This window comes from Dermacentor variabilis, chromosome 8 (assembly GCF_050947875.1).
Source record: "Dermacentor variabilis isolate Ectoservices chromosome 8, ASM5094787v1, whole genome shotgun sequence".
Taxonomy (NCBI): Eukaryota; Metazoa; Arthropoda; class Arachnida; order Ixodida; family Ixodidae; genus Dermacentor; species Dermacentor variabilis.
Genome location: NC_134575.1, coordinates 95,595,705 through 95,667,793, shown reverse-complemented (window position 1 = coordinate 95,667,793; position 72,089 = coordinate 95,595,705). Strand labels below are relative to the sequence as shown.

Genomic DNA, 72,089 nt, shown 5'->3' with positions numbered 1-72,089 from the left:
GAGTGGACCGCGCTCATGCGGTACTAGATTGACATAGTGCCCCAGCTACTCATCTTGTAACCAGCACAAAGGACGGAACTACAGATGTTTCGGCTTGCATGTCTGCAAATGGCATTCTGCACTCAACGAATTTCTCGACGATGTGTCCAAGAAGTTTAATAATCAGGAATTTGGCACTGAGGCAGTGCTTAGGAGGTTGTCCTCCATCAGTGAACACTCAGTGAAGCGGCTGCCGCTGTACAGCCCATTCTTCAATCCAATCGAAGAAGTGTTTTCGAAGTTCAAGGCTGTTCTCAAGGCTCTTCTAGCCGAACGGCGGAATGATCTTTTCATGACACCACCGGGCATCTCCAAAAAACAGCCTCGCTGGGCACTTTTGATTGAGGCAGCGGGAGAGTCAATGCAGCACATCCTGCAAGTAGAGTGCGCTGTGTACGACAGGAAAAACTACAGTTTTGTGCAAGCCGCCCTAGAGTGCCACGATATGTGAAAACTGCTCAGTGCTGCACGCAGTGGAAAGTGATAGTCTTCCATCAAAGTGCTTTTAGTTGATATTAATAAAGTTTATCTCTCCCAGATCTACTCATAGGTTTTATGGTAAGCATTTGCTTGAGCGTGTTTCAAAGGCGTCGCTGTTGCAGCGCGGATCATCAATGCTCCTTTTGCATGTCTGTGTGGCGCCCTCACGCGGACACTGCGAGAAACGAAATGTACTGCATCGGGTGGTATGCTGCTGCTGCGTAGTAGGGTGTAGCCTGGTGTTGCGACACTCGAATTTACACGAGTCTGGGCCCTACAATCAGTAGTTATTCGTTTGTGGAGAATTGACATACATACGTCGAACGTACATACCGGGCGGCTACTTTGCTGTTGCGAACGTGGCGACAAAACGACCAAACCAGATCAAGATGCCTATAAAAAGCAGCTGAGTGCTTTCATGGAGGTATGTGGATCGAGGTTCGCAAAAGAAACTGACAAAGGAAAGAAATTTACCCTATAGGGTTACGTGCGCATCATCATGTTCGATTGCTTGTGTTCAACATCCCCGTATAGCCTCCTTCGAATTATATGCCTACCTTCAATGAAAGGCGGCTACTACTACGTCGTGCATGTGATCGTGGAGAAAGGAACAGACGACATACTGGCACGCCACTGGCTCTGCCCAGCCGGGTGAGTATAAGTTTTGTTAATCATGGAATTCAGTATGTTCATAAGTACTGGATCTCTGGTTTCTCCGTTTCGTGTCGTCCTTAGGCCAAGCCTTGGATATTTACTGTGTTTGCAGTACATAGGCGCGCTGACCAATGCAGCGATTGGAACGCGATACGCGGAGCGTGTGGCTGCAGGCGCTTTTCGCGGCAGCGGTGAAAGCTGGGTGATCGCTGGGGGGCCGAATGCATTCACAACGCATCACAAAGGTTCTCGCTTTCACCGTATGCCCGGATGCCTCGGCTTGGTGACCCCGGCACCCACCGGCAGCCCAATAACAGCGCCGGCAAGCCATGTTCTCCGATGTGGCGTTTCAATCGCTGTGCACTTAATACTTCGGCGTGTTCGATGCGCGTACCTCGAGGATACAGCCGTGTCAGCTACGTAGTGTTTGCCGGCCTGCACGTCGCATGCGAATCATCAACTTTGGGTCAGCCTGGTGCCGCGGTAAAGCGGCGTGCCATTCCTGTTAGAATCTCACTTGCATCGACTGCGTCCCTTACGCAAAATCGGGTCCCCGTGCGGAGTACAAAGTACTACAAACGAACCTTCTTAAAGCCAGCGTTCAATCGATCTGTGTACAGCAGCATTTTACATAGGACTCGTAGTTTTTTCTCACTGCATTTATGTTTGGCAAGGTCTCATAGTTCTTACGCGCAACACTACCGCGGCGACTTACATGCATGGTGAAGCACAGTGAATCATAACAGGATGAGTTTTGCCCAATATCACTATTGCAAAACATGTCCAGGCTGTCTGATGCACGTCGCCTAGCTGTTGCTCTACATTGAATGCCTTGCAGATCAGCATTAATAATATACATTGTTATCATGATTTTTGCAGCCTCAGTGTGAGCTGTCAGCAGGTTGTTGGTCTGCTGCTCACAGGGAGCAACCTGGCACCACATGGAGACGCAACATGTACGGATAACCCCTGTGCATGGAATGTGCCCCCTCAAGGTAAGAAAAACGCTGTACACTACTGAGAAACGTTCCTCTTGTCTGTCTTAGAAACGTGCGCATTTATGCTTAAATTAATTTGAATAGAAGCCCTTGCTCTACATCTACCCTAGTCTGCAGATTTCCCACAGAGAAGTTCCTGCTTATTTTGTAGCAGAGACGACAGTATCCTCGAAATTCAAAGGCGTGTTTCAAAGGCGTCGCTTTTGCAGCGCGGATCATCAATGCTCCTTTTGCATGTCTGTGTGGCGCCCTCATGCGGACACTGCGAGAAACTACATGTACTGCATCGGGTGGTATGCTGCTGCTGCGTAGTAGGGCATAGCCTGGTGTGCGACACTCGAATTTACTCGAGTCTGAGCTCTACAATCAGTACTTCATTTGTGTTGGAGAATGAACATACATACGTAGAACGTACCTACCGAGAAGAACGTACATACCGGGCGGCTTCTTTGCTATTGCGAACGTGGGGACAAAACGACCAAACGAGAACACGATGCCCAACAAAAAGCAGCTGAGTGCTCTCATGGAGGTATGTGGATCGACGTTCGCAAGACAAACTGAGAAAGGAAAGAAATTTACCGAATAGGGTTACGTGCGCATCATCATGTTCCATTACTGTGTTAAACATCCCCGTATAGACTCCTTGGAATTATATGTCTACCTTCAATGAAAGGCGGCTACTACATCGTGCATGTGATCGTGAAGAAAGGAACAAGTGACATAGTAGCACGCCACTGCCTCTGCCCAGCCGGGTGAGAAATAAGAAATAACAGCATGCAGGGACAGATACGTAACTACTTCATATACTGGACTGCATGTTAATCTCCAGCATCCCTTTATTGCTGCCTCACCCGACAGACTAGTCTCTGAAGAAGGGGACACTAGTCTTTTGGAGGTGAAGTGCCCATTCTCTTTCGATGGCACACCTGCAAAGTGTTGTGTGAAAGTATCTGTCGACAATGTGGAACTGGAAAAAAAATCATGCATGTTATCAGATAGAAGGCATGATGGGTGTCACAGGTATGAAGTGGTGTGACTTCGTAATATGGACAAATGCCGTTAAGTGTAGCAGCCTCAACACATGTGGAGAGGACTCCCTTTGATGAAGTTCTGTAGTGTACAGAAATTTCTATAAGCATTGCAGTGCCAGAGCAGCTCACTCATAGAGTGAGCACAGGACTCCCTCTCTACAATAAATAAATATACGTTGGGTACAATAAGAACACGACATAATGCATCAATTTTTGCTAATGCGCATTCACTTCGACCTGTGCAAAATATTAACAAAACAATATTAGAAAGTCAAAAATCGCTCGCTAAATTTGCTCCACTACTTGCCACGACCAAAATGAGCACCTTATTTCTCGAGCACCCCACATTAGAGAAGCAACGTCACCAGTGTGCCTGGATTATCATCATCATTATGAGCCTATATTAAGTCCACTGGGGGACGAAGGCCTCTCCCTGCGATCTCGAATTACCCCTGTCCTGTGCCAACCGATTCCAACTTGCGCCTCCGAATTTATTAATGTCATCACACCAACCGAGCTGTCTGCCGTCCTCGACTGCATTTCACTCCTCTTGGCACCCGTTCCGTAACCCTAATAGTCCTCCGATTATCTAACCTACGCATTGCATGACCTGCCCAGCTCCATCTCTTTCTCTTAATGTCAATAAGAATATTGGCTATTCCAGTTCGCTCTCTGATCCACACAGCTCTCTTCCTGTCTCTTAACGTTACGCCATCATTCTTCGTTCCAACGCACTTTGCACGGTTCTCATTTTTCAGCATCTTTGTTAGCCTTCAAGTCTCTGCCCCATATTGTTACGTGTAGCTGATGTACAAGTCTATTTACAATATATTTACACGTAGACCAACGGTGGCAAAGATGGCGACGCTATATCAAGCGGGGCCACGTCGTCTTTCTCCTCAGTGCAGCCACACTGTCGCGGCTGTTCCGTAGCATCACCCCCGGCTGTAGAAGCACCGTCCCGGTGCTTAATCTACACATCCGCGGCGAAAGGTGTGTGGGATGGCTTTAGTCTCGCCACATGAACGATGTGACTTGCAGCCGACGATGACGCTGAGAGGTTGGCGGGGATGACTTCATACGTGACATCGGTCCCTTGTCGCACCACACGGTATGGGCCAGTGTAGCGCGACAGCAGCTTTTCGGAAAGGCCCACACGTCGAATGGATGACCAGAGAAGCACCAGAGAACCCGGAGCAAATTGTACGTCGCGATAGTGGCAATCATAGAGGCGTCTGTGATGCTACTGCGAGGCCTCAAGTCGGGTGCGGGCGAGCTGGCGCGCGTGGTCGGCGTGTGCGATCGCGTCGCGGGCGTATTCAGTGGCTGAACGTGTGGCCGAGGGCAACAATGTGTCCAAGGGCAACGCGGGTTCTCGGCCATATAGGAGATAGAATGGTGAATAGCCGGCGGTGTCGTGACGCGATGAATTATACGCGAACGTCACATATGGTAAGTGAAGATCCCAGTCGCGGTGCTCGGTCGCGACGTACTTGGATAGCATGTCGGTGATGGTCCGGTTGAGGCGCTCCGTGAGGCCGTTGGTCTGTGGGTGGCAGGACGTGCTGAACTTGTGCTTAGTCGAGCAGGGGCGGAGGATGTCCTCGACGACTGCCGACAGAAAGCTGCGGCCACGGTCAGTGACTAATTGGCGCGGAGCACCGTGCACTAAAATGATGTCATAGAACAGAAAGTCAGCAACGTCAGTAGCACAACTTGTCGGGAGGGCTCTGGTGATTGCGTACCGCGTAGCATAATCAGTAGCGACGGCGACCCATTTGTTTCCGGAGCCCGAGAGAGGAAACGGTCCAAGAAGGTCTAGACCAACACGGAAAAAGGGTTCCGGTGGGATGTCGATCGGCTGGAGCCATCCAGCTGGAGGTATGGAGGGCTTCTTCCGGCGCTGACAGGGCCCACAAGCGGCAACGTAGCGCCGCACGGAGCGCGCGAGACCCGGCCAAAAGAATCGACGGCGTACACGGTCGTATGTGCGCGAGACGCTAAACTGTCCAGCCACGGGAGCGTCGTGAAATTGTTGGAGGACAGTCGAACGCAGGTGTGATGGAATTACAAGCAGAAGGTCAAGGCCGTGTGGATCGAGATTGCTGCGGTATAGTGTCCCCTCCTTAAGGAGAAGCATCCGGAGAGAGGCGTCGCCAGGCATTGACTCCAGATGGTCGATGAGGGCTCGTAATGAAGGATTGCGGCGTTGCTCGTTGCCGATTTCAAGCAACTGGGACACAGAGAAAACGCAAGCCATGGTGTCCGCATCAGCCGGGTCGTCGACGGGGTAGCGGGACAAACAATCGGCATCCTGGTGCAAGCGTCCCGTCATGTATACCACGGAGAAGGTATATTCTTGCAGGCGTAACGCCCAGCGAGCGAGTCGTCCCGTGGGGTCCTTGAGCGAGGATAGCCAGCAGAGCGCGTGATCAGTGATGACACAGAAGGGACGTCCATACAAGTAAGGACTAAACTTGGCAAGAGCCCACATAAGAGCGAGGCACTCGCGCTCCCTGATTGAATAATTGCGCTCGACGGGTGATAGAAGTCGGCTGGCATAGGCTATAACGCGATCATGTCCACGCTGGTGTTGTGCTAATACTGCTCCTATGCCGTGACCACTGGCATCAGTTCGAACTTCCGTTGAGGCAGACGGGTCAAAATGCACCAGAATTGGAGGCTTGGTAAGGAGAGTAGTGAGCTGCGAAAAAGATGCGGCATGGTTAGGTCCCCAAGAAAATAGGGCGTTTTCTTCAAGAGGTCGGTAAGGGGACGGGCGATGGTCGCAAAATTCTTCACAAAGCGTCGGAAATAAGAGCACAGCCCTACGAAACTACGAACGTCCTTGGTAGACTTCGGAACAGTAGAGTTCGTAACGGCGCGAATTTTGTCCGGATCAGGTCGCACGCCTCTGGCGTCCACGAGGTGTGCAAGGACGGTTGTTTGGCGGCGAGCGAAGTGACATTTTGACGAGTTCAACTGGAGACCGGCGCGGCGGAACACGTCAAGAATCGCTGAAAAACGGTCTAGATGCGTGTCAAATGTGGGTAAATAGACGACGGTCGTCCAGATAGCACAAAAAGGTGGACTACTTGGACCCCTGAAGCAAAGAGTATCATTCGTTCGAAGGTGGCGGGCTCGTTACAGAGACCGAAAGGCATCACCTTGAACTGATAAAGGCCATCAGGGGTAATAAATGCTGTCTTCTCTCGGTCCATGTCGTCGACGGATATCTGCCAGTAGCCGGACCGTAAGTCGATAGAAGAAAAATAGGTGGCACCGTACAGGCAGTGGAGAGCGTCATCAATACGAGGCAGAGGGTACACGTCCTTTTTTGTGATTTTATTCAGGTGGCGATAATCTACACAAAAACGCCACGTGCCATCCTTCTTTTTGACAAGTACGACGGGAGAAGCACAGGGACTACAAGAAGGCTGGATTATGTCCTTTGCAAGCATCTTTTTGACTTCCTGTTGGATAACAGCTCGTTCGGACGCAGAAACACGATATGGACGTCGGTGAAGAGGGTTCGCATCGCCAGTGTTTATGCGATGGGTCGCGACGGACGTTTGACCTAAAGGTCGATTGTCAGTCCAAGTCCAAAGTATCACAATAGCCTTCAAGAACGCGGCAAAGAGCTTCAGCTTGAACAGGTGTAAGGTCAGAGGAAACCATCTTCTCAATGTCGACGTCAGTACCGTGCGATGACGTCACGGTATGGGCTGAGCTGTGACGATCTTCCACTGTGAATGGCTCGATCTCATCATGCTGCAAAGCGCTAATTATAGCCAATGAAATCCCCTGAGGCAGAACTTGCACGGTTAGCGCGAAATTGACATAGGGAAGGCAAGTGTGGTTACCAGTAATTGTGAGCACAGTGTGCGGCACGGTAACACCATGTGTAAGTATAACTGCCGGAATTGGTGCGACCACGTAATTGCCGTCAGGTACAGCTGGTGAGGACAAGTCGGCGTGTGTCACAGATTAAGGCGGTAGGCGAATAAAATCCATGCAGCTCAAACGGATTGGAGGCGGATCCACATGGTCGGCAAGAAGAGGCAAGTCAAGGCGAAGTGAGCCGGCCGAACAGTCAATGAGGGCAGAATGATTGGCAAGAAAATCCAGACCGAGAATGAGTTCGTGAGGGCAATGCTCGATGACGGTGTAGAGCACGACGGTGTGTCTCTCAGCAATGGTGAGGCGGGCGGAGCACATGCCAACAATAGCGACAGGCCCTCCGTCGGCGACTTGTACAACTCCGTCCGGGGCGGGCAAAGAGCAGCACTCATAATGGACACATGCGCCCCGGCGTCAATCAACGCGCACACAGGAACATTGTCGAGGAGAACGTCCAAAAGATTCTTGTTCGTGGGTAAAGTGAAGCGAGGATTTCGTGCCAATTTCGTCATTGCAGCTTCACCTCCAGAAGCTGCACTGTCTAGTTTTCCGGTCGGGGGTGCGGCGAGTAGGTCGGAGAAGGAGCACGGCGTCACGGGGGCGAACGAGATTGACGACGCGAGGGAGAAGGCGAGCGGGAGTAGCGGGGTCGTGTCAAAGGTGTCGCGGGGTCAGATGATGGAGCGGGCATAGAAGGGGCGAAGGGAAAGGACGCGCTAGAGGGGCGAGGGTGGTAATCAGGAGAATAGCGCACCGGAGAAATCCAGCGGCTGCGGCAGTGGCGAGCGACATGTCCTATGCGTCGGCAGTTAAAACAGATCGGCTTGTCGTCCACGGTTCGCCATTCGGAGGGGTCGCGTTGTCCATAAGAGGAGTAAGAAGGGCGCGGTGGGGACGTGCGTGGAGAAAGAGGTTCCGAGCCTAAGGAACGAATGGATTGCAGGCCGACATTGGACAACTCTTGACGGACGACGGCCTGGATCAAGGAGATTGTCACAGGAGAATGATCAGGTGACGAGAATGAAGGGGTAGCCGGTTGTGCCGCTTCGACCTCACGACGAATGATGCGGGTCTAGTTGTCATATCGCGACGGCTGGTGGAAGAGGTCGTCCCAGGATGACGTAGCAGCTGTGTTGGGAAGTCGCGTGATGTGCTGGGATACCCGGCGGCTTTTAGCATGCTCAAGACGACGGCACTCCTTGAGGATTGTATCGATGCCGGTGACGTTCGTAAACACCAGTAAATTGAAGGCGTCGTCAGCAATGCATTTGAGGACGTGAATAAGCTTGTCGTCCTCAGACATGGTCGGGTCAGCCTTGGAAAAAAGGGCCAAGGCGTCGAGAATGTACGACACGTAGGACTCGGTCGACGTCTGTACACGTGTGGCAAGGGCTTTCTTTGCATTGACTTGGCGACCGAACGGATTGCCAAAAAGGTCGCGGAGCTTCTCTTTGAAGAGATCCCAGCTCGAGATCTCTTCTTCGTGAGTCTGGAACCATGCAAGTGGAGCTCCGCCGAGGTGGAAAAGAACGTTCGCAAGCATAATAGTCGAATCCCGCCTGTGACTGGTGCTGACACGTTCGTATAAGCGGAGCCAGTGATCAACATCAGGACTGCCGGCTCCGTTGAAAACACCAGGATCCCGAGGGGGGGAAACGGCGACGTAGGTCGGGGCTGCAGGCGGTGACGGTTGCGTAGATGAAGTGCCGCCAGCAGGAGTCGAAGTTTCACTGTCGCCGTTGCGACCGCGGCGAAGCTCCATGACGGGTACGGGGAACGTCCACCTCCACCATATTAATGTTACGTGTAGCTGAGTACAAGTCTATTTCCAATATATTTACTCGTAGGCCAACGGTGGCAAAGATGGCGACGATATATCAAGTGGGGCCGCGTCGTCTTCCTTCACCTCAGTGCAGCCACACAGTGGCGGCTGTTCCGTAGCAATATGAATGCACAGAACGGCCGAGCGGGCGAGCGCGAACACCAACCGCCAATGTGTGTGTGTGTGCTATGAAATTTCTACATCGAGATTCTTGCCATGGATACGATTTGTAGTAACTAATACGCGTTTCTAACTAAAAGCAAATCGCAAGCACTAGCTTTTGGAAACGTGGAAAAAGTATGCCCATCCCACTTTCCTGTATAATGTCTTGTATCTTCGACCCAATACTCTGCACTTTCACGGTAATGCTACACCCCAAGGTATTTTCTAGAGGTAACGCTCCAGTTATGCAACAAAACATTGACAGGCACTTAAGTCTCCTTACGGGATTCGAATGTGAAAGCACAATGACTTCCGTAAGTTACGTTATATTAAAACTCTACATTAATCCACACCCGCCGTGGTTGCTTAGTGGCTATGTTGTTGAGTTGCTGAGCATGAGGTCGCCGGATCAAGTCCCGGCCACGGCGGCTGCATTTCGATGTGGGCGAAGTGTGAAAACACCCGTGTACTTACATTTAGGTGCACGTTAAAGAACCGCAGGCGGTACAAATTTCCACAGTCCGCCACTACGGCGGGCGTCATAAACGGAAAGTGGTTTTGGCACGTGAAACCCCATAATCTTTTTGCCTTAATCCAGCTTAATGCACCTTGCTCTAATTTGTACCAACCTCAATCCACCTTGATCCACAATTATACAGCTTAATCCAATTTTGGAAATTGGGTAGTTCGGTATTTTGGGCGTGGTCCACGGCGTCCCTCCGACACTGGGTATTCACCGCGGGATTTCGCAGTGCGAGCTGCAGCAGGTCCAGCGCCAGCAATGTGACGTCGTCACTTGGTCACGTCGGTTATGGTACCATCGGCTGTTAACGCGGAACGGACGGCGGATTTTTCACTTCGTGGGGCATATAAGGCTTTCGCCTTAAAAAGGCCACAGGCCTGCAGCGCAGCGCAATCGCAGCGTAAACTGGAGAAGCGGTTCCATAGGAGCTCCATTTTAGGCACCACGCACTACTGGGTCTTCGCGTAGTTTTCACGAGAAGGATATGAACTGTCCGCCCGGCGTCGACGGTGCGCTGCGGCTTGTTCTGCGGCTTGTCCCGCTCTCTGCACAGCGGTCTGCTGGGCCCGACGTTGCATTGCTGCAGCAGCGCGCGTAGCTTTGCGATTCACTTTTTCAGCAGCGGTTCGTACCTTGCGAGCAGGCGCCATAATGCGTGCCGAAGAGTAAACACAGTTATCCAGGCTATGTGGCGCGGACCCTGGACCCGCGGCTGCGTACGTTATTGTTGATGATGATAATGATGATGTATTGGCATCCCTTTCGAAACGAGGCTCTAGCGGAACACTGATCTCTGCTTTAGGGGGCGTAGTACAGACCAGTGGTGGTGACGAATAGTCTCCTAGCCTGTTTACGTTGACCAGGTCCATCTACATGCCGCATGCAACTGCTATATGCAGCTGGTATACATATCAGGACAGCTGCTGGAATGTAACGGAACTGCAATGCAAAGTTTGTTCGTATAGGCGCTTCGGGGCGCGCTTCTCACATCGCAAGGCTAATGGCACGATACGATGCTAATAATGATGCTAATATTGATGATGATGATTTATCGCCATCCCCTTTCAGACGTGCCCGTTGCATAGTCACCTAGTCAGATTGGTTTTAATCAGATACACAATATACGTTTCTTTTTTCTAGCATTCTTGTATAAATATCCTTAAATTTATTTTTCTTCCTCAAACCTTATTTAACTACCTCGTGCCGCTACCTTGGCATGTGATACGTGAAGTGCCACCTGTTTGTAGCAATAAGCAAGCGTAGTACTTCAAAATGCGCACGTATCGACGCTACAAGGCGCACCTGTCACATCGGCTGTCTACTCGCGCGAAGGGACGCGTTTATGTGGAATTTTTCCCGCTGCATGCCAGCGATCCCTGGCGTCGCTCAGTCTTGGAGCAGCTGAGTCTCGCGTAGAGAAGCCTCTTCGATCCCTGCCAGAACTGCATATTTTTTTTTCTTCAGTCCGGGCGGGCACCAGACACCAGGGGTGGAGGCGGTGGCGGCAGCCGACATCGTCGCCAACCGAAGCGGCTATTGGAAAGAGCCCACAACAGCTTAGGCTGTAATATTCAGGTGTCTGGGGCCAGCTGGCGTGCCATAGGCCAAGGCACTCAGTCCAGCTGACAGCACTTCCGGTAGCGAGCGAGTTGATACGCATGGAACGTCTCCATTTGCCCACATCGAAGGCTGAGCAGCTGCAATTAGTAGCGATGATGCGCGTCCATATGGTCTCCTGCATTTATTGAAGTACACCTTGCTTCAAAATTTAATACAGTGAATGCAGATAAAGTATAATAAACAAAGCCACAAGAACCTCTCAAGCTACAAGCGCGAAGATCAGTCAAATCCATGTACTAATTATCAGTCCTATGGTGGACGAACGATCGCAAGACCAGGGTTCTACATGGAGTTCTAGGAAACTGTGTGACCCAAGCTATTGTTAGAATTTTCTCGACAAGCCAATGGCGACAATAATGGCGTCTGACACTTGAGAGAGAAGCTTCTCGGGAGGACGCGATGGAACGAAGGGGAGTGCGCAGGGGCGGGCAAATTAAGCGAGAGAAATAAAAAGCCCTACAGCAGCATTTCTTTCATTTACAAAACACAAGATTAGCGGTGAAAAAGAATTTCCTGGGGAGATCGTCACAGTGTGCGCATTATTCTTTGGAGTGCTTATCTTATAAGATATTACAGTCTTGGTTTCAACGTTAGAGTATAAACTTCCTAAGTAATGATTCCAAAGAATTACCACGCACTATATGACAATTCCTCAGTGGGGCGTTTGTGTCCCCCGATCACTTTCTCGGCAGGGGAGACGGGGTCACGCACATGATCAGGGCAAGTGGGAGGGGTAACGTTACTGTTGTCGCACGTCGTTTTATGCCGTGTAGCCTGGTACGAAGACACTCAGGGGGAAGGGAGCTGCGTGCACCTGCCCGATGTGCCCCAAACTGGCTACGCCCCTGATAAGGAGCGAGCTCAAGTGTTATCACCATGCATTCGCCTAACACTGCATACGTTGTTGCCTTGTCACGTATCTACAATTTTTTACTGATGTCTGTGCCGTTCTTTCTTGCAGAGTGTATTCTTTGGACGCAGCTGCACCTGATACACAATGTGCCTGAGGTGTGCCGCGAACAGTTCGTCGACACCTGCGGAGTAGTCATTAATCCGCACAGAAGAGACCTGTGTTCCGACGACTAGGAAGACTACTATAGCGGTCCTGAAAAAAAAATTACCTGCGCATTTTGCATGGTGCGATTAAATGCGAGGTGAAACGAGGCGTTTATGTGGGAGAGGCAAAAGCCACACTGGTTCAACATAGAATGTAATTAAACGTGCTTTAAGCAATGTTCTGTCGACGTTTATTGGTTTAGTTATCAAACTTTCATACAATGCATTTCAAGAAGAAAACGGAAGTATATGGAAAAAATTGCCGTTGTAGTTTTTCAGAACAACCAGAAGCCTTATAATGCAGCAGGTTGCACGAAGCGAACCTCAAGCTTCTAAATTGCAATCAATGGCGTGTGAAGAAAGGCTAATACTATAGGAAGCTCATTTTCATGGCATATAAGACATTTTGTACGCCTGCGGTGGCAGGCCTAAAGGATGTGGCAGAGAGGGTGTGGCAAAATGCAGAAGGAGAAGAAGAGAGCACGGAGAGAAAACGAAGAACATGAAAAAGAAACAAACAAACAAAAATAATATTTGAAAAAACGCCATCCTATAGTTCATCCTCAAAGCGTTTTTCGAACCTCCATTGTTTGTCGACCAGAGAGCATTCTGCAGGCGAAATCACTGAAATATTTGGTTGTCATATACACCGAAAAACTTATTTGAAGCCGGCATTTACAGCATATTACCTCAAAAGGAGCACGCGCAGTAGGAATGCTGCGTAGGCTTAGCAACTGTCGATCAGGATTGCGCCGGCATGCTCTCATTATAATCTATTGCACGTCTGTTCGCCCGCTAATGGAGTTCGGCTGCGTTATGTTTTCTTGCGGACTTTTACTGCCAAATTCTGCCCCTTCTTCTATTAGAGTCAGAGGCATTAAGTCTTGGCCTTCCTGAATTTGTCGTGAACGGTACAAATGAAAAAAAAAAAAAATGAAAACGCCTGCTTTCTTATGCAGTTTTATATCCTAACATAGTAAAAAATTCCATAAAGGGATACGTATGTCCACAAAGGAAGTCACAGTCTGTTCTTTTTATTTTTCAATTGGCCGCATTCGTCAACCATCAGTACTCTCGCTTGCGTTGCCCTCAAGTTGTTTTCCGACTAAAACGATTGGATCAATAAATGTTCACCTATGCGAGGTGGTCTTACTAGATTAATCTTTACCCGCCGTGGTTGCTCAGTGGCTATGGTGTTGGGCTGCTGAGCACGAGGTCGCGGGATCGAATCCCGGACACGGCGGCCGCATTTCGATGGGGGCGAAATGCGAAAACACCCGTGTGCTTAGATTTAGGTGCACGTTAAAGAACCCCAGGTGGTCCAAATTTCCGCAGTCCTCCACTACGGCGTGCCTCATAATCAGAAAGTGGTTTTGGCACGTAAAACCCCAAATATTATTATTATAGATTAATCTTTTCGAGTCGCTCAAGTTGTATTTGATAATATTGTTACAAGCAGCGAAAACCATTCGCCCTATCATTTTGGAAGGCCATCCTACACACCCAGATACAAAGACCGTAATAGGGACCGGACCGTCTGTGAAGAAAAGGCAGGTGTTAGCATTGTATAACCACATCTAAATTGGTCTTTTTCCATTCGGCTACCGAACTTCTCGCCTATCTTTCAGGCGGAATTATTGGAAATTGTCTTAGTTCTACGCAAATTACCACCATCTCTGTCGTCAGCCGTAATCTTAACTGATTGCCTGTCTGTCTGCTGTTCACAAATCGCATCCAAATTGTCAGATCCTTTATAAACCGTACATTCTCGTCTCGCAAGACACTAACTTACGTCGAGTTCGTTTAGCGTGGGTGCCAGGCCACAAACGTCTGACCTTAAGCGACTATGCAGATTTACTCGCAGTAGCATTGCACGATGGTCCTGCAATTCGCTTTAAACTAGCGTCGGCGTTCATCACTGCGGCGCCATTCAGAAAATATACTACTACAAATAACTGTACGAAATCATTGTTGGCAACATCTGATTTTCGGCGTATCAATTTTCATTAGAACAACAAATTGTGCTTCACAAGAAAACTTGTACCAGGGATTGCGAGACTTCGGTGCCGTGTTCACCCACTGAACTTTTATCTTCACAGGTATGGTCTGGCTATGTCACCTTTGTGTCCTTCATGCAATGAGAGTGAAACTCGGGAGCATTTCTTTTAGCATGTCGAAAAGTTAATATTAAAAGGGAAAGGTTATTGGAAGAACCATTCCAAAACATTGACTTAAATTTGAATCTTCTGTAATTTTTTTTCCTTAAGGCAAGTGTATTGGGTTATGGCCGCAGGAACATTTGTGAAGCTATCTGAAACTTTCAGTGCAAGACAAAAAGAACTGCATAATAAAATTGTTCTTTTTGTTTCTAATGCTCACATGATTTTTGTTGCAATATTTATTTAGTTATGCCTTCATATCTATAACAGTCGATGTTTCACAAGAACAAGTTACTCATTTCAGTTCACCTTATTTTCCTTTAAAATATAACCAGCTTTTTACCGCCCGATTCATGGTCGATGCCCGATATTGGGGTTGCTGCATTTCACTAAGAAACAAGAGCAAGATTGTTATCGAATAAACCGTGGCGTTGGAAAGCTTTTGCTTATGGCCAGATTTTGGGCGGTGTTAGGCTTTTCTAGTCTTACTTTTGGAGCGCTTGCTTATTTTGCCCGCTTCATGTTAGGGCGATTCCTGAAAACTCGCTTCAGAGTTTTTTTTTTCTCTTTGCACGGCCTCTATTCCCACAGGTCAATTAACATTGAATTTGTTCATGCGCAGTGGTATCAGGAGCATACCGATGGCTCTGATCAGCTTTAATGAAGGCTTGATACGGCTGACCAACCATCGGGCTATCCAGAAAGCTCTACATGCGACTGCCTCTTCATTCGAGGCCAAGGGAAGCATTCTCGGACAATCAATTTCGGCGATACTATCACTTTCGCGTGACAAGTGCTCAACCAACCAATAAGCATCCACTGAAAATGATATTGACGTAAATGAGCCTCCGAAAATACGTCCCCATCAGGGAAGTGAGGCAGTTGGGCCCCGGAGTCATCGAGTCGAGGTCACCAGAGCAGACCTGTGTCGCGGTTTTGTCCAAGTGCACATCATTTGCGTCATGGCCGGTGAGGGTGTTGCGCCCCAACTCGGCCGGACGCTTCTTTGGGTGCTTCCCTCGAAGCGGCCCCCTTCACCAGCGCCCACACGACGACAGCAGTGCCCGACACCGACTGGGACGGGAAAACGAGCGGCTATCTTATACCCCTGTCACACGAGCAGACATAACCGGGGTTAAGCTTAACCGTGGTTCAAAGGGTTAACCGCGGTTAATGTGAGCGCGGTTTGCCAGTGCTAGACGGACTCGGTTCAGCAAACTGACGCGATCCCGTGGTTATCATGTGTGCAAAATTTTTTAAACAATGTTCACGGTGTATGATAAAAAATAATAAGTAGCATGCATATACATGTAATAAGATATGCGCTCACTGCGTTAATACTGAAAGCCTTTATTGACGCAATAATATTGAGCAGCTTGGCTATTTTCAGATTAAGTCTTCCAACACTGGTTGCCGTAACCGGCGTAGCATTTACGAGAGCCAAAGCATTTGATGTGCGTTGTCCTTGCGGCGTGCTAGCAGATTGTTTTCATTATTTCCACTGCTTCAGGTTACAATGTCGTACATCTTCATGTATTGATTACTTAAGTATTTTGCATGGTATAAGTTATTTCATTATACTGTTTTCAATTTATTTGTATGCCCTCCCTGATATCATCTTTTCGGAGATCACCAGTACTCCTAAATAAGTAGTCTCTCTCTCTCTCTTTCTCTCTCTGTGTGTGTGTGTGTGTGTGTGTGTGTGTGTGTGTGTGTGTGTGTGTGTGTGTGTGTGTGTGTGTGTGTGTGTGTGTGTGTGTGTGTGTGTGTGTGTGTGTGTGTGTGTGTGTGTGTGTGTGTGTGTGTGTGTGTTTGAGATTCAACAGAGCACCCGTGAGGCTGATGCGATGGCTTTCGTGGCTGCACGTAATTAACACTGACTGTGAGGACGTAGATTTGGATTAGGATAGCGATGGGGGCTTGTTGGTACGGCATATCTTATTTTGTTATAGCGCAAGCTTGGCACGGACAACACAAGGCACATCTGACACACACAGCGCTTCTTTCAACAGATTTATTCTTCGTTCTCATCGCTATATATACACCCTCGACCCGTCATACAGCACGTGTAAAATTTTCGGAAAAATAAACAAGAAATATATACTGGGAACCACACGTAGGCAGTTTCTTGACTCACATATCCACAGACATCTACACGTTCAACGCGAACAAAGATAATTCAGCTCTTTTGAAGATAATGAAATGGAAGGTTTACTGACGCATGCGTCGCCGAATGTTGATATGTGCCTGGGTTCTATTATCAAGCGCGTCATTTCACACCTGCTTCTACTCATGGTGACTGTTTCTTTAAATCTTGGTTTGCACTTGCATCTCTGGCAATGGATGGCAAGAAAGCCGTCAGCGGCGAAGTTGTTAACTTTGTTACTGTGTTCTCGTAGCCTGTCATTTATGCATCTGCCTGTTTGACCGATGTAGGATCGTCCAGACCCGAGAGGAATACGGTATGCCACACCGGCGATGCAAACAATGAATTTGTTTTTATGTTATTTTTCGCATGCGCCACGTGGGATTCTTTCTGGCCTTGTGTTTTTACAGAGGCTGACCAATTTATTAGCTGCTGAAAATACAACGTTGACGCCGCTCCTTCCAGCAATCTTCTTTATTCTATTGGAGAACTCGTGTATGTAGGGGATAACTTCAACCTTTCTGTTGTTCATGTCAGTGCTAGACGTGCACCTGCTCCGAACTGCTTTGCTGCGCCTGCTTAAGCAGTCCTGCGACTGACACAAGCACGTGGTTCGGGTAATCAGCGCAGCTTAAAGGCGAGGTTTGCCGTTCGATGCTAACGTGCATTAGGTGTTGGCATGATTTTTTCAGTGCTTGGCTGAAACACATCTTCGCGATTCTCCTCTTCACAAGCTTTGTATGCGCGGAATGAAATGGTAAAAGTGGCTTACTTGCCCTAGGTTCGTAACACCAGCAGGTTTCGTTATCGGTGAGCACAAACTTGATGTCAAGGAATCTAATCCTCCCGTCTCATGGCATTTCAAAGGTCACTTCTAGTGGATTTAGACAGTCGCGAAAGGTGGTAAAAACAGGAGCACATTCATTAGTAAAACAAGCGGATGAACAGTCAATAAGAACTAAAAAGTCGTCAACATGTCTAAACACTTTTACAACCTTAGATTCGTGAAGGCGCTGTGACAGGTCTCTGTCAAGGTTAGCTAAAAACAGATTACTTAGCACTGGTGCTACTCAATAACCCATACATACTCCTTGTTTCTGCAGATACAGGGTACCTTTTCTCTCGATAAACGTAGATGACAAATAAAACCTAAGTAACTCTTAAAAAATTGTCAATGGATGTACCTGCTTCCGTGCTAAACCTGATGGCACCATATGTATCTATGGAACTGTCAATACAGGTTAATAATTCTGATTGTGGCAGAGAATAATAAAGGTCTTTGACATCGGCAGAGAAGGCCTTTAAACGTTGATTTTCATGAGCTCTTACCAAGTTTAAAACCTCGTCAGAACTGTTTGTCAGGCAAGGGTCACTGATGTCTAGCAAGTTTAGTTTTTCTTGAAGGTACATGGCGACAGATTTCTCCCACGTGTCCCTCTCAGAAACTATCACCCTGAACGGTACACCTTCTTTGTGAGTCTTAGCGCTGACAAATACTTCCAGACAATCCTTCTTGCTTTATTTTTTTTTTGATGCTGTTCATCACACTTTGCAGAATCATCCTTTTACACAATTGTTGTGCTTTCGCTCTTACCTTATTGCAAGAGACGTCATTTCTTTCATTAAAAACTGCCGAAATAGGGTTTATAGCTTTCTCATTGAATTCTTCATGCGAAAAAACTGCGACGCCGCCTTCTTTATCCGCTGGCAACACACACAGATCATGCTGTAACGAGTATGATTCTACATGTTTCACAGGTAATTTCTGACGTGGAGGCTTACAACATTTTAAGGCGTCGACACCTTCAGAGTTAATCCTCGTGGCCTCGTCCTCTCGAGCACGCCTGTAGACCTGACGCACAATAGACAAAAGTTCAGGCTTTTTCTTCGGGGGCTGCAGCGCAAACTTTGGTCCGAGCCCCAAGACATCACGTGCAGGTTCAGGGAGGCAGAGTCCTTCCGGTATATGTAAGTTGCAGGTCGCATTCACGCGCACTTTGCTCACCCAGTCACGCAGATGCTACGTGCCTTTGTTGGTTTTGCAGCCAAACGTACTTGGGAGTCTGTGCCGACCTTCCACTGAGACCTGCTAGCCGGCCACGTGCAAGCGCTCAAGAGCGGAGATGAATTTACTTTCGCATAAAACAGTTCGAGTTCATGTTTCGTAAATTTTTCGTTTGAGTCAATAATTATACCAAGAAATTAGCATTCATTAACTGCAATAATGTCAAGAGAGTTTAGGTTGACAGTGGGAATGAATTGTGATGTCCTATGATTCGAATGAAAAAGCATAAAATACGTTTTGGTAGGATTTATTCTAGGCGAGTTAAGCTGGCACCATGTTAAAATATTTTTTAACATGGAGGCACAAGTGCTCATTAGCATCGACGGGTGAATTACCCCGAACACCAAGGTCAGAGGTGACGATTTGCCTTTTGCGCACTTTTGCAACAAGTGCACCGCGTTTAGAACGTGCCCGGAACTGCACAACTATGTTTAGGCGCCTGTGGTATTTCCTGCTAACGCGGTGATCACAAATTTCAATGTCGTTTTCCTTGAAATCTTCGCAAGCATTCCCGATTTTTATTGCCAAGTTGGTAACGCTCTCATTTTCAGTGGTTTGTACGCCTTTCAGATCGATAGTCTTGTTTCTAGAACATTGTTCGAGACTTGTCATCCTTTCTGTGTGAGCTGTGTGAGCGATTCGCATCGCAAAACAAGTACGGAATTTTTTTCCTCAGTGCAGAGTTTTCTTTTCTACAATTTGGCTGCAGCACGTGGCCATCGCGTTGAACGGCTGGCTGAAGTCGATAGACAATTTCAGTTCTTTAAGTTCTTTACTAGTTCTTTTTTTGGGCGGTAAAGATCACATTTCACGCATTTCCTGCCTGAACTCCTTGATGAATTTCGTGATTTCCGGAAGCGTGGCGACGAGAGACAATAGGCGGGTACACTTTTCGCTCTTGGCATCACCAGTTAACAAGTATGCTGGAGACAGGACCCAATGCACCAACCTGTGTATCAAGCAAAGGGTAAGTGCGTGCGCTCGCTGCTGCCGCTGCTGCCAAAGTGAAGCTAGTTGAAGCCAGTAGCAGCTCTTATAGTTCCCGCGTCCGTCAGGCAGCCAATGGCAATGACTTCCGCTAATCTGACGAGATCCAGACGGCACGTCAGGAACACGGGTAGCCACGTGCGACGTGGCCATCCGTGTCTGTGGATGACACGCTTGATTCAAAACTAACCTTCACAGCACACATAAAATGGCTCAAGGCTAACTGCCTAAAGACCCAGAAACAAACGAAAATACTATCGCACGCAACGTGAGGCAGCAACAGGAAGTGCTTAAAGGACGTGTACAAGAGCCTCGCTAGGTCCCGTGGTTTATCACTCTTCCGCATCAGGCGCGTTGGCGATGCTGGACCCTGTTAATTAAAGCGCCGCTGCCCATCGCAGCGGCGCTGCTCACCCGAGCTTTGTGCCGCCACCTCACAATTGACGCAGTACGTGCAAAGAGCCTGTTCTATGGACCAGTTGGGCTATCTACGCTGGCTCATAGTGCGCCATGTATCTGTTTGACATATTCAGTATTGAGTCAGATCTCAAAACAAGTGATTGTTGTATGTAAGCTGGTGTTTACAAGGCTCTTCTACACAGGACTCTGACGTTAAGTCGGATCCTAGAATCAGCGCATATTGCTCTGGTGCTTTTTGTTGGAGAAGACGAGATGAGTAGTTTATTTCCTGCGTCTACAGCACACTTAATAACGTCAATTCCTTTATTCCTTATTTTTATTTTATTCCTTTATTGATGCAGGATTTCCAGAGGACGAGTTCACATGGAAGCAAGTATGACAACATCCACGGCGCGCAGTGATTAGCCTAGGCGGTGGACTCAAGCAATCGACTGGAAGCTTCCTTAAAAAGCTCTTGCTTTCCATTTTGCGAAGCCTGCTCGTTGAAGACGGTGCAGTCGTCGTTGTTGTAGTTCAGAAGCGTCGATTCCTTATTGTGGTTCGCCTCGGCTTCGTCGAGCTGTGCAAAATATAGCAAGCGTTTTAGAAAACAACTTAAATAATCACAGCGTCTGTATATATATATCGTCCAATGGCGCATTGTGTTGCCAAATGTGTAATTCAAGAATTAAGATTATGAGTGCAAATGTAACGTAAAAAAGAGCGAACATGTTACATTTATAATGTACTTGCGTTGCGTGAGTTTACCGTCGATAAAAACTTTTATTCGAATGCTATCTAAGTGCTGATCTTAACACGCCAAGAAGAACCACAACTTAATGGAAGCTCTAGAGGCAATGGTTGCTAAAATATGTCGCCTAAGATGGTACTGAAGTTTCTCACAGCTATACAGAGGTATGGATAAAGACACCTGGAACGCTTTATGCAGGGCGCCGTCGCCTCTGCTCTTTGAATCACTTATGATGAATGTTTGGGCGAATTAGTTGTGTTAATCTATCATCTGTCAACACAATATACTAGCTGCAAGGCTAGACAAAAAACGTGGAGAGATACACATAAGCACATTTGGTCAAATAAGTCTTATTCGTTCATTCGGTTGGTATATAAAATTTTTAGCGCAGCCCTGACCCAGATACTGAAAAGCCTTAAGAGGAAGCTTTAGCTCGGGCCCAACTGCAACGCGGCCTATTCAAATACGCGTAATACGCGAAAACGCTTTTCTGAGGTAACCCCTGGACCCATTTTAATGAAGCTTGTTGCATTTGAGACAGAACCTTAAATTCTGGTGACTGTTGAAAGCGGAATTTCGATTTAGGGCTTGAATTCTGTGAAAAGATTTTATAAATTCGAAAGTTGAGAAAAAGAATAGGCGCACGAAGTTTATAAATTAACAGCTGTGCATCAAGAACAGATATAGCTGTTCTGTAAAAGTCATTCATTAGATCATTCAAAGCGGACAAATTCGATATGCTAATTTATATCTAAGATGATTTTGTTACGTTGTATACAAGGGTTCTGGAGAAACTGTATTTCCATATTACTCAATTTTTTTTAGGTTCATGTGTAGCATGTCAATTTCGTCCGCTTTGAATGTACTATTAGATGTAATTCACAGAATTGTGGTAGCGTTTTTTCCTTGTAAACCAGATAGTTTCTTTTTATGAATATTTGCGATATTTGCCAATTTTTAATAAAGAATTGACGATCCTAATGAAAAATTCAAAACCAGCAGTCACTATATTTGAAGTTTTTCTTTTAAATGGAACAAACCTGGTCAAATTTGGTGCTCTACCAATTGAGCTACCGCGGCGCCGTTCTCCCATCCACTTTCTTGGGTATTTATGTTTTACTACTAGAACTGCACTTGGGAGTTTTAGCCAGCATCACCAATCTCAAACCTTGCCGCCGCCAAGGTTTGTGAATGGTGGTGCTGGCTAACACTCCCAGGGTGACTTCTAGTAGTAACAGATTAATACCCAAGAAAGTGGATGGCAGAACGGCGCCGCGGTAGCTCAATTGGTAGAGCATCGTCCGCGCAATGCGAATACCTGGGATCGTTCCCCACCTGCGGCAAGTAGTTTTTACATCCACTTTCATTTCCATTAATTCATCATTTATTTAATTCAGTTCGTAAGTACAAGTAGTTTCCCCTACGTTTTCATTGGCGTCATTGTTTGTTGGCTATTTATGACATGAGAAATAAAAATAGTACCCCTGAGTTAAATCGGTTCTTCTCGTTATTTACGTGATGTGTTTTATACACATTGTGACAATAGGTAGCAAAAAAATATTCTAGTGCTTAAAACGTAGTCCTTGTACTATTCCAGCCTCCTGCGCTCTAATCTTATCTCCGAATCAACGCGATTTAAGCACGATACCTTTTCCGTAGTTTCATACTTCGATAGTGACACGAGACATAAGTGCCTTTGATGCAGTGTATCCTTTCGTCTTCAAAACGTTCATTGAGGCGCAAACTGTCAAAAAAATTCATAACGCACTTCAACACTGTTCACCGAGCTGAAAAATATACAAATACAGCACCCTTTCACATTTCAGAACTCCCCGAGCCTACACGAAACGCAAATTCTTTCAAGCTGTGCAAGGAAAAGAGAAGGCATACAGGCTCCCTTGTTTTCCACGCGGTATTACCCTCCACACTTGTAAACGCACATAATAAGCAAACCTTTGTAGTAGAGGTTCTTCGTGCGATCCGTTTGATTTGTTTTCGCCGCGAACTGAGCTCACCTGCAGCTCTTGCCGAAAAAACTTGAAGCGCCTCCAAAAGTTGAGAAAGACGGGACTAGTGAGGCGCAAATTCCTTCTCGACTCTTTTGCACCGCCTGCAAAGAAGACGGTAACAGTGTCAGCGGCCGCTCTCATGTCACCATTTAGGATAAAGCTAAGCAGGCGATAACGCTGTACGATAGCTTTAAGCTTGTTTGTGAGGCTTAACCTACGCATACTTAAGAGCACTTAATGAGGGAGGCTGTAGTGGAGGGCTCTGCATTAATTTGATCGCCCGAGCTGCCTTAACGCGCACACAAAGGTTGGTGCGCGAAAATGATTGCGTTCCAGTTCCATCAGAATGCGGCAGGTACATCCGGGTATCGAACCCCCGACCTCGTACTGAGCAGCGCAACACCTATCCGCTATGCTAGCGCGGTGTGCTCTAGTGAGCTTGGAAAACTAATAGCTGTGGCTGAAATTTAAAGCTGGAATTTGTACATGATTTTCCTTTTCAGAGCCGAATTTTCGTAATAATGCGACTATTTATAATCGTAACTGAGTGGTGTCGCTTTACTTATACAGTAAAAAGGCCCACTTTCCTGGTTGCCGTTTGGCGTAGATTGACATGACAGTGGAAACTCGATTTCACTAAGCGATCAGCACGCGCGAATTGTCTCGTTAAATTGGGAAGTTCGTAAAGGAATGGTTCGGTTCTTCGAAATATAAATTTTTAACGTAGCGACTCCCAAAAGCTGCCGCAGCATTGCATTTGCTGCTAAGCAAAGCCCGCCTATGTGAAAAGCCCGCGAGGACCGAATTGCTTGTGCGTGACACCGAAAGAAAAAAAAAAGAACGCCTCGCTGTTCGGGAGAGAACTGTGCATGTTGCCGGGAAAAAAAGCCATTGTGTTCGCCTGCGTGCGCTTCTTCAGCAGTGAGCGCAGACACTCCTCATAGCCCACAGGCGCTTGCAATTCGTCCTCGGTTCCGTCGTGGGCCCCCGGCAAACCGCTTCAAGAGATCGACGACTTCGGAGTCCGTTGCTCCGTGCATGGGCGCGGCGTGAAGCCTCGTAAAAGTAAAGCTAGGGCCATGCCTGGGGCGCCCAGTTGTTTTAACGTGATTGCGTTAGAGCGGACGCTCGAAGAAAAAAACCGTCGTGTGTCAAAATGAGAATGAAATAATTATTCCAGGAAGGACTTTGTTAAATCGAGCTCGGTGGCCAAGTTCGTTTCGCTAATTCGAGTTGACGACAACATTAAGCCCTATGGGCATCTATCGGGGAATAGAAGTTTCTTCGTCAGATCAGGCAATTCGTAAAATCGGGTTTCGTTCGAACGAATTTTATATAAGTACGCCTAAGTTCAAACTAACTGGGTGGCCCGCATTTCTCGCATATTAAAGAACTCAAATTATTTCGCCGTGAACTTATAAAATTAAAGGCGGGCGATCGTGAAAACGTAACCCTCCCGAACCAGGGTCCAGAGACGTGAAAGGTTTTGCAAATTATTCATTTAGTATAGCGGATGTCGAATAGTATAGGCACTAGCTCGACGGCATGACAAAAGTTGGCAGGAAGGTGGGCGGCCTGAAATGAGCTGGGCAGGAATTGAGCCGTTTCGCGGAAGTAGCGCCCCTTAAATCGTTGACGCCAACTAGATACCAGCAAAAGTCTATGCGGAAAGGACCGAGCAGAACGATGGACGAATCGCAGCGTGCAGCAAATCACTTGTAGGCGCTTTGGTGTACAGCACTGTAGATCCACGCGGCTCTGCAGTATTTGCAACTGCCCGAATATGACACTCTCGTATGCAATACTATGGATGTAAAACCACTGCGGCTACTCGCCTGTAACGAGACTCGGCGCTGTTCCTAAAAGGATCGTGAGGAGGGCTCCGATGAAGGTGATCCAGAAGAACGACAACCGGTACAGCGGGAAGACGTAGAGTCTGCACAAGATAGTCGATTGTGTCTAAAAAGTTCGCCGATTACGAATTATGCACTTGGTAGGGCTTAACTATGAAATCCCAATCTCGGAGAGGCGGCGATTTCGGGGTACCGTATAGTCGTCGGGAAATTTGAGTGACGAGGTTTAAAGATCGAACTTTCCGTCTTTTGACGCCCGTCGCTGAGCTTTAGGCGGTTTTCTCCCAATCTGAGTGATTTGAAGTGCCCAGGCTCACACGGTTTGGGCACTCTAAACAGAAAAGCGTGTCGCGTAGATCACGCGGCGGTAATCGTGTCTGCAAAGTGCCAAGTGGCTGCGCGACACGAAAGCAGCTGGAAGTTTAAACAGGAGTCCATACGCTCTTCCCGTGTAGCGAGTATCTCTTCCAGCCCGAGTAAAAGTTGGCGCGAATGCCTCTACACAAAAAGCACTGTCTGTAGAGTCAGCGATTATGGCACGTGACCTCGTTAAGTCGTCAAATGCAGAACGCGTAAGACTACCACGGGGAATGCCCAGCGCAGCAACAGGTGAAGTAGATAAAAAAAAAAACATCAAAGGTGACGGGGCTCGCAACGCAAGCTTGACACGGTCTCTCGGCTGCGGTATGAGAGAAGGCGGGAGGGGAGGGGCTTTCTGACGCTAATCGAGACAGAAAAAGAGAGTATCTGCATTGACAGAGAAGGCTCGCCATCCAGCATGATGGGCATGTGGCATTTTCACTTCTGTTATCTCCTCCAATAATAAACAAATTCAACATAACGATGAGGTCAGATGCTCCCCAAACGGCAGCATCTGACCTCATCGATATGTTGAATTTTTTTTTTATTATTGGAGGAGACTCGGCGATCAAGGATGCGTCCAGGTGGGAGGCTGCACTTCGCAGCCCGGACCTGGATGAACAATTCTGGGCTGTCCAGCAGGCTCACGAAGTGGCCGTGAGGCTTGGCCTTCCGGTCCCGACGTGGGAGCGGCCCGCTTAGTGATTAATTATCACTAGTTGCAGGACCAAATAAAGTTTTCCTTCATTCCTTCCTTCCCCAAACGGCACCCTACAATTCCTAGAGTATAGCTAAAATTTGCGATTAGGCCTGGGGAAATACCCTTTGAGATATTTCCTGCTCTCGTTGCTTTATAGGCTCGAGTACAACCTTTACTGTTCGTTCACTTCCGCTTTAATACGCACAATTAAATTTCGTTCACCTGATACTGGTGCCTTTCAGAGGCCTGGTCTACGACAGGGATCTGACGTCCGAAATACACACACGCGCAATCTACAATAACATGCGAGGAACAGTTCATATGGACATTTCATAACGCCCTGACTGCACAAAAGGGTTTTAAAAATATTTGCCGCACTAGAACACGAATTCAGCCTGCGTGGTTAAAGCAAAGTTATTTTAAAAAGCAGTGCATAATTAGTTTGTCTTCGTAGCGAGCTGAAAGTTTAGTCACTATAGATAGCGCTTTAAATACCGCAGTACTGTTGTAAAATCAACGAGCGTAAATATAAACACGTCGCTCTTATATACCTGAATAAATAAGAGCCTAATGCAATATAGCGTAGTATATATTTATTATCTTAAGAAGAACGTTTCAGATCTCAGGCTGATGCATTTGGCTATGCTTACTTCAAACAAAACAAATCGCAGCTTCGCCTCAAATTCGAAGCATTTATTACGACAGCTAATTAATGGACAGCTATACTAAGTAAGCAAAGTAGTTTCATCGGTCATATAGAGATGTAAACATTGGCATACTAAATAAATTAACAACCATGGTGTCACGTGCGCACCAGCAAGCATGAGCACGTCTTACTCGATGACCGAGGAAACTCGCTGTCGAAACACTGGAGTGAGTAAGCGCGGCAGTAGGAGCAGCGAGCGAACTGAATTTTTTGCTGCCGCTCACATCAACGCGAACGAAGCAAAAACGCAGCGCGCGGTGGACGCTGTACACGCAGCAGATTATTTTCAAGACGCAGCGGCACAGACGGGCGTGCGCGGCCGACCAAGTCGCCCTCAAATAGAACCTCCCCCCGCCCCCCCCCTCCCCTCCCCAGCCACAGGTGACCGCCTCCCGTCGCGAATGGCTTTCAACATGTTCAATATACAGCGGCTCGAGCAGGCACGCGCGGGCGCTCGGGCGCACCGGTCGCCCAGAAGTGAACGCCCCCCCCCTCGCTACCCTCCCCCCGGAGCCGTGCGAGTGACGGAAGACGGTGCGCATCCTCCCTTCCGTGCGCGAGATTGAGCCGCGGTCGCAGGCTGGCCCTCGCACGCTTTCACTCGTACGTACAGCATACTACGCGCGGCGGCGGTTCTATCGCCATCTGACTTTACACGGAACCTCACGGCGACGCCGCCGGCAGAAATGCGCTTGGAATGTCAATTTAATTGCTATCGCAATAAAACTAATAAGACGTCACGGACGTCCGCCATTCTGAGCATTTCATGCAACAAAAACATCGAAGTGAGTCCTCACCTGCTTCATTGTGAAAGTAAGTCCCCACCCTCTTCAGAAGTTCTATGGGTCTGTTATACCACTGCCCGAAAACAGCACAATACCTTGCAAAAAGCGACATAAGTCAACATAAAGCCAGAACCCGTACTGCAGTGGTTCATCAGCCAGGATGCGAGAGCCAGCGAGCACCCCGGTGTCGTTGGACCGCGACGGGCATCTCTCCAGCGTTCCGGGAATCACGGGAGGTGGAGGGACTGCCGACAGCATTCTCCCCACCGCATGCCACAGCTGTAGCACGCAGACCAGAATACTTGCCCATGCAGCGCCCTGCGCGATCACATAAAGAGGCTGTTTATCCTAGGATGTTCACTTCCTGTTTCTATTTTTAAAAAATGGTGTCGCGAAAAAAAAAAAAGAACACGAATACTTTTCTTCGGAACCAGAGCACGACGGCTGAAGTCAAGCGGCCAGCTTACGTTTGCGTGTTCGATCAATACAATGTTATTAATGCAATTCTGCGTTGCGGAACTACGCTAAACTAAACATGTATATTTTGGCCACCAAGGAATGAGCAAAAATATAACACGCCAGCGTACGTTCTTTAAAGGTTCACAAGGTAAACACAGCTCCATCAAGCTATGAAAGGGAAAAAAAAACTTCTGTGATCTGCCTTTTTCATTTTGAAAATGCAAATTGTCGCCATTGCGAAATTGCTAACCTAGTGACCGATTCTTTCAAGTTCTTCCCACGGCCTCGCTAACGGATGCAGGGTTTATTAAGAGAAGTCACGCAATACGAAACGTAGACTGAACAGCAAACGACAGATGGTATATAAGACATCGCCTGATAATTTACCTAATTTTGGCACTTTCTTTTTGCTCACTGAGAACGTCTTACATTGTTGCTGAACGTGTGAGACAGAACGTTCCAGAATGTATACGCATGCCTTATTTTCAACAATCGTAGGAGTTTATGTCACGAGACGAACACGCGGACATCTTCAGCGACTACACTAACGTCTTGTATGTTGTGAAATGAACCAAAAGGTGCATTCGGCTACTGCGTTTCTCGCGACATTATGCATTACCAATTTCTGAACACACTGCAATTGTTCATATCAACATGACGAGCGTGCTAACATATTTAAATGTGGATTGTACCAGGAACAGCTAGGTATAACCTGGCGCTCGGTAACATTGGCTCATTGCATTTCTTACAGCCCATTGGAAACGCTTAGCGCTGTTTTAGCCCATATTTACGCTCGTACTCGCTGACACGCTTTCCACATAGCAAGTTATTTATGCGTTTACAGCCTTTTTATTTGTTCTGCAATGTATAGTGAGCATTCGTGTTAAGTCCTTGTAGGTTATGCTGAATTGCGGCATCTGTTCCTATAATGCTATTGAATATCTTTGCACCACTCTTGCTAAAGCTCTTGTGAGCTGCACTTCGCACAAATATGAAAAGGAGCACGAGATTTACATGTAAAGCGGGATATATACTAGTTCCTTTTCTTTCACTCAAATAAAGGAAAGTGCAATTTCGGTTTTTCAAACCCGGGAACTATACACGAAATAGCAGAAAGCAGTTTCGAAGCTATCTGTCTAGAGGGATCGTTGTTTGCCCCCAAAATACACCCCCCCCCTTTCATATTTTTTCGTACACTGTATGAAGTAACTATATGTGGCTTAAAGTGATTAAAACACCATCGCTGTGTACACTACTGTCCGGTTGCGTATGTATATCAGTTAACGACAAAGAATTAGTGATATCAGCGCACGGAAAGGAACAGTGGACATAATGTCGTGAACGTAAATATTTATTCGCGATGCAAACGACTACTACATCAGCAGCAGCGCTGTCGTGATAGGCAACATTTACATATTTGTACCTGTCAGCACAACTTAGGCGGGTGGTTAGGCTTAGTTACGTGAATGTCTATTACATGATTAAAAGTACATGGTGAATAGTGTATGTGAACTCCAGAGCCAATTGTTCTTTGCCATAGTGCCTCTGCTTGGCTTAACGTCGATAACGTGAGAGCAATGGAAGTACTCCGCTCTTTTTCTGTTTTTACGTTCATTGCGTTGCGCAAAGTCTAATAATCTATGAGAACACCCTTCTGCACAGTTAGAGCGTGCTGGTGCCTTTGAAATTACATCAGTAAAATCTCAATTACGACTTTAAGTGCCCAATACAAGTTTTGCGACGGATAACGAAAGAAAAAATGACCAGATTCAGGAGTGACACCGTTCGATTGTTCAGCGCACACAAATCAGTGTTACAGTTTAACCCTTAAAATCATGTGTAAATAAAATTTACCTTCGCGTTCACCCACGGAGACGAGATGGCGAGAAGTATCAGACCGGAGAATGGGCCCGAAGCCGAGGAGTACAAGGACACAAACAGCTGTGGAAAAAGGAACGAAACAAACAAGAAAATTCCATCATTATGTATAAACTTGTAATCTTGAGACGCTCTTACAGTAAACGGACTGCTGGAAATATGTAACCGAGATAAACTGTCTAGCGAACACTGTGATGCCGATCTAAACTGCGAGCCATGCGCACTGGCCGTGAATGCAGCAATGAGCTATTTGAACGGCATCATTTGTCGTTTATACATAAAGAACGAAATTATGGGGTTTTACATGCCAAAACCACGATCAGATTTTGAAGCAGCCGTAGTGGGTGACTCCAGAAACTTGGACAACCTGAGGTTCTCTAACGTGTGCCTAAATCTAAGTACAGGGGTGCTTTCGCATTTCGCCCGATCGAAATACGGCCGCCACGGCCGGGATTCGACTCCGCGACCTCGCGATTAGCAGCCGAACACCATAGCCACTAAGCAACCAAGGCCGGTTAGCTTATACATATGCTATTGTGTTTTGAGACAAATTTACTAATATTCTAAGCACTCTCAGAAATAATTTCTTATCTTAGATGAAATGCTGCGAAATTTTGGGCATTTTTCGCGTGTTACGCCGATACCACCTCATGAGTAATCTGTCTATCAAGTGTTCCTGCAGGCGTAACTCTTAACGGTTAACCGCAATCTCACTTCCGAGAAGATGTCGCACACAGACAGCATTTTGTAGTGAGTTTAGTACCGTTTGGCAATCGGTACTGAACATGTTCTAAATTTAGTCCGGAGCTAACCTCATAATCGGATCGTGGCTGTGGCACGTGAAATCTCAAAATTTAGTTTGAAATCTGTTTCGTTCGCACAAAAACGGAAGCCACCGTGGTTTTAAGTGGCGAGACTAAAAAATCGCTTTGCGCACAACAAGGTGAAACGCGCTATTCGAGTAGTGCAGAGAGATGGCGTCACTGTTTCTTTTGCAGCAAATTTTCGTAAGTGGAGTCTGCAACAGACGACGCAAACTTCGGCTTTGTGTTCAACTAAACTTCTAAACTAAAACTAAAATTCTCGCAAACTTCGCGACAAACTGAACCCAGTGAGAGATGCTACCGTTGTGCGAAGTTTCACCGGGAATCGGCGAGTAGTTTAGGCGGCAGAGCCGCATATAACAGGGCTCCTTTAGGTGGCGTCCGAATCCATGCCCCCCAGCGACGGATTTCTTTAGATAAGAAAAACCAGATCTCGAAGGTGATGATTTTGCTGGCTGCGCACGCGGGAAGCTATTTGGAAGGCGGAAACACGTCGTAGACGCCACATCTCGTACAGCCCCTAATGCCGCAACAGTGAGTGCATGCTGCCTCCCTGCGCCGTCATGCAGTATTCAGCTCACTCCAGGAATGCGCAGCACCGCAAGGTGACTTTTCATCCCTGAGGTGTTCCATCGCGGGGGTGTGCTAAAATATCTGCGCGTTTGATAACGAGAAAAGGCAAGAAAAAAATTTCAGACTGCTAAGCCTGCAGCTAAGCTACGCTGTTCACCTTCACTTCGTTTGTAAACGACGTGGGTATCCCGCTCCCTACGCTTGTGTGCAAACGCGTCATGTACCTATGGCACCATTACACGCGCACTAATTTGCATGATTACGGCATCATCATTATAACAAACTGTGATTTCGTTATAAGTGAGTCCAACTGAGCTATGGAGACAGCAGAGCACATATCGTGCCTCTATTCTGGCGACAACAATTACGGGAAAGGCTCGCCAACAGCGTTCTCTTTTTTTTTTTCGCTGATGCGTAAGAGGAGCACTAAATGGACACCTAACTACGACTTACTCAACAAATTTGGCAATGACAAGCCAAACGTTATTGACAACCGAAATCGAAATAAAACGTCAAATGACACTGCAAAAGCATCGTTCAAATGTGGAGAACTTGTAAATTTCAAGAAACAGGTCTTATTAGGGAGTTTTAGAATAGGGGCCCCAATAGTTTGGGGCCCCAAAGAGCTTTGCGGGTGTTAGCGTTGGGGCACGTAGGAGTGAAGAGTTTTAGAATAGGGTTTGACGTTTGCGGATAGCGTCTTGCGCTGACAGCGCCACTACGGCGTCAAAGAAAAACTGTTAGAAATAATTAAATAAAATATACCATTTTATGATAGGAATAATAATTTTTACTTGCGTGTATTCGCGTTTAAGTACAATTTAGAGGTTATTCTCTGTAAGCAGCTAACAATTAGTTGCGCTTAGTTTTGAGCAAACCAACTTTACTAGCCTTCACCAGCCAAGCTTAGCCGTGTTAGGCCTACGATTCATAAAATCCACAATCGAATTCAAAATCAGCGGCGTCTAATGAGTCAATCTTCATAACACACGCTAGTTGAGAGAAAGCGATAACAGCACTCACTTCTCCTAGCTTGCGAACTTCACGCGTTACCGCGAATCGAACCCAGTTTTGTGCTAGGTTAGAGCCGTCGCTTCGATGGGTGCCGCCATGTTTGCCGACGCAAAGCTTTTGGGGCCGCTATTTGGGCTCCCGCTAAATCGGTGAAATAGCGTTCCCAACGCAAAACCCAAACGGAGTTTGCGTCTTGCGCATGCGCAGTGGCTTCGACGCTATTTCTTTGGGGCCCCTATTCTAAAACTCTCTATTATTGGGCGGATCGCACAGCTTCGTCGGCAGTACGCATGCTGCTTTTATAGAGCACTTACAAGTACGCTGATTGCAACCCAGACAGCGTACAGCTGTTTGTCAAAGCTCAAACGTCAGGTGATTCTGACATCCATGACTCGGGCTGGACTGAATATTTGCCGTAATCCGTCACTGTGGCTCCGTAGCTATGAAGTTTTGCTGCCTAGAACAAGGCCGCTGGTCGCGCCTCGTTGCATTTCCATACGAACAGAATGTAAAAATGCTCATGTCATTAAATTGAGCTGCACGCTAAAAGGCACCAAGTTGTCGAAATTACTCCGGACATCTGGCTATGGCTTCCTTCATAACCAATTGAGCAGTTTCCGGACGTTACTCTTGCCCTTCCCCCAGTGCAGGGCAGCAAATCAGAATCTACTCCGATTAACCTCCCTGCCTCTCCCATCCCATTTCTCTCTCCATTTCTCGGGACCTCAAACGTGTAAGTTAAGAAAAATTGCCCGGCTACATAAAAATTGAAATTTATGTATAGCTCTAAAACCACCGTCTGATTGTATGTCACGCCGTTTTGATCACCTAGTGTTCTTTACCGGGCAATTAAAAATCAGTAGACAAGCGTTTTACTGTTGTCGTCGCCATAGAAATGCGCCCGTAACGACATCTATCGAACCCACAGCGTCGAGCTCAGCAGCGCGACGGGTTAATTGTGGTGCATTCTTTGAGTAAGGCTGCATTGCTCCTTCATAAGATGGCCACTGGCTAACGCAAATTTAAGCACACTGATTTGCGCTAGCACTATCCTGCCGATCTGACCAAGACTACTTCAACAGGCCAGTTGCTGCAGAGTGTGTGTGGCAATGAAAATATTCTCAAGCTTCCAAGATGTAATGTGCAAAGATGGAAGGAAAAGGAAGCCGCTGGCAATGCAGTCACCTGTAAGCTGTAACAGCTTGCTCTTACCCTTGAAGCTGTGCCGAGAAATGGTACTGCGATGGCAAATAGGGTCATTATGGTGCCGCTTGCCAGTGCTAAAAAGAAAAGTTTATGCAAATTAATATCTAAGCTACGTAGCTGGGTGATTTTCGGCGCTTTTCTACGATGTTCATCATGAGAGATAACGCGCAGAGCAGGAAACCGAGATCGTGTTAAACCTAAAACAGCACGCATTACTTAAATAAACACACTGTAATTTTTGAGACACATAGTGGTTATGCCGAATGAATACTGACATTTGCTACATGAACTTGCACCTTGGGAATGACTCTGGTTGCCCCTAAAATGGACTTAAAATAGTATGCATAGTTTCATTTTAACAGTGTTCATAACTGTAGACTTGACGCCTGCTTTACGAAAACATCTTCAATTTTCTAGCACACATTTCAATAGTTTCTCTGCCATGAACGTCTACGTAGTTGTAATAAAGCTGCTATTTCTTCATCTAGGGCTAGGTCCGAAATATTCTGCAACACGCAGCCTACATTTAGCATCATCTTGCAAGCAAGTAAAATCTAGCGAAAGGGAGCGATAATGGGTGCTACGCAGCGAATTATTCGACCTTGGCAAATTCATTCTGGCTAAAGATAACTGGTCGGCGGGGAAAGAAGGGGGGAAGAGGATTTTGTTAGCGAGTTTATCGAGACTTCGTGCTCAGCGTCATTATCACACACGAGCATTCACGCAAACCAAAAATTATACTAGCAACGACTACGCAGGACTCAGTTCTTCATATCCTAGAACACTATAGGATTTATTGTGGCGTTGTTTCGAGAATGAATGCTTGAAAACTGGATACCGGCTTGGCTCCTATTTCGAGTTATGCAAGTCCATAAATATCATCGAAGCCACACATGCTTAGGATTGCTGTTTTTAATGGTGTTTGTGTATTTTGTTGTCACAAAGAACATAAATTAATTGACGAATGCAGACTTTCCGTATCAGCTAATGCGCTCTTAAATGACCAGAATCTGCACATATAAAATACCAAACTGCTACAATGAACGTGCACGAGGTTTTAATTGTTTAATGCAGTACCTTCTCGCTGAAAAACCTGGCTTGAATGTGTTCAGCAATGTTGCTAATCTAAATTATTTCGCTTTTGAGGCACAGTCGTCATCAATATGAAAGGGAACAGCAAATATTTTTTTAAACAGCAATAACTCGTGATGGATGGGTTACAATCTTGAACTTGATACATAACAATAGATTTTCTTGCTGAACGTGCAGTCCCCTTAACATTTCTCACGTAGCCTCTACTGTCACCATTACGACACAGACAGCACGGACAGCTATTGTTCCAGATTAGAGAGACGATGCACCATATAAGTGATGCAGACCATGAAATTACTTTCCTATGGCTTCCATGTCGCTGCGGGATTATCGGAAATCAACGGGCCGATCAAGGTGTCCGTTCAGCCCATACTGAGGACCACCGCGTACCAACACCACTTTATAGAGCTGATGCAGCACCGAAGCTCCACCTGCTTGCTCGCCAGTGCACCCAGCCGCAATGTGATGGGTCACGTTTCAAGAATTCCCGACTATGCTCCCTTGATCCCACATCAAGCCTTCGAGTCCCATCAAAGCTTCGCCGCGGAGACGCAACGCTTTTGTATCGACTGTGGCTGGGCCTCGCTTTTACTAAAGCCCATGCGTTCCGCATAGCGATGGCCGACACCGCAACATGTGACCACTGCGGCCACGAAAAATGGATTGGCCATATTTTGTGCGCCTGCCCGCAGTACCGTCCACAGAGGGAATCCCTTCGCCACGAACACGACCAGCTGGACGAACGACCACTATCGGAAGAAGGAATTCTACACCGTCGACAGGACCTAACGTCACAGGAAAAGGCAGTGCAAACGCTACTGTGCCTCTTGAGATCTATTGGCTTTTGTGAACTTCTCTAACTGGAACGTCCTTTGTGAGTGTGTCTCTGTGTGTGCTTTTTTTTACGCCTTTCTACTCTGTCCTCTTTCTAACCCGTATCTCCCAATCTTAGTGTAGGGTAGCAAACCGGAGACTGATATGTGGTTGACCTCTCTGCCTTTCCTCTTCATGTCTCTCTCTCCATCTCTTATGTAGGGCATGCGTGCTAATGCCCCACGGGCGTTTGAAAAATAAATTGGCATTCGCTTTCACTTTGATGACAACTGTATGGCCCACAAGAACGCAATAAAAAGCACATCGAAAAGCTGATCTCCTTTTATAGAGATTGCACGTTACATTTAACAAATTCGAGCCGATCATCTCTTTGTTCAAATTTATACGTCATTGCTGCGAGAAAGTGGATACTAATCCATTCCTGAGCTGTAGAGGCTAATAAGCTAGCGCAGGATAGTAAGCTGTACACAAAAGCATCTGTCTGGTTCTACATAATCAGTCTACGGTGCGCACCCCCGTACATCTGACTAACAAATTTTCACTTTACTGACCCATGCGCTCAATTTGTTCCATTGTCTGTCTCACGAAATCATATTCCGTCTTTGTAAAATAGATAACCCGCCGTGGTTGCTCAGTGGCTATGGTGTTGGGCTGCTGAGCACGAGGTCGCGGGATCGAATCCCGGCCACGGCGGCCGCATTTCGATGGGGGCGAAATGCGAAAACACCCGTGTGCTTAGATTTAGGTGCACGTTAAAGAACCCCAGGTGGTCAAAATTTCCGGAGTCCTCCACTACGGCGTGCCTCATAATCAGAAAGTGGTTTTGGCACGTAAAACCCCAAATATTATTATTATTATTGTAAAATAGATACTCGGTTACATACGTTACTGCGAACTGCAGTTCCGGCCTAGAAAATGGACCGCTAATCTAATTTTTGTTCATCACCCTTTCTTTCCAGAACGAAATGACATAACGCAATGGAAAATAGAAACATATATTCGTGTACATAAACGTATGATCGAATGATGAACAATCTCCTACTTTCGATCCGACCTTGCACTGCATCAAAACACACGCAATAAAGTCTGTCATAAAGGAAATTTAAATACAAATCAGCTACAAAAGACCACTCCGGGGTTCTGCCATTGGGCCAACCAATATATTGTTCCTCGATTGATCTCGAAGGAATAAGCAGCTATACAGACTTATTCTGCTTGCGGGTTCGAATAGCATTCTGTGTGCGAAACGCCGAACCACTGCATGCGACAGAACTTTTCCGGCAAGAATACAGTCCACATAAGCTAGCTACTCGAGCACTCTAAAGATGACCTTGGTTCACTGTTCATTTCTACGCCATGCTTGCTTTGTTCAGGGTAGCAGATAAAACAGCACTTATCGAAAAATTTCACGACTCAGGTCGTGAGCATTTATGCTACAAGCCCGCCGCTCATAAGCTTACTCTACGTCTTGACAGAGTGGACCCCTCGGCTGTGTACGCAAAACTGCCGCCATTTCTGGAGGTCACGAATGGAAGAAGAAAATGTTTCTTACGGGATGCTGTTCAGCACGTCAGATACCGTATTTCCGACCGCTGCCATATATTCGCGACACCTCTTTATTTGCGGCCATTTTAGGTTGCAAACAAGGATAAATTACACGGTGAGAGGTCGGGTGATTATGGGAGAGGTGTTGGAGCAGCGGTACGGTGTTTGGCCCAATATTCCTGAATCGATGCAGACGTGTGGGGACTTGCGTTGTTGTGCAAGAAGCACTGCCCAGGAGACGCCGTGCCACTTGCTTTGCGTAAGCGTTTTACCCGTAAATGTAGAAGTTTTGGTTTATTTTTCTTCACACGTTGATTTCACGGTGCACGACTCCTCAATCATAAAAAATGCGATCAAAGTTGTCTTTGTTTTTGACACTTTACTTTCACCCAAAAAGGTGCTATGAAGTCTATGAGCTCGTCAATCGGTGATTTGTCGCTCCGTTTTAGGGTCATGCTGGTAGTACAAAATTTCGTCTCCCTAAGAGGAAACAAAGCTTGGAATGAAACCACAACTTGTGGTGCCATTCAAGGACACCACCTCTTCATTATTCTTCGTCATGCTTTACTCGTTCTTCATTATTCTTCGTCATGCTTTACTCGTTATGTTAACTTTGTGATCGGAATTTGTGCGCGTTCCACCAGTCATGTGAAGTCCGAGCGAACGCGCCACCAAGCCTTAATGTGAGTCGGTAAGTACAGCTTGGCCACCTAGTGAGTTTAAACGCAGACCCTTCTGAGGCCATGTCCACTCTGACCGCATGCAAAGTGGTTCAATAACTGCAATTTATTGAGTTTGAATACTACAGAAAAAATCAAATATCCTGGCATTTTTCTACAAAGGGTACACTTGCACTGTTAAATTGTCCTTCCAAAACGTATTATGCGCACAATGAAAAAAAATGATAGCATCAATTGTAGTTATAGCAGCTGTCGTGCAGTATCTATAGTTTCTTACTTTAGCGTCTGTGAACCTGTGCCCTTGTTCTGTACTGTTAAAGATACCTAGAATCTCTGCCCATTACCTCAGATACTGTGTGTTTTGGTAGAACAAGGCCGACGGAAAATTCCCCTTTATAGCTGTTTCAAAGAGCTGCATTAGCGACACGGACAGGATACCACTGGATTCGAAGTGGCGCTGAAGTGAATCACTAACTTCATTAACCACTTACTTCGCACTCACTTGGTAACAACTCCGATCTATCTACCTATTCGTACTACACTCCCGAGTTTTGCAATATGCAAACGCTGGTTTGGAAAAATTATCAGATTACCTAGAAGGCGCATTACGTTTGCGGCTGTCCTGTCGCTCATGTTGACATGCGGTGAGACGATGTCGATGTAGAATGTGGCTGCGTGGGAATTGACGATTGACGACACCGTGCTGCAACACAACAAAAACATAATGAATGGTCTGCGCATCACGATAGACATATTTTAAAAGGATCCTAAACAAAAATATTACGTTGAGATAGACTGAAACATTGGGCTCGTTTAGTATCCAATTTGCTATTCGTAGCGATAACCCAGCTTTTGTCAGCTAGAACACGATGAAAGTGAAAAATCGGAGTGCCGCCACCAGTTGTATACTATGGTACCTGTCATGTGACGTCAGCGCTGGCTGATTCACGCAGATCGACAGAGAAGGAAGTCATGTGGAGATTACGTCAACTCGTCTGTTTGGTGCGCGCGGTTCAACTTGGCGAGCAGCAGCGCGACATTGGGTGGCAATTTTCCACGCAGCAAACTGTTATATTGGCACGCACAAAATGATGATATATACTTGTCGGCGAATAATCTATTGATCTAGCTCGGCGTAATATTTTCTTCGAGCGTCCCTTTAAGGGTGGAAGGCATACCTTCGGCAGTGACAAAGCTTGCACTAGGCAGCAACGATTATGTTAAACATCCTGGCCACTTTCTTCACTCTAACAGTTCCATGCCGTGGTGGCTTAGTGGTTATGGCGTTTCTGGGCTGAGCACAACGCAATGGTGCTTATTTGAGGTAGTGGTGACCGCATTCTGACGGAAATGCAAAAGAAGCCTGTATTCAAGTGAACAGTATAAAATTCATCCCCGCTTATTCTAGAACCATTTTCAACTGACTGTTTTGATAACTCAAGCATCACTGCGAGCCGGATTAGATGTAAATGATTCATCGTGAAACTTTGCCCTACGGAAACGAGCACAAAGAAACATACAAAAAGAAAGCGGTCGTCCTTGTATATTTTTCCTAGTCCCCCTTTGTGTAGCGCAAGGTTTCACAATGTTTTATAACCTCCCTGCCATTCTATGCATCCTTCTCTCACTCTCTCTCTCTCTGCACAATGTTTCATAACTGACGCGTTACTGTGGGGCGTAAGACCATTTGACTTGTCAACGATGTATTGTAGTCCGGAATATCTTTGCCCTACGGGATGGCAGGAGGCAATGCATAGTAAATAAATATTCCTATCTTACTGAAGGACACTCTTTGCGCTAGATTCACGTGCAATCGAACTTATCCTGTAGCCGTTGGTATGACCATTCCACTGGATGGATGGAGGCGCATTATTGTCGCAGTGATGTTACTAAGTGCGTTTCCGCTTAGCCTACACAACGAGGAGACCTGTCCGTCACGAAAGAGGAATCACTATAAAGAAAATAATCTATAAAACATTGTCTCTATGAAGGGTCTCTTAATATTTTTTAGGTGATGGTGCAAAAATTGGAGGACGCTTAAGCTTCGCCTTCAAGAGTGGAACGTGACAGCGTTCCCGTCGACCCGCCCAGGGGTGTAAGACAATGGGCTGCGGCACAGCGACTACGCGCCCCGCATCGGACGCGGTGAGCGTCGAGCAACGCAGCGTTCGGCGCGACAACGAAATGTGCGCCTGAGCAAGCGACGCACGCCTGAGCCTTAGAAACAGCTAGTTTCTAAGGCAACACCGCGTTCACTAGAGGCGCTTTTGTACCGCTTTGAAGCATCGAACTCGTGGCTCAGTGGTAACGTCTCCGTCTCACACTCCGGAGACCCTGGTTCGATTCCCACCCAGCCCATCTTGGAAGTTGCTTTTTATTTATGAAGTGCCTGCCGTGATTTATCGCTCACGGCCAACGCCGCGGACGTCGACGCCGACGACACCGGCTTTTCTGCGACACGAGCTCCTTAACGCTATCGCGTTAATAAATTCCATCTCAACATGGAATATATTGCACCATCACCAAAGATGGGACCACAGATAAAACCACAGGAAGAGGAAACTTTCGCTTTGTAGACATCAGAACATTTCTGATTTGGCCAAAATTTAATGCCAAACGCGCCACATCCCCGTTGCGTTTCGGTGGTCGCGGGATGCTCCTTCTGTTGCGGCGTTCCTTCAAGGACCAAAATGCCACCGATCTGCGAGGGCTCATGCCCGACACGTCGCGCAGCACGGATAGATAAGCAGTCAATGACTTTATAAGGCCGATAAGGAATGATGAGGGGTCATATGCGTCTCATCACGGTTGATAATGGTTCGACGCGGATGGATAAGGTGCTAAAGAGCACTAAGGGCTTTTATTGGTGGGATCAATTCTGATAACGTTAATAAGCACTGATGACGGTTGATAAGGGTCAGATCATGTACGATAACGTGGATAAGGACCGATAAAAGTTGTTAACGGTCGCATCATGCCCAATAAGCTTTATAAGGACAGGAAAGGGTTGGTAAGGTTGGGATCGGTTGCGTTAAGTTTCATACCGCCCGATGACGGTTATCAAGGGTCGGGTCGAATCTGATAAGGCTGATAACAATCGAAAACGGTTGATAATGGCCGGATGTAGCCCGATAAGGTTGATAAGCTTTATACTGGTCGGATCAAGTTTCATAACTATAATAATGGCACCGGGCGGCATGGGGACGAGCTAGTGGCACAATGCTTACGCATCTCCCAGCGGAGTTTCTGCATAAATTTTCTTCCATACGGTCGCGTCGTTTTCCATTTAGGGAGAATATCAGATGAAGCGTTCACTTTCCATGGTGAAGCGCTCGGCTTAAGGCACTGAACGGTGGGGACGCGTGTAACAGCCACGACAAGTGCTAAACGAACCTCGAACTACCAGCTTCTATATTCTTGCAAGCCAGTGTTTCTTTTTTATGGCATGAGAATTCAAGGTATTCCTACCACATCCACAGATGCGCGCAATCGTTTTGTCCGTGTGATCTCTGAAATCGTTGGTTCGACGATAATTGGTCTGGCCGGAAGGAGGCACAATGAAAAGGTACAAGAGAGAAACGCCGACGAAAATGATAGGGCTTAAGGACTTAAATGTGTTTCGGCTTCCGTACGGAAGCCTTGCTCGCAAAAAAGTTGCTCGACGAGACGAGCTTATGTCCGTTTTGGTGAGTAACCGAGACACCTAGATTACGCAGGTCAAGGATTGCCATCATTCCTGTTTAGCATTTTTGTCGTAGTCTGGATAAGAAGCAATTCCTGATACTGACGTGAACACCAGTTTCTTTCTTTCGCGATTATGCTCGCCTTGTCCCAGTGATCCTAATACTTAAATGTTGCCACGTGTACCGCAAGTGCGCTGGAGACAATCTTCTTTCTTACGTGATTAATATGGTCCTTCAGCCGTCTTTAAACGTTTCTTCTCTCGCCGATATAAACATAGTCACAGTCTGCGCAGGGAATTCTGCAAACAACGTCTGCAACGTTTTCTTTCTTGAGACGGTATTTCACGTGCACCAACTCGTGCTTCGGCTTACGGACGGGAACATGCGCCACGTGTACGCGGAATTAGCGCAGAACCTGTGCCGACGCCTCACTCACTCCTGGCACGGTGTGACGTCGGCAGCGTGGGCCCGGGGTCAAGCCGTGCGCGACATTGCATCGTTGTGTGTGCTCCTTTCTAGGGAATGAATAAAAGTAGCAGGATACCCGCAACTGGAAAGTTCGGAACGCATCTTGACCAGGTCAGATGCACGGTCATCTTCGCTGGAGCAAATCCTATGCGCTCTTTCTATCAGGGAAGAGGCAACTGAGCGGTTGTTTCAGGCCGGGTCACGCAAACCGCGAAAACTACTGATTTGATATGGCGTGTTCCCACTGATTATACATGATTGTGCCCAACAAATAAAAAAAAATATTTCTGGTTTCACGCTTCTTTGGCCATTCGCCCTCAGTTATCGGTGAAATATGTGTCCAGGCTGCGCCCACTTCACCTGTCTGTCGCGCAACGTCACAAAACCACGAAACTTCAGCATGTCAAAGTTGCGGATGCGCACTAAAGATGCAATATGCCCAACTAAACCGATTTTTTTATTTCGGAATAGCCGGCGACTACCTCTTTCTGAAAGGAATAAATTATGAATACACACTGATTGATCTGTCACTGGCTACTCGGAGCTGCCGGGGAGCATGTATTTCTCTCCACATAACAATTTTTACGGGACACTATAATATTGTAGAGCCCATTCTGCAGGTATATGACATCGCTCTGCTAACTCTTGTTGCTGAGAATCCGTTCTAACGGCATTTTTAGCCTTCCGTTGCGCGCCGCCGTGACCTTGGACCAGCCACCGCAAGGTAAGCAAGGGGAAGCGGACCAATCGCAGGTGCCAGCGCCACCCCTTATCCGCTTAGATAATTTCACTGCGCTAGCATCACCCTCTCTCCTCTGCGCGCTCCTCGGGTCTGGTCAGGCAATTACATCAGATGTTGGTAATGCTATTTGTTTTGAAAGCAAACAAAGCTTACTTATAAATAAGGCGAGAGCTTTGCTGGGCTGTTCAAACAAGGCTGCTGTTCACCACCCGGTGTTTGCGTAAGTTCAGGTGAGGAGTTTGGAATTTACTCAGAATGGAGGCCTGCGGCTGTATGACGTAAATCTATCCCAAAGTTCTTTAATGTCGCCTCGAACTTTCTATGGTCGGAGAATTACCTTCAAAACAAACCTCCTTCGGGAACTCTATTGTTACACAATCATCATGCGACAAAACGTTAAATTATGGGGTTTTATGTGTCAAAACTCCTTTCTGTTTATGAGGCACGCCGTAGTGGAGGACTCCGAAAATTTTCACCAGCTGGGCTTCTTTAACGCACACTTAAATCTATGTACAAGGTTGTTTTCGCATTTTGCCCCCATCGAGATGCGGCCGCGGTGGCCAGGATTCGATCCCGCGATCTCGTGCTCATAAGCCCACCACCATAGCCACTGAGCAACCATGGCGGGTTCGCCAAAATTTTGTGAAATTTAGAAATACGTAAAGCAGTAAACGTTCTATACTAGGCGAAATAACTCGCATATAATTATTTCTGTCCTATCGCACACTTACGTACTGTCATACTAAGCCAATCTTATGCGAGTGCCTGAAGCGCTAGGGCAAGTAATTTGAAGATTACTGTGTTCTGCACGTGGCTGAGGTCAGTTTTACAGAAGATTCACCACGTGGAACTTTGATATCAAGCTCACTGGCATACAGTAAGGTCATATACTGCACTCCTGCAATAATTAATTTTTTTCAACCTTTAATTTTCGAAACCAAAACACCGACGCTGGACTACGCCTTCTTTATTCTGTGTAAGGATAACGAGCGAGAATTGTCAGATACAAAAAAGCCGTTTTAAATTCTTCGAAAAAATTCCACTTACAGTCTCCTTTCCGCGTCTCTAAACGTGGCTTTAATTGGTCGGCTCACCTTGTCGAAGCCCCGAGAAGTCCAGCCAGGAATAACCCTCGGAGCACTGCGACATCAGTAAGCCTCTCTCGCATGTAATATGGAACAATCTTAAACAAAAAATACATAAGAACAGAAAAGGATATTAACAAACTCCACTATATCTCAAGTGCAGTGTGCATTTGAGATATAGTAAACCAATATCTCAAGTGCAGTCTGCTTGAGCAAAGCCCGAATGGGTGCTTTTTTTATATGTATGGTGTCTACCTGCATCCCTATAGTGTTTCATTGCGACTTTGCAGCGTGCGTGAGAGTAGATTATAATATAATTCAGTGGGTTGAAACGAAAATTACTTATGCCGTTCCGCGCCGCGCTTGGTAAGAGTCGCAAGTTTGAAGTAAAATAAAAATCACATGTAATGCATAAAATAAATATGTGTCGATGGTTTTAGTAGACGAACTTTTAAATCTATCGCATACAACATGGGTGACTAAAATTTCGGAGTGATACCGTATATGGCTATATGCTCCATGCCATTTAGTCCTAATGCTACAAACATACATTGCTATTGGTTACTCTTTGGTTCTTGCTTTTATCAGCCCGAGGTAATTAAAGAACAAACACAGCGCTTTCTGCGCCTTTGTGCTTTCCTGTTTCGTTTTGCAACCTAATAGTCCACCCCCAGCGAATGCGGCCGCGGGGCTTCGAGTAAGGCAATGATGAAGGCGAAGGAACTACGAAGAATGCAGGAATTTTAAGGCGATTAGCATTCTTTGCCTACTTTATGCGCAATAAATCTATCTATCTATCTATCTATCTATCTATCTGTCTGTCTGTCTGTCTGTCTGTCTGTCTGTCTGTCTGTCTGTCTATCTATCTATCTCTGTTGATCTATCTAGCCTCTCACGGTGACCAAGTGGCCCAAGTTGCCTGAGCCACTCGGTACGGTCTCACAGTTGTGATGCCATCGTGGTCATTTCACCGTTGTTACTTAGAGTAACATAGTAAACGACAAGAGCGGACACTCGAGCCGTTTCGGGGCCGCGTTATGGAGCTTCGCCGGTTCCGCTAGGTGGCAGAGCGTATCAAGAAAAATGCGGCTGTGGCTAGCAGCTTGACAGGCGGCACCATTCAACATGTGCGAAGCCGTGTCAGACCGTTCCGCCGGGCTCATTCTGTAAAATGCACCTGAGCATCGTTGTTGGGTTCTTCTGCCAGCGTCTGCTTCGTCGCCGTTTCATGGTAAGGTCACAGCAAGTTCTGTTGCGTGTTGTTAACGACTTATTCTCTTCACATTTCGTTACGTCCCTGTTAGCCGCATGAAAGAGTGACGGCGGCCTTGCAGCCATGAACGGCTGCTGCCCATTTGCTACGCTGACTTTCATTTCGTATTCTTTTTTTATGTGCAGCAATGAGCGGTGATGCTATCGAAAACAGCGATACGGCAGCGTCCGAGCTGCGATGCACGTTCGATACAATGACGAAGTTAGAAAATAAAATGGTTCGTTAAGAAATGTGGCCTATGAACACATGCCGTTCGGGGCAGAGAGCTTTATGATACGCGCGGCGACTGCTGAAAAAGTATGGTGCTCTACTTCTGCAAAAGAAATGTAGTTATTTCTGAAGCGGTACACGTGCGATATTTGCAGTATGGCAATAATGCGCTCTCTCCTAACGTCTGCAGCAGGCTATGTGCGCTCGAGCGTTGTTAGCTGTTCTACATTGGGCTGAAAATACGTCTTTTCATGTTTTAATTGTGTATGGAGTCGTTACCGTAGAAAGTTCCTTGTTTCTTAGCCCTTATAACAGTGCTTCCTTAGCAAAATAAAATAAAATAAAACACGCATTGCATGAATGAACGCAGCATCTCTATTGTAAAGCTTTGCAGGCTCCAATATTGCTTATACGAAGGAACGTAGCGTCTACAGTAAATAGCTTTGAAGCCTCCAGTATTGCTTACCTTCTGTCTGTCATTCTACGTATTGCAGGAATCTCCACCGTTACCTCAAAATACACTGTACAGCCAAAAGACATCATGCGTACTCAAGGGCAAAATTCCAAGTATCAGAAGACGATTGCAAGGCTTCGAAGACAGCAGGTGAAGAACCTCCACACAAGGTGCTTAATTGCAGCTCTTTAATGACGGACACACTGGCTTACACACTCGAGATGAAGATGTTGGTACTTGCTCAATTATTTTTGCAGCCATTTTATTTAGGCACGCTACCATTCACATAATTTTGCGGCCCTAGTTCACCCTCATTCACAGAAGAAAAAAACACTACATTTTTTTTCCTTCTGGAACAATACCATTTTAAGCGAATTAATTGATGTCGTGTATTTGCAGTTTTCTTTTTCATTATCTGGATAGTTGCAACACGTCTTCAATGTGTTTTGCTTGTGCAAAGTTATTGCCATCACGCCATTCATTTGCGACGATTATATCGGTGACACACGACCACTTTCGATCGCGAACAAGTCGGATCCGGATTGAAATTCGCGACTGATATTGTCACGTAGTGGTGACGTTGAAGAACACAGTAGCAATACTGTGAACGACAAAACTTTTATTGGGTGAACCTGTGCCCACAAGACAGGCTACACTTATAGCAAAACGATAGCGGCGAACACAGTCGGCGATCGTCGGAAATCTGATCAGCGGGTCAGGCGCGTCGGCATTTATACAGCAGTCGTCAAATGTTCCAGACTAATCGTTGGGACCCGCGTGCCTTCCACAAAGTTCTACACCATTCGCGTCAGGCGATGCAATCAGATAACACAAGCTTCGGCGACAACAGACAGCGTATAGAAACACCGATAACTTTCCAGAAATTTCGGATACATGCAGGCGCGTCACGCGCTGTGCGATAACATCTTTAGGCGGTGAAACGTGTCGCCCGATCAAGACAAACAAGTACACGTGTCAATACCCCCCTCTTAAAAAGCATCGACCCGATGCTGCAAACGAAAGTAATAAACACCCGTAGCAAAGAGAACAACAAAACAAAGTTCGTCAGCGTCCGTAAAAGGGTTTAAGACGCACCACGTGGACCACTTCAGATCGTGCGCGGCGTCGCTGCGAATGCGAAATGCCGTCTGGCACGACCTCGGAGTCAAGTGCGCCAATACGTCGAATGACCTTGTAGGGTGCGAAATAGCGTCGTAATAGTCTCTCATTCAGTCCTCGTCGGCGTATCAGGGTCAAAACCCAAACACGGTCGCCGGGCTGGTGCTCGACGAAGCGTCGTCGGAGGTTGTAGTGTCGGCTGTCGGTCCTCTGTTGATTCTTGATCCCCAGGCGGGCGAGCTGTCGAGCTACTTCGGCGCGCTGGAGAAAGGTGGCGACGTCAAGATTCTCTTCGTCGCAGACGTGCGGCAGCATGGCGTCTCAAGTAGTCGTCGGATTCCTGCCGTAAACCAACTTGAATGGCGTGATCTGTGTTGTTTCTTGCACCGCCGTGTTGTAAGCAAAGGTTACGTACGGCAGGACCGCGTCGCACGTCTTGTGTTCGACGTCGACGTACATTGCTAGCATATCGGCGAGGGTTTTGTTCAGACGCTCCGTGAGACCATTCGTCTGCGGGTGGTAGGCAGTTGTCCTCCTGTGGCTTGTCTGGCTGTATTGCAGAATGGCTCTGCGGTTAAGGCCGTTCCTCTGTCGGTGATGAGGACTTCTGGGGCACCATGTCGGAGCAGGATGTTCTCGACGAAAAATTTCGCCACTTCGGCTGCGCTGACCTTCCGTAGAGCTTTAGTTTCAGCGAAGCGGGTGAGATAATCCGTCGCCACGACGATTCATTTATTTTCGGATGTTGACGTCGGAAACGGTCCCAACAGATCCATCCCGATCTGCTGAAATGGTCGGTAAGGGGGTTCGATCGGCTGTAGTAATCCTGATGGCCTTATCGGTGGTGTCTTGTGTCGCTGACAGTCTCGGCATGTCTTGACGTAACGGGCGACGTCGGCGGTCAGACGGGGCCAGTAATACCTTTCCTGTATCCTCGATAGCATCCGGGAGAATCCGAGGTGCCCAGCGGTTGAATCGTCATGTAGGGCGTAGAGTACTTCTGGAAGCAGCGCTGACGGAACAACAAGAAGGTAGCTGGCGCGCACTGGCGAGAAGTTCTTCGTCACGAGCAGGTTGTTTTGTAGCGTGAATGAAGACAATCCGCTCTTAAATGCCCTAGGGACAGCGTCGGTGTTCTCTTCCAAATACTCGACGAGGCTTTTTAGCTCCGCGTCTGCTCGTTGCTGTTGAGTGAAGTCTTCCGTGTTTATTATTCCGAGGAAGGCGTCGTCGTCCTCGTCGTCTTGCGGCGGGGACGACGAGGGCGACGACACCTTCCTCGACGTAAGTCATACACTTGTGGTCATACTAGTTATCGTTATACCGTTGTCGTGCCATCGTGGTAATCGCGTCGTCGTCATACACTTGTCGCCATGCATTCTTCGTCATACCTTCTTCATTATACCATCGCGGTGTAGCCGCCCCATCAATCATCGTCTCCTAACTATGTCCACCCACTTCCGTCATGCCGCCGTCGTCATACAGACTTCGTGATACAGTCATTGTCTTGCCATTGTCGTTATACCCTGGTCGTCATTTCACTGTCATCATACCGTTGCTGTGCCGTTGTTGTCAGTGCGTTGTCGCCATAAAGTAGTCGTCGTGCATTGGTGGTCATATCGTCGTCGTGATGCCGCAACAGTTGTTCCATCTTCGCCATTATAAGTTCGTGATCTGACCTTCGTCTTGCCGTCGTCAGCTTGCCGCTTTCACCATCATCATCAGCCTGGTTACGTCCACTGCAGGGCGAAGGCCTCTCCTATACTTCTCCAACTACCCCGGTCATGTACTAATCGTGGCCATGTTGTCCCTGCAAACTTCTTAATATCATCCGCCCACCTAACTTTCTGCCGCCCTCTGCTACGCTTCCCTTCCCCTGGAATCGATTCCGTAACTCTTAATGACCATCGGTTATCTTCCCTCCTCATTACGTGTCCTGCCCATGCCCCCCCCCCCCATTTCTTTTTCTTGATTTCAACTAAGATATCATTAACTCGCGTTTGTTTCCTCACCAAATCTGCTCTTTTCTTATCCGCTAACGTTACACCTATCATTCTTCTTTCCATAGCTCGTTGCGTCGTCCTTAATTTAGGTAGAACCCTTTTCGTAAGCCTCCGGGTTTCTGCCCTGTACGTGAGTACTGGTAAGACACAGCTGTTATAAACTTTGCTCTTGAGGGATAATGGCAACCTGCTCTTCATGATCTCAGAATGCCTGCCAAACGCACCGCAGCCCATTCTCGTTCTTCTGATTATTTCAGTCTCATGATCCGGATACGCAATCACTACCTGTCCTCAGTAGATGTATTCCCTTACCACTTCCAGTGCCTCACTACCTATCGTAAACTGCTGTTCTCTTCCGATGCTGTTAAACATTACTTTAGTTTTCTGGAGATTAATTTTTAGACCCACCCTTCGGCTTTGCCTCTCCAGGTCAGTAAGCATGCATTGCAGTCGGTTCCCTGAGTTACTAAGCAAGGCAATATCATCAGCAAATCGCAAGTTACTAAGGTATTCTCCATTAACTCTTATCCCCAATTCTTCCCAATCCAGGTCTCTGAATACCTCCTGTAAACACGCTGTGAATAGCATTGGAGAGATCGTATCTCCCTGCCTGACGCCTTTCATTATTGGGATTTTGTTGCTTTCTTTTTGGAGGACTCTACGGTGGCTGTGGAGCTGCTATATATATCTTTCAGTATTTTTACATACGGCTCGTCTACACCCTGATTCCGCAAGCCTCCATGACTATTCAGCTTTCGACTGAAACAAACGCTTTCTCGTAATCAATGAAAGCTATATATAAAGGTTGGTTATATTCCCCACATTTTCCTATCACCTGATTGATAGTGTGAATATGGTCTATTGTTGAGTAGCCTTTACGGAATCCTGCCGGGTCGTTTGGTTGAAGGAAGTCTAAGGTGTTCCTGATTCTATCTGCAATTACCTTAGTAAATACTTTGTAGGCAACGCACAGTAAGGTGATCGGTATATAATTTTTCAAGTCTTTGGCGTCCCCTTTCTTATGGATTAGGATTATGTTAGCGTTTTTTCAAGAGTCCGGTACGCTCGAAGTCATGAGGCATTGCGTATACAGGGTGGCCAGTTTCTCTAGAACAATCTGCCCACCATCATTCAACAAATCTGCTGTTACCTGATCCTTCCCGTCTGTCTTCCCCCTTTGCATAGCTCCCAAGGCTTTCTTCACTTCTTCCGGCGTTAGCTGTGGGATACCATCATCCGTACCAGTACCGTCATCCTATTATCATAATGCCGTCGCCGTCATACTGCCTTCGTCGATTTAAACACATTAGACAGTTTTAGCAGAGCGTTTGCTTGCGCTCCGCTCCGCACACGTTTCACGCGCACCGGTGGCTGCATAGAATGCATTGATTTCGCTTATCTAACAAGCGCGTCTCCCAGAGACGTCACTGACGTGCTCTAAGCTTGGCGGTAAAACGATTACGAAAGCAAGTACACGCTCCCTGACGCACCGCTAAATCAGGTTCCTAGTGGAACGTGGTCAGCGTCCCACGTTGCGCTGCCGCTATGTGTGCTGTGCGCACGCGCGTCAGAGTTCCCGGTAGCGTTTTGCTGAGCGGCTGCGTGCCAATTGTAGTGATAGGCCGGTCTGAGCGGAGCGGACGGTAAACGCTCTGCTAAAACTCTCTATTATTTCTTCTTCGTCCTTCCGTAGTAATAATGCAGTCGTCATTTAACCGCGACATGCGGCCATTGCCATGTCATCGTCTTCATTGCGTCACCGTCAGAACATCGCTATCGTGAATCTGTTGTCAAACCGTCGATGCCATGCCATCATGGTTGTGCCATCGTCGTCATTCCAGATTCGTCATACGGTTCTAGTCGTACCCTCGCCGTCACGCCATCACCTGATGCACTCGTCTTTAACCCATTGTGCTTACGTCGTCATCGTCACGTTGCCCTCAATATACCATCGCCGTAATTTAAGAATCCCGTATCAATGTCATCGTATCGTCGTCCTCAGACCACCTTCGTCGTTTAATTGACGTCATACCTTCTCCGCCAATCCTTAGTCGCCATTGCGTTGGTGTGAAGCGCTCGTCCTCAGGCTGTCAGTATTCACGGGCGACCTTGGCAAGCAAGTCTGATAAGAAAATGGGACGCATCGGAGTATGCAGCATATAGCTGAAGCAAAGGACGTCTCAGAATGATCACTAAGATGCTAAATAAACGTGCTTTCAGAAATACGGAGTGTCGTTATATTGGCGGAAGGCTAATGGTATTACCGTCGACATCGTGAGATGTGTTTTGACGCGTTTTTTTTTTTGTAGCAAGGATGGCTGTAACGCCAATTAATCTAAAACAGGATTGTTGAGCACGTTCACGTGCGTATAAGTAAAAGGCGCTCCACATATAATGTCATGCACGGCCCGTAATGCGGAAAAGACGCCCACGGCTTTGAAGCGCGTAAACTTTGTGAAACACAGTGGGTAGCGCTTCTGACGGTCGACTACACGTTTTCGAAGGTGCAAGATTATTAATTGTCTGTGACGGTCATTAAATTTCTTGTAATAGTTTCGGCTACGTTTCCAGAATAAAACGGAGGATGGGATTTCCAAAGTCAACGCCACTGTTTCTCCAAGAATACAAACAAAAGAAAACACCATCAGGACACAACGAAGCCGGACACTGATTTTTATATTACGTGGCAACAATAAGTCTTTCCCACTTAAGTGAAACTGTTTTACACAGCACGAGCACGTCTTTTAAATTACGCCAAGAACAATACGCACGAGTACGTTATACAGAATCTTCGCTCGAATGTCGTTCTAATGCCTATCGTGTGGCGTAATGTTTCACTCAGCAAATAAGCGCCCGATGAAAGATTTGGGCTGATTTGTGCACCACCACTAGCGTTCAATAAAATCAAATATGTTTTGTTTAAATCATTATTACGTCTTCAACCATGCCCCTTACCAGATTGGTGACTTCAACAACGCCTCTCAGGGTTAGCTCCGGACGCTCTCCAGTTGAAAAAAAGCTCTTCTAGGTAGAAAACAGCTGAACTAATTAAATAGTGGTTTGCCTGCCAGCATAAGGTTGCGCAGGGACGAGCTAAATAAATAAAAACACAGCTCACTAAAACTTTACTATTATTGGAAAAATTCAAAAACCTAAATATTGATGCAAAATACCATAATGTATCGAATAAAAATAATTGCACTTGCGCATCTAAATAATGTTCGTATCCGAGACTTCCGCACACGGGAGAGAAATATTGTTTCCTTCTCCGCTAAGGCGATCGACGGCATGCTCAGGTAGGAGCTGGCCTTCTTGTGCATAGCAATGGCCTCTAGAATGCGACATTAGTGTGTCCCTCTTCTTGGTCATCGCGCGCAAGTGTTAAAAATCGCGCCACGACAAGAGCTAGGGCAGTGTGGCTCAGGTTACATGTCCCTGTGCAACGTTATGGTAGCTAAACCAGTCGTTATGAACGGACTGGCCCAGCAGAATACCGCGTAAATGTAATACCTGGTCAAAGCTTCTGATGACACCAGCGAGGACTGGATCGCAGTCCCTGTACCAGTACACTATCGCAAGGGCGCCGACTGCTGCGAGTGCGAAGAATGATAATACGAAGAGAGCACCGCTGATGACAATCCTGAAAGAAATCATATCGAAAATCTGTCTCTTTTTTTCCCCCGAAAGAACCGCAACGCTCTTACAAACCTTTTCGCTTCTCGTAAAGTCCTCGCTGCAATGAACCGTTGAACTGCCATCTGGTCAAATCCTGTTCGCGCAAGACTGTAAGGCAGAGCACCTGCCAAGGCACTCCACACGTTCTCATCGTTTGTCAGGTCCACGTTTGTGCTGAAATTCGGAGAAATGCGTTTTTTTCAATGTCCGATTAGAGATGAAAGGAGTTCGTACCTTAGGTTTTTTGCTGATGGAGGCAAATTGAAAAAATAACATTCGGGAGTTTCACATGCCAGAACCGTAATATGATTATGAGCAACGACGCAGAGGGAGACCAGGGAATACTTTTGACCGTAATAAAGTATTTACTGTAAACCGTTATCATATATACAGCAGCCATTTTGCATTTCTACCCCATAGAATGCGGCTGCCACGGTCGGGATTGAACCCGCGACTTCGAGCTCAGCAGCGCCACGTTACAGGCACTGCGCAACCACGGCGGGTTGGCGGCAAATTTAACATGCTGGTAGGTGTCACGGACAAGTTGCAGTCACTTTCCTGCGAAAAAATGTACGTTTATTGTGGATATTTTGAATTATCTGTGAATCAGCAGCGCTTTGACACTGCCGATTATGCTGGCTGGGTAGCGCCTTATAAGAATGTATAGTCGTTTAATAATTCCTGCCCGTTACAAAAATGAACAGCAATAATGAGACGTGGAACAGAAACATTACTTCCCAAGCACTCCGTACAGATACTTAACCGGCGAAACTGAAACGTGCGCGACCATTGTTTATCACTGGATTAATTCAGAAGTTAATTAAACGACGGCTTGGTAGGCTGCCGGATGCTCTGCAAGCAGTAGCTGCTTGCGCTCCGCTGCACGAGCCTATTCTTGTGCCTGGGCTACAGCATCGGCACGGCCTAGACGAGCTCTTTCCCGGTTCTGCTCGCGGCGTTGCTGATCGAAAGCTGCCGGCTCCTCAGGAGTACATACGACGCGTGGCCTTAGCCAATGACGTGACTACTCGTGCAGCTTATCAAACACCACCTAGTTGCACAAGGCCTTTTCACTCCGATCCATGACGTCATGTTACCTGGCCCAACTGCGATAGAGACTAATGGGGACGGCCCCGAGTAGGCAGCAGTGATTTTGACGCCACCGCTTTCATCACCCCAGTCCTGTCAACGAAAATTTTGTGCCCAGAAGCGTGACGCCATGGATTGGAGTAAACAGGCCTTGTGCTATCTAGGTGGTGTTGGCTAATCGCGCGCCTCTCTTTCTCTTTCTTTTTTCGCGCATGCGCATGGGGTTGCGCCGGAGCAGTTTTACAGGCGACCACAGACGGACGGATGGACGAACGGATCAGCTAGCCATATACAGCTTCGTCGTAGAATCTCATGAGATGCTCTGGGCATTCATGATTGTATTGCGCTCAGTGTTAGACTAAGTGTGCATCATAGCATTACTATATGCTATGGCAGTTCTTTTTAAACACTACAGAATACTTAACTGTCATACTTCAGTAGCTCTCGCTTAGTCTCTGTATGCAAGCTATGTGTCGAGCGAATGAAGATTGACAGTTGCTGCACAATTAAAAAAGTATGACCGCGTGCACTGCTCTTAACAAATAGTGATGAAGCCACACCTTGAAATGTTTGTGAGCATTGAGGTTCTGCATTCTTTCTTCTCAGAGACAAATTCAATGTTTCTTTATAGCCACCTCCTTTATCGCCAGGAAAGAAAGCTCCGGTTCAAACAAAAAAAGTTCACGAAGAAAATCCTCTGCGAGTTGTCTAAGTATGCGTAAGCATTGTGCCACTTGCTCATCTCCTCGCAGCCTCGTGTCATTATCAATATTGTGAAACTCGATCTCGCGAGTAGAAACGACTGCGCTGTGGCGACACAAACTGGTGCGAATGGCGCCGCAAGGAGCATTCATGACTCAAGCAAAGTACCGCAGGCAGCGGCGCCTGGTGCGCTGATGAGGTTCCGATCAGTAAAAGCAATTATGGCTCATTACGTCCTTATCCATCCGCGTCGAGCCACTATGAACCGTGAACGTACTCGGGCGGCGCCTTCCTATGGCACCGCCGCGCCGGCCGCAGATTGAAAGCGATCTGCGATGCCCACAAGGAGTGCCGACTGCTGATAGCTTCGCATGCTCTTATCTTGCTGCTTCCTGAGCATTGAAGAGAGACACACGGGCTCGCATCTTGAAAGCGATCTGCGAAAGACGCTGTGTGCAGCGCGTGCTGAGAGCTCCGTGAGCGCTGTGTTCTCGCCGATTCGTTGGCGCTGAAGCTAGAGGCAGCACGAAAGTGAATCCTCTCGTTGTTGCGGGCGCTATGTTGAAAGCATTCGTCTTGCGGGAGGGACGGACGGAGGACAGTTTTCTCGTTGGGTAAGCATCGAAATGCTTGCGCATTTAAAATAAGGACGCGCGCTCACGGCACGAGTGTCCGAATAAACGCAGCACAGCGACGAACATAAAAATGCGGCGCGAGCAGGAGAAGCCACAAAATCGACTATTCTCGGCGCGTACCCGACAGCGCTCATGGGCGACAGTATGTGAAATAACCATCTTCCTCCCATCAACATCTCACAGCTAGTGGGAAGTCGGAAGGTGCGAAAGAGTGAAACTCACGAGAGTCTTCGAGCATACGATGCGAACTGGGTCCAGTGGCATCACTCGTAACGCTACGAGATTCCGTTGCATAAGACCGCAAAATCTGGCTGTGTGAGGAAATAGTCAAATTCGATTCTTTAACGCAGGAGCCCGATATAGGGTTCTGCGGCGAGATCAGCGAAAAGTGAACGTATGCCTCGGACTCACGAATTATCATGCACTGTCAATGTCGTTGTCAAGAGTCACATAATTTGCCTCCAAGGTGCTGCATACTCTGTACTAAGATAAGCAAAGATGGTAGGAAGATTCTTTCCACATTGTCGAGTTAGTCGTCAAGTTAGCACATCGTCACTGATGTCGCATTCTTTGATAAAGATATTTAAAGTTAAACTTCGCGTGCGGGCACAACGAAAAATAAAAATACACGATGGTTACAAGTGTGTAACGCGAATGTTTAGGGGTTATACCTCTGTCGCACGGCACGTGTAATGTCATTCACAGCAAATGACGTTCAACCGAATGGCATTGCGTCTTGTGTTCCCTGTCTACACGAGTATACAAAATGGCATTCACAATTGATGGCGATGTTTATCGGCACCATGCGCACGCCGGCACACGGAAATGGACACGTATACTTTCAGGTTGCGCTTCGCCCTGCGCGAATCGGTGAGGTGGTCTTCCCACGCTTTCAGCAGCGCGCGCGTCTCGTCCTCCGGTCGAGTGCGCGTTTCGCTTCTCATTCTCCACTGACGAAGCTGCAGAGTTGGCTTCCGTGTTTGGTGGATAGGCTTTAGCGCGGCACCACGTTGAAAACAATATGCAGAAAAAAAGACAGACGAGCGTTTGTAAACATGGCCGAGAAGAGGTGCTAGCTTCCAGTCGGAGACAGCGAAGAAGAATATAGCTGCAGAAACTACTTCAACTATCGTGCTGTACGTCATTATATTATTAAAAGGTTCATAAAAATTATGAGAACCTTTACTCTGATTACATTTCGTTTTAATTTTTTACCAAGCGTCTGTCGTCGAGATCACACAAATCCCGCTTGCATGAGTTCGGGAAACTAATTCAATGGGCGAATGCCATTAGCTGTGAATGTCATTCGCTGTGCCCGCTTAGAAGTAACGAAAGTCGCATTAAGACGCTATCTTATTTGCTGCGAATGTGATTACACGTACCTTGTCACAGGGGTATTAGCTATGTTGCCTGGGCTAGGCGTTCTTGCTTCCAATCTCGAGCACACCGAATGCTTACAGGGGTCTGAAGGTCCTGGTTACTCGGTGACATATCACTGTAAAGGAAGTTTTATAGCGTTTTGGTTTAGACCATCACGTCCCTGTGTGGCAACTATTTGGTTAAGGCGACGCGGCAGCAAGCGCCCGAGCTACGAAGGTGAAGGCGAGACGTGACCGTGCCGCGGCAACGTATTCACGATAACGCGGTTCGCAATCGTGGGTTCCGCTGCCCGTGATGCGTGGAGAGAAACACCGACTGGCGGTATCGCAAGGAACCGAGCTTCGCGTCACGTGACCAAGTTCTTCTCTATCATTGGTTCACTCCAGCATTGAAAGCACCTTCCACTCGCACAGACGATGTTCGCGCGCTACCAAGCTCTGGGCTGCGGGCGGCTACAACGAGCACAACGGTGGGAAACTGAGCAATTAGTGAAGAAAACGTTTTAAAACAACTTCACCATTACTGACGGAATGCGGCACACCAAACCTACCGTTAAACACGGTAGTGCCATTAGTAAAATGGTAACGTTTAGCATTACTCTGCAGTTTGAAAAGCCATATGACTGTGTATAACAGATTAATTGGCCCACAGCCCAGATTGAGTGTTCTTTATTTGTTGGTCATTCCTAGGCACACTTGATAAATAGAATGCGCGCCCACTAATACCTACACCCATACATATGGGCGTACAATGAAACCTCTAAATCATACTACTCAATGACCGCAAAGCCTATTTGTTCACTATTAAACCACCTCGCGCGCATGGTCACGCTAAATTCGCACTTGAGCGTGAAACAGTTTGCAGTTAAGCGTTATGCATCTTTTCCTTTATATGAAGCAAGAGTTACTATCTAGCCGCATGCTGGTTTGCTTCATGCTCGCTCGAGAGTGAAGCCTCAACAATCACGTCGCTCACGGACGTCTGAACCGGAAGCTTTAGCTCAGGGGCACCTATCTAAATACATGGAAACATAAAAAAATCGCTTTTCTCGGCAACCACAACACCAATCATGATGACGTTTTTTGCATTTCAAAGAAAAGTTTGGATTTAGTGACTGTAGCAGGTATATTTTTGATGCACGCAGTTAATTATTTTTAAAAAGTAGATAAATAACTGCAAATTTTCTAGAAACTGAGCTGTCAAGCATACAACTCTGTAACTGAGCAACAAAAACAACAACAAAAGAAAACGACGTCGCTATTCTGTAATCTACATCTACAGAGACGGCAAAAGCGCACAGCAATCGCCATACCCACCTCTCTAAAATATACTGCTAACATGTGAGTTGGACATATTCAAAACCTTCGTAAACATAGTAGCACATTTACGTAATCTGTAAATTCATACATCGAATTTGTCAGCATTTGATGATCTTACGAATGCAGCTGACAGCACTGCAATATCTGTTATTGTTGAAAAGTGGGTGATTTGTGAACTTGGTGCTTCCATTTTTCTAACTAACCAACTTTGAGCAATGGCTGTAACAATAAATGATTGCCCGAAATCAAGCTTCTGCTGCCTACAGTCACTAAAATTTAAGGCTTTCCCTCAAATGCAACATATTTCATTCAAATCTCTCGCGGGGTTACCTCATAAAAGCACTTCCTCATTTTACATGCCGCTGAATAGGCGGCGTTGGAGCTGGTTTTGAGTTAAAAGCTACCTTTTATGTGCGTGATTTTTTGCGCACTTTTGCACTCACGTTTCAATTTTTGTGAATTCGGCTGGAACTCATCACGCTGTAAAAACTGCCAACGTCTACTTCTTGTGTGTGTGTGGAAACAGTTATGAGCGCCATGAATGACGCTCTTGAATTACTTTATTTGGATAAACCGCGTGCCTCCTGTATAGTCAAAAGGTTTGTTTAATTTGCATCAGTGTTTGCTTAATTCCTAGCGCGATTCGTATCGTAACGCACGCCTATGTGCTAAAGAACACACAGGAAAAATTGCCTAACTACTACATCTTTGTATTTAAGGAATTTCCAACGCCTACACCCGCCCCCCTCCCCCACCGCGCCCATTTCGTGATACACCCGGCATACCAAAATTTGATCGATAGGCGAGACGCGTGGTGGGGCGATTACGTCAGAAGGCGTCACAGAGCGTCCGACCTCGCTTCGAGGCCATCCACCACGTTTAGACTATCCGCGCGATGAGCGCATGGGTCAGTGCAGTGATGGGCTGTTCCCACCGTGCGATTTGTCGCTTTTGACGCTTCTAGAAAAGCACATGTAGGAACAAACGTTGTTTCATTATCTTTATGGAGGACTGACTCATAGCTCAGGTAAGCTCACGAAGTGGCTGTCAGATGAATTCACTGACTATCGGTAGCACTCTCGCAACTCAGCTATGCAACTTTGGCGGTTAGCTGTTCTTCCCTGACGTGTGGAAACAGTGCTTTACTCATGACGCCTGGTCGCAACAATGACCTATGCATATTGGTTTTTGATTGGAATAGACCACAGCGCCGAGTCCAATGCTAGCGGGGTCTAGGAGACTATAGAACACCTCCTTTGCTACTACCCATTATTTGAATATATAAGACATGACCTTCGTATGCCTGTAAATCAGCTAAATGCAAAAGCTTTCACAATGAAATAGACCCTGGGACCATAGCCTCGCATACTGCAGGTACGAAAGACCATAAACGCGTTACTGTGATTTCCGAAGGCTGCCAGACAGAGTGACCGGCTCTGATATACGTCAGGCAACTGTCGCTACGTTGGCGATATCAACAGTGGTCTTTCCCTGCTTATCCTATGCTCTTCCTTCTTCTTTCCACAATGCAAGGTAGCCATCCGGGCACAGTCTTGGTTAACCTCCCTGCATTTAATTTTGCCGGTTGCCTTTATCTGTTGACGTTGTGGCAATGCTCCCACGCTCCTCAGATTTGCCCTGTCGACTTCCATATGGATTAGAATCTGTGGCTTTCGTCTGCTTCAATAAGCCGAGCCCCGGCGAGTAAACAGCGATGTAAGCGTGCGCCTGCCCCCCCCCCCCCCCCCTCCCACTGCTATCTGCTGCTCTCAACTCCACAGTGGCAATATGGCTCGCTGTGATCTTTGTAGTTAGTGGATGCGGGCGTGAATGAGCGGAAAATAATTGTGAATACGAACAAGTGCCAGTATGGGCTTTGTGTGGCCACGCTTGTGTGCTTTTTTAGCATATGAGCATAGGAAGGCACATTGATGAGTGCACTCGCTCACACTCACTTTGGAATCATGCGCGCGTGCAAGTAAGTGGTGGTGCGTTTCAGTGCACTTCAATATCAATGCATTGACCACGAAAAAATATTCATGAGTGTCAGCATGCACCCGCTAAAATTCGTCGAGGTAAGGATACGTCGCCCAAAGCTATAGCCCGTGACAATAAACGGCACTGCTCTGCCACGTGGCAGAGCAGCGTGGAATATTCTAGGTTGCCGTCACGATATCCGCATGGTAACAAAGAGAATAATGACACTATATACGGAAAACTCCAATACGACAACAACCGCATTGCGTATATATATATATATATATATATATATATATATATATATATATATGAAGGAACACAGCTGCAGGTTTCTATGTGTATGTCACCCCCACACATACACTTTGTAGCCTCGTTCCACAATCATACCTTGGGGGATCTCTCACCGGAATATGTACTGTGTGACGTTGAGATCACTCATCGTCCTCAGCGGTGGGCTTGCACTGCCAGAGTCGTATATCACTTTACCAATGATGATTGCAGGAGACGCAAGCATCACTAGTGCTTGAACACAGTCCGCCCACACGACACTGCGTAGTCCTCCCTGAGATGAAAAAGAAAAGCAAGTGTCAGCGACGTTGTGAGACACTTCAATGCCCTTACGACATGTAAGGAAAATAAATCCAATGTGTAAAATCTTTAGGGCTGATATAACCCATTATTTGTAACCTGGGCGACAGAAAACTTGTTTACCAATAGCCCAGCTACACAAATATCTGACAAACGAAGGTAGGACCGCAAGACAGATTCTGCCCGTTGTTACTGCCCGTTTTATGAAATGAAACAATATGAGGCGTCTCCTGAGGTATAAACACTTGGCTATTCTAAAATCTGACCATGGCCATTTACCTACAACAAAAGAATGAAATGTTGATTTTCGTAGGTGCACCGAAATAGAATTTTTTTGGACAACACTTCCTCCCGTCTCCCCTACTAACCCTGCCCCCCCTCCCTTTGCAGGAGCTAGTTTCTTGCCGGGTAGGCATTTGGGATTCCGACTAGACAGCTAGACAGCTTGGTTTCATGAACGGTCCCAATTGGTACTTTCTTAACCGCTGAACTGAGGCAAGTTGAGATATGTACCGCCCAGATTAGTGGTCATTCGTGCCGATTCACAGTGTGTCCTTCTAGAGCTGTCACGTGGCCTTGCATCAAACCATTTCAGCCGAAAATCTCTCAACCTTTTGAATGACCTCAGAAAAAAGCAATTTAGTCTTTCAAGAAATTAAAAACTATCCCACGTCCTGCTCTATCAAGCCCCTCAAAGGTGAAAGTTAATAAAAATTCCCAGCTGACGAAGGAGACCATTCGCTATCATTTCCGAGAACTTCGGTTGGAGCCGCATGATCCCTGCGTGATCAAGAAGCTAACGCACCTAGATGCAACAGCATTGTAAATAAGCTTGGCATCATTTAGATTAAAAGAAAGCTTTGGACCTGTTCATTTTTTCTCGTCTTATAATGAAAGACAAAAATGCTATCTACTTCACCCACTCCGTATTTGCAATATTCTGGAAAACGCTGCATAGGGGAAGGCTGAGTGCCAGTATTTCTGGATAACACGCAAGCAAACTGCGTTGCACAGATGGTACATTCTCATAATAAAGCAGTAATTTACAGTCCTCAAGATGAGGAATAAAGAACAACCACAGATGAAGCCTAAAGGATGCATTTGAACGCCAGTAATTCCTACACTTTCGCTCTAAAGCCTGAAGAAGTTTATAATCTGTAGACAGCGTATGTAGTCGGTCGTCTATTATTTTTCGACACTAAGGAGGCACGGGGGGCGACAGTAATGAGATGACAACATGAATAACTTGTAAGCCAATAAAGATCGGCTCGGCTGCGTATCATATATACTCGCAAGACACGCACACCAAGTTACCTATTTCTTCAAAATTAAAAACACATAGTCATAATCCGCAAGAACAAAGTGTTACATTTATCTATATACATACAAAAAATCGAACCCCGGTGCTACCCGACGTCTCTCTCTCTTGCTCGGTACACACACACACACACACACACACACACACACACATATATATATATATATATATATATATATATATATATATATATATATATATATATATATATACGAGGGAAGGAGTTCTTCGGATCCGGTGTTTTAATAAATAAAAAAAAGTGCTGGCGGACGCGGAAAAGCACAACGTTTAATTTCAACCTTTCAGCCAGGCTCCGGCCTTCATCAAGAGCGCGATGGCAAGATACAGAGCTCACTTTATACATTTCCTCCGTAACCAAGAGTTAAAAAAGAAAAGTAGGTACCTATGACTCCAAGCACGTGTATATTTAGTGGCGTCATGAATACCGACACGTAGATTCGCTCATGCCAAAGTCAGAGAAAAATGCAAAGGCGTTCTAACGTAAGTGCAAACTAGCGCTGGCATACAGCAGCACTATGAATAAAATAGAAACGTAGCTATATTCTGCATAACCCACACGTGAACAGGTGCACATTCGGTCGTAGTGTACATTACAGCCAGTCTAATGTAAGGGTGAGGGGTCACATGTTAACAAAGAGCGTGCGAGGGTTTTTCTTTTTTCCTTCCGTATTGCTTTTTACTCTTACGATTACGGAGAGTATGTATTGAGGTCTTTGTGCTTGCAATGGAACTCTTTATGAAGGCCGGAACCCGAACGCAACGTGGAAATTAAATGTTCTTGCTGTTCTACATCCGCCTGCACTTCTTTTACTATATATATACTCAAATACCACGGACGAGACGACACTTTATTCCAAGAAAGAGAAATGGTGCCGACGCAAAAACGAACACGAGCCAATGATTGATGATGACTTTGTCAGTATGAAGATGAAGTCCGCATAAATGCTTACACTAATTTTCCCCGTCGACGGAAGCGGCCAGCCTGGCCGCACATTAGACAGCGGAACGGGGATGAAAGGGCATCAGGCGGGAAGCGTGCACAATCTGTGTTCCGCCGCAGCGTCAGTCAGTTGGGGCATCAACAGGTGTATCGCGATAGTTCACCGGCGAGGTCTGCTCGGTGACTTTCTATGGGCCAATATATAGACTCAAGCTTGTCACATAAACCGGGTGTTCGTCCAGGTGTCCATAGGAGAACATCGTCACCAAGGCGGTAGGAAACGACGCGGTGAGAGGCGTCGTACCGATTTTCGCGATCGTCTTGGCTTACTTCAGGGTTCATACGGGCGCGACGACGACATTGGGCAAGGCGAGACACAAACTGTTCGCAAATGAATGGTGAAGCGTTGACGGGGCCAAAGAAGAAACATCGAGCGATGAGGTTGGATGGCGGCCGTATACTAAGAAAAACGGAGAGTATCTGGCTGTCCGTTGAACAGACGCATTGTAGGCAAATGTTACAAATGGAAGAATCGCATCCCAATTACGATGGTCAGGTTGAATATACATGGATAGCATGTCGCACAGCGAGCGATGAAATCGCTCTGTTAGGCCATTCGTTTGAGGGTGGTAGCTAGACGTTGTCTTGTGCTCGGTGTTGGACGCTTCCAGAACTTGATCAAGAGTGCTTGAAAGAGATGCCTTGCCTCGGTCGCTCAAAAGAACGTGAGGCGCCCCGTGATGCAAGTAGATAGCCTGCAAGAAGGCCACTACTTCTAAGGCAGCTCCTGAACGTACTGAGGCTGTTTCAGCATACTGGGTCAATTGGTCAACAACAGTGGCGATCCATCTGTTGGCATCTGGAGTAGGTGGGAGTTGCCCGAAAATGTCAATGCCGACGACAGAGAAGGGTTCTGCTGGACAACGAAGTGGTTGTAGCGTCTCAAACGGCGCAGGAACAGGAGGAGCGGTGTTGGCAAAGCGTGCACGAGGCAACATATCTAGCTATGCTCGTCGAAAGATCGGCTGCGTATGCGCTCGTCTGTTTTGTGGTAGCCCAAGTGGCCTGACGCAGGATCATCGTCTGAGGCCTGCAGAACTGCAGCGCAAAGAGAGCGTGGTAGAACGGGAACCCATCCATGACCTTCCGGGTGAAAAATTAAACGGTAGACCACGTCGTCTTCGAACTTGAACAGTTTGAGCTGTTTCAGTAGGCTGGCATTGGGTGGAGATGAATAATCGCCAAGGCGAGTGATAATACCATGGCAATAAGAATCTGCGCGCTAGTGAGTGGAAAGTACTGAAGGGCGGTTTGATGGAGTCAAGGAAATCGGTGTAATAGACGATGCGTCCTCCGTGCGGTCAATTTGAGAAGGTGATGTGATGCGCTCCGATGATGGCGGTAATGGGCATCGTGAATGAGCATCGGCATCTTGGTGCTTCCTTCCGGACTTGTATATGGCATCGAAATGATATGCTTGTAATCGGAATATCTAGCGGCCAAGGCGTCCAGGCAAGCTTTTGATTGTCTACAACTAACATAGGGCATGGTGGTCGGCCACAACCGTGAAATGTGGATCGTGGAGGTATGGACGAAATTTCTGAATGGACCGGACAACAGCCAAACACTCTCGTTTGATAATCGAGTGCTTCTTTTCGGCCGATGTCAGAATGCGCCTTGCATATGCAACAACATTTTGGCAAGACTCGTGGTCGCGCGGCAGCAGTACCATACTAATTCCTTGACCACTAGCGCCAGTATGCAGTAATGTAGTGTTGCGATTCGCCTGCGACACGTGGTTTTGCCGGCGCGACTGCGGCGGGGCGGCAGACATTTTTGGCCCGATCGTCGTCGCCGCAACGCTCATCGCCAGGTGTTTCCAAGCGCGACTGCGGCGATGCGACCGCATAGGGATCATCCTCGCATTCCAGTCATTGTGCCCGAAACAGGCGATGCCAAAGCAGGGACCATCCTCTCATTCCAGTCATTGTGCCCGAAACAGGCGATGCCAAAGCAGGGACCATCCTCTCATTACAGTCATTGTGCCCGACCGGCAGCGCTACAACAGGGTGCTACGAGATCGTGCTCGACAGGGTGCTACGGGATCGTGCTCGTCATGGTGCTACGGCATCGCTACGACAGTGTGCGTCACCATTAGCCCATTGTACATTCACGTGCTCGTCTTTTGAGGGGTTCCTTCTTGCCCTCAACTGCGAGAGTATAAAAACAGCTGCCCCCGGACGCAAAAGAGAGGGCTCCGATTTCTTCTGTTGAGTGAAGTGCTCTCCCGTCTCTCTACTTCGGTCAAACCTGACCGCCAACTCTTTGCGATGTTAAAATAAACAAGTTGTTTTGTTGTTACCAGTCGACTCTTGCTTTGCCGGGACCTTCGGATGCTTCCAGTTGTACCCCAGGCCGCCAGGCCAACGCTACCCTTGGGGCTTGCGACCCAGGTACAACCACGGGCGTCAGCGCCGAGTTCCCAACAGATCGTACCAGCGGTCCGATTCAAACATCTGGTTGGCAGCGGTGAGATCGCCTCCGACTTCAAACAACTGTCTGCCAGCGGTGAGATCGCCTCCGACTTCAAACATCTGGTTGCCAGCGGTGAGATCGCGACAACGGAGGCCAGCAGCGAAGAGATGCAGTTGACTGTATGCTGAGCAGCTCAACGACGATCCGGGAGCAGTGCAACGAGCCCTGTGTGATGACTGGTTGCCTGCAGCGGAACGACTGCGCTGGACTCTTGGCTGCGAGGTTTGGTGAGTGCGGGACTTTCTTCTTCTGAGCTTTGCCAGGTTTTTGTTAGTGTCAGAAACAGAGCTGGTAATTGTGGTTGTCGTTGCTGCCGGGTTAGTTTGCGGCAAGACAATAGTAAGCAGTAGAGAAAGCAGCATTCAGAGCAGCCATGGATTTGAAGTCGTTGCGCAAACCGAAATTGTTGGAGCTTGCAAGAGAGTTGGGTCTGGATGTCTCAGACAAACTCAGAAAACCTGAACTGCTAAGGACTATTCTTGAGTTAGAGGCTGAGGATGACGAGCTGTCGGAATGCCTTGAGACTATTGAGGAGAGGTCAAAAAGACAGGAGCGCGAACTTAAAGAGCAAAAAGAGAAACAGGAGCGCGAACTTAAAGAGCAAAAAGAGAAACAGGAGCGCGAACTTAAAGAGCAGAAAGAAAAAGAAGAGCGTGACCGTCAACACGCTTTGGAAATGAAGCGTCTTGAGGTAGAGATGGAACGCGCTCGTAATGGAAGTCAGGCACACGGTGCAGGAGAACGCGTATTGTTCAAAATGACTGACCTGATGCGGCCGTTTAAGCTTGGAGAGGACATTGGTTTGTTCCTGGTTAACTTTGAGCGAACGTGCGAGAAGCAGGGGTTCTCTCGGGAAACGTGGCCACAGCGCTTGCTCACTTTGTTACCCGGCGAGGCGGCCGACGTAGTCGCTCGCTTGGATAGAGAGGAGGCAGAGGATTTCGACACAGTGAAATCGAGTCTTCTAAAAAAGTACCGGCTGTCTGCGGAGGCGTTCCGTCGGAAGTTTCGGGAAAATGAGAAAGGCAGAAGTGAGTCATATACAGAGTTTGCGTATAGGCTTATGTCGAACATGCAGGAGTGGCTCAAAGAAGAGAAAGCGTTTGGTGACCACGATAAAGTTCTGCAGTGTTTCGGGCTAGAACAGTTTTATAGTCGGTTACCGGAGAACGTGCGATACTGGGTCTTGGATAGGCCAGACGTTTGTACGGTGGCTAGAGCCGCTGAGCTAGCCGAGGAGTTTGTGACGCGTCGAGCTCGCGGAGCTAAGGACGGTCAAAAGGGTGAATTTGGCTCGAAGTTTGAGAGGCCGAAGTTCACACCCATGAGAGCAAAGGGGAACACGCGTAGTGAGGATGCAAGTGAAAGCAGTCCGACCAAACGTAAAGAGACGGCGGCAGCCGAAGCCGAACGCAGAAAGCGGTTCGAGATGAGGCAAGCGCGCGTTTGTTATACGTGCCAGAAGCCGGGTCACTTTTCGGCGCAGTGTCCGGAAACAACACCAAAAGTTGTGTTTTTTTTCAATAGGCAGCACTGACGAGAACATGAAGCTTCTCGAGCCTTACATGCGAGACCTCCTCGTGAACGGGAAAGAGTGCCGAGTGCTTCGCGATTCCGCAGCTACGATGGATGTAGTTCACCCGTCTTATGTAGAACCCTATATGTTCACGGGCGAGTGCGCGTGGATCAAGCAAGCCGTGGAAGCTCATAGCGTGTGTCTGCCAGTAGCAAAGGTGCTTATTGAAGGACCTTTCGGAGCGCTTGAGACAGAGGCGGCAGTGTCATCTATGCTGCCACCCCAGTACCCGTACCTATTTTCAAACAGGTCCGATCACCTCCTGCGCGAGAAGGGGCTTTTGTTTGGTGAAGCTAGTGTTCAGGCCTTAACCAGATCGAAGGTTCGGGAGCTCGCTGCAAAGGCGGTAGTTGCGGGGCCGACGTTATCAAACAACGAAAAAGGGTCAGAGGCGCAGCAAGCTGATATTCAGAGCACGCCCGAACAGAATAAAATTGAGTCTGTAGCGTTGAAGGCGCCAGATACTGGAGAGGAAACGCCCGACACGGGAAAGTTAGAAGAGCTATCTACTGATTTGCTCATCGCGCCTACGTCAGACGGACTTGATAGGTTGCTAAAAGTCAGCCGGTCGGCTTTGTTAGCCGAGCAAAAAAAGGATGGCAGCCTGGAAAACATACGCTGCAATGTTAAGGAAGGTATCGCCAGGAAAAATGCGCGTTTTGTGGAAAGAGGTGGAGTCCTGTACCGGAAGTATCTAGACCGCAGAGGAGTGGAGTTCGATCAGCTGGTCGTGCCTCAATGCTATCGTCAGGATCTGTTGCGCTTGTCACACGGGGGTTCGTGGTCCGGACACCTAGGAGTTAAGAAAACTAAGGACCGTCTCTTGCAAGAGTACTATTGGCCAGGGTGTTTTCGGGACGCAGACCATTTCGTGAGGACATGTGACACTTGTCAGCGGGTGGGCAAACCAGGGGACAAATCGGGGGCGCCGTTGAAATTGGTACCTATCATTACGGAGCCTTTTAGACGGCTCGTTATTGATACTGTGGGACCTCTGCCGGTAACAGCCACGGGGTACAGACACATTTTGACTGTGATCTGCCCAGCGACAAAGTTCCCTGAAGCAGTGCCGCTTAAAGAACTCAGCTCAGTTGAGATAGTTAATGCACTACTGTCCATATTTGCGCGAGTTGGTTTTCCTGCGGAAATCCAATCAGATCAGGGCACAGTGTTTACTAGCGCTTTGACGACAACTTTTCTCGAAAGGTGTGGGGTAAAGCTGTTACACAGCTCAGTGTACCACCCACAGTCGAATTCCGTTGAGAAGCACCACTCCGTCATGAAGCGCGTGTTGAGAGCCTTGTGTTTTGAACATCAAACTGACTGGGAGCTGTGTCTGCCTGGGGTGATGTTTGCTTTAAGGACCGCGCCGCATGCGGCTACGGGGTTTTCGCCAGCTGAACTGGTGTACGGTCGCTCGCTTCGGTCTCCGCTTCGCATGCTTCGAGAATCATGGGAAGGCAGGGGCGACGACCCAGTCGTGGTGGAGTACGTGCTTAAGCTCCTCGAACGCTTAAGAAGGGCACAGGAGTTGTCAGGTGAAGCAATGACAAAGGCCCAGCAGAGGGCCAAGGTTTATTATGATCGGACAGCCAGGGCCCGTCGTTTTGAGGTTGGCGATGAGGTCATGATATTGCGCACATCGCTAAACAACAAACTAGACGTGCAGTGGGAGGGCCCAGCACGAATTGTTCAGAAACTGTCGGACGTTAACTACGTGGTAAGTCTGCCAGGAAAGCGGAAAGCACAGCAAGTTTACCACTGTAATCTGCTCAAACCTTATAGACAAAGGGAAGCAGTGGTGTGCATGATGGTAAACGTTCCTGAAGAGCTTCCGGTCGAGCTTCCGGGACTAGGCTCAGTGACGAACAGGGAAGACACCGGTCAAGTCATTAGTGACCTTATCAGTAAAGCACCGCTGTCGCCTGAGCAGAAAACCGAACTACACCAGCTATTACAAGAGTTTCAAGGTCTGTTCTCTGAGAGGCCTGGTAGGACTTCGGTACTTACTCATGATATAGAACTTACCTCCCCAGAGCCAGTACGATCCAAGGCGTATCGGGTGTCACCCCGCCAGAGCGATATTATGGAGGCTGAGGTAAAGAAAATGCTACAGCTCGGTGTTATTGAGGCAGGTGAGAGTGATTATACCTCCCCTTTGATTTTAGTTGAGGTACCGGGCAAGGAACCTCGTCCTTGCGTCGACTACCGCAGGCTTAATTCCATCACTAAGGATCAAATTTATCCGATCCCTAACATCGAGGAGCGCCTTGAGAAAGTTAGTAGCGCTCAGTTTATTTCCACCCTAGATCTTGTCAGGGGTTATTGGCAGGTTCCACTTACAGAAGAGGCTAGTAGGTATGCGGCGTTCATTTCACCAATGGGAACATTCCGTCCTAAAGTGTTGAGTTTTGGTTTGAAGAACGCGCCATACTGTTTTTCAAGTCTCATGGATAAAGTGTTGCGGGGACAGCAAGAATTCGCTTTACCGTATCTAGACGACGTAGCGATATTCTCCGCATCCTGGTCTGAGCATATGACACACTTGCGGGCAGTGCTAACCCGCCTGCGCGAAGCAGGCTTGACAGTAAAGGCTCCTAAGTGCCAGTTAGCACAGGCCGAGGTTGTCTACCTCGGTCACGTGATTGGTCAGGGTCGTCGCCGCCCCTCTGAAATAAAAGTGGCCGCTGTGCGAGACTTTCCGCAACCGCGCACCAAGACCGATATTCGGTCGTTCTTGGGTGTCGCCGGCTACTATCAGAGGTACATCCCTAGGTACTCTGATATCGCGGCTCCCCTGACGGATGCTCTAAGAAAGACAGAGCCTCAAACAGTCGTCTGGGACGAGACCAAGGAAAGAGCTTTTAGCGCCCTAAAGAGTGCCCTAACAAGCCAGCCGGTGCTACGATCGCCAGACTATACAAAAGGGTTCGTTGTTCAGTGCGATGCTAGTGAGCGAGGCATGGGCGTTGTACTGTGCCAACGGGAAAATGGAGAAGTAGAACACCCCGTCCTGTATGCTAGTCGTAAGCTGTCCAGTCGTGAGCAGGCGTATAGCGCCACCGAGAAAGAGTGTGCGTGTCTCGTGTGGGCCGTTCAGAAATTGTCATGCTATCTAGCCGGCTCGAGGTTTATCATTGAGACGGATCACTGCCCTCTCCAATGGCTGCAGACCATCTCTCCCAAAAATGGCCGCCTCCTGCGCTGGAGCCTCGCTTTACAACAATATTCCTTTGAGGTGCGTTACAAAAAGGGGAGTCTCAACGGTAACGCCGATGGCTTAAGTCGAAGCCCCTAACGTAGGAATCAGCCTCAAAATTGTTTGTTACTGATGTTTTTCTTCCTGAGGCAGGATTTTTTTTTTAACATATTGCTTTTGTTTAGTGTTTCAAAGTGATGATATGCTTTCTAGTGCAATTTTTCAATTTGTGGACGCGTTCTGAGTGATGCTAGACTACTGTAAGGAACTAGGCAGTGGTATAAAAAGGGGAAAGAGCCTGGCAGGGCTTAGTGAGGGTTGTGCCGTGCTTGCTGACTGAGCGGTTGAGTTTCAGCGTAGTTCTAACGCTTGCCGGGAACGAGAACAAAAATGTGAACTCTCCCGAAGTCACTTTGCAGTGTCCCGTGCGAACCTGAACGAGAGAACGAGGCCTTCTCTGTGCGCTGCGCTCAAGAAACGTCGAGGGACGCCCGACTTCGGTTATGTGCATCATCGAGCGACATCCCTCCGGACAGCGGATGCAGTCCCCTGTCCATCGGGATCTCCTTCCCCCGGCGGGGCGGTCTGTTGCGATTCGCCTGCGACACGTGGTTTTGCCGGCGCGACTGCGGCGGGGCGGCAGACATTTTTGGCCCGATCGTCGTCGCCGCAACGCTCATCGCCAGGTGTTTCCAAGCGCGACTGCGGCGATGCGACCGCATAGGGATCATCCTCGCATTCCAGTCATTGTGCCCGAAACAGGCGATGCCAAAGCAGGGACCATCCTCTCATTCCAGTCATTGTGCCCGAAACAGGCGATGCCAAAGCAGGGACCATCCTCTCATTACAGTCATTGTGCCCGACCGGCAGCGCTACAACAGGGTGCTACGAGATCGTGCTCGACAGGGTGCTACGGGATCGTGCTCGTCATGGTGCTACGGCATCGCTACGACAGTGTGCGTCACCATTAGCCCATTGTACATTCACGTGCTCGTCTTTTGAGGGGTTCCTTCTTGCCCTCAACTGCGAGAGTATAAAAACAGCTGCCCCCGGACGCAAAAGAGAGGGCTCCGATTTCTTCTGTTGAGTGAAGTGCTCTCCCGTCTCTCTACTTCGGTCAAACCTGACCGCCAACTCTTTGCGATGTTAAAATAAACAAGTTGTTTTGTTGTTACCAGTCGACTCTTGCTTTGCCGGGACCTTCGGATGCTTCCAGTTGTACCCCAGGCCGCCAGGCCAACGCTACCCTTGGGGCTTGCGACCCAGGTACAACCACGGGCGTCAGCGCCGAGTTCCCAACAGATCGTACCAGCGGTCCGATCCAAACAGTAGGCACCTTCTCATCAGAACGACAAAGAACAAGTGGGGATGTTAGTACGAGCTTGAGTTCCTGGAACACGGCTTCACACTGATCGTTCCAATGGAAGGAACTCGAACTAGCAAGGAGCTTGTGGAGGGGCGAGGCAATGCTGGCTAAGTTCTGGAGAAAACGTCGAAAGTATGAGGCGAGTTCAAGGAAGCTGCGGAGTTCTTTTGCGCGAAGTAGACGTGGAAAGTTGAGCACTGTGGAAATTTCGTCCGGATCAGGCTGGATGACATCTTTGCTAACGACATGACCCAGGACTTTAATCGTTGTGCTAGTGAAACGGCACTTCCTCGTGTTTAGTTGTAGTCCGGCATAGAAAGGCATGTGAGCACTTCATCTAAGCGTTGCAGATGGTCAGTGAAAGTCGAGGAAAACACGACGGTGTCGTTGCGGTGACATAGACAAGTTTTCCACTTGAGGCCGCGAAGAACAGAGTCGATCATTCTTTCAAATGTGGCGGGAGCACTGCATAGGCCAAAAGGCATTACGTTAAATTCGTAAACATCGCCCGGAGTAGAAAAGGCGGTCTTTTCTTTGTCCGCTTCGTGCGTTGGAATTTGCCAATATGCGGAGCGAAGATCAAGGCTGAAAAAATATTGCGCCCCTTGCAAAGAATGAAGGGCGTCATCGATACACGGAATCAGATATACATCCTTACGCGTGATCTCGTTTAGCGCGCGGTAGTCAACAAAAATCGTACGATCCTTTTATCTTCTGCACTAAAACGACGGGTGATGACTAAGAACTGGCGGAGGAACGTATGATATTTCTTTTCAGCATATCGGCTACGTTCCCCTCGATGATTTTGCGTTCGGCCAAAGAGACTCGATAGGGATGACGGCGTACAATAGTCCGGCCATCGGTGTCGATACGGCGGGATGCAACGGAGGCCTGTCCGAGTGACGAAGTATTCATATCAAAGGAGGCATGATGCTTCGTGAGCAATTTTAGCAATGTTTCACTCTGCGCAGCAGTAACGTCAGGACTTATCACGGAAGCAAGGGCAGATGAACCAGATTTGCCCTGTTAAGGAAGAGCTTACGAGGCGGCAAGAGGAAGTAGGGAGACTGGTTGGGTGTCCACGTATCAGGTCACTGCGGAGCCTTGAGGCAGGAGTATTGTCTCAGCGGTCGTGTTTAAAGCGATGATTAATGCAGAGCTTTCTTTGAACCACACCAGGCAGGAAGCGAAGACAATCCCCCGGGGAAGACAGCGACCGTAAGGAGTCATGAACACGTCACCATTGGTGATGTCCGTAGAATAGAGAGTTATGATTTGCCCTGGCCGGAAGGCAGTACAGAATCGGCAGCAGCGCGAAAACGCCGTTGTGGCATTCCCGATGCAATGAACTGTCTCGGTTATATGGAGTACACATTGATGACAAGCGATTAAAGCAGACGCTGACGAGAGCAAGTCCCA

At 47.5% G+C, this 72,089-nt stretch overlaps 1 protein-coding gene across 1 annotated transcript; it reads right to left on the bottom strand.

Moving 5' to 3' along the window:
• Positions 1-28,622: 28,622 nt before the first annotated feature.
• Positions 28,623-43,371, bottom strand: LOC142591493 (sodium-coupled monocarboxylate transporter 2-like). Its single transcript, XM_075703822.1, has 5 exons — positions 43,298-43,371; positions 37,904-38,013; positions 33,166-33,233; positions 29,519-29,605; positions 28,623-28,643 (listed from the first exon to the last, which is right to left on the bottom strand). The coding sequence occupies exons 1-5, from the start codon at positions 43,369-43,371 to the stop codon at positions 28,623-28,625; spliced, it is 360 nt and encodes a 119-aa protein (XP_075559937.1).
• Positions 43,372-72,089: the final 28,718 nt, after the last annotated feature.

What these genes read in the sequence shown, in the direction of transcription:
- LOC142591493 (XM_075703822.1), bottom strand. Translation starts at nt 43,371, where the DNA reads ATGCGAGAGAGGCTTACTGATGTCGCAGTGCTCCGAGGGTTATTCCTG. An exon ending in TTCTCGGCACAGCTTCAAGG is followed by an intron (nt 29,606 to 33,165) that starts GTAAGAGCAAGC and finishes CTTTTTCCACAG; the next exon opens with CTGTTTGTGTCCTTGTACTC. An exon ending in CTCCGTGGGTGAACGCGAAG is followed by an intron (nt 28,644 to 29,518) that starts GTAAATTTTATT and finishes ATTTGTGCGAAG; the next exon opens with TGCAGCTCACAAGAGCTTTA.